This window comes from Cyprinodon tularosa, unplaced genomic scaffold (genome assembly GCF_016077235.1).
Source record: "Cyprinodon tularosa strain WSP-4 unplaced genomic scaffold, ASM1607723v1 ctg1277, whole genome shotgun sequence".
In the NCBI taxonomy this organism is placed as follows: domain Eukaryota; kingdom Metazoa; phylum Chordata; class Actinopteri; order Cyprinodontiformes; family Cyprinodontidae; genus Cyprinodon; species Cyprinodon tularosa.
Genome location: NW_024038089.1, coordinates 12,183 through 83,406, shown reverse-complemented (window position 1 = coordinate 83,406; position 71,224 = coordinate 12,183). Strand labels below are relative to the sequence as shown.

General features: G+C 47.2%; 2 protein-coding genes across 4 annotated transcripts; both read left to right on the top strand.

The window, feature by feature from the left end:
• Positions 1-5,809: 5,809 nt before the first annotated feature.
• Positions 5,810-15,144, top strand: hspa9 (heat shock protein 9). Its single transcript, XM_038276820.1, has 16 exons — positions 5,810-5,887; positions 6,394-6,452; positions 6,538-6,625; positions 7,686-7,867; positions 7,945-8,069; positions 8,146-8,219; positions 9,772-9,878; positions 9,950-10,112; positions 10,192-10,284; positions 10,357-10,566; positions 10,902-11,129; positions 11,207-11,429; positions 11,666-11,760; positions 11,836-11,928; positions 14,262-14,402; positions 14,473-15,144. Exons 1-16 carry the CDS (start codon positions 5,810-5,812, stop codon positions 14,566-14,568), a joined length of 2,055 nt encoding a protein of 684 aa, XP_038132748.1. The 3' UTR covers positions 14,569-15,144.
• Positions 15,145-19,611: 4,467 nt separating this feature from the next.
• Positions 19,612-56,104, top strand: fbxo38 (F-box protein 38). Of its 3 annotated transcripts, none has more exons than XM_038276819.1 (21): positions 19,612-19,732; positions 22,240-22,363; positions 23,249-23,382; positions 25,083-25,246; positions 25,623-25,788; positions 25,857-26,132; positions 26,264-26,357; positions 28,185-28,315; positions 30,175-30,345; positions 30,423-30,565; positions 31,912-32,110; positions 32,197-32,376; positions 32,462-32,614; positions 34,051-34,710; positions 36,375-36,475; positions 38,676-38,778; positions 45,873-46,039; positions 46,862-47,007; positions 54,956-55,059; positions 55,569-55,682; positions 55,759-56,104. In XM_038276819.1, exons 2-21 carry the CDS (start codon positions 22,242-22,244, stop codon positions 55,935-55,937), a joined length of 3,507 nt encoding a protein of 1,168 aa, XP_038132747.1. In that variant the 5' UTR covers positions 19,612-19,732; positions 22,240-22,241; the 3' UTR covers positions 55,938-56,104. The 3 variants fall into 3 exon arrangements, 2 of the variants coding, with proteins under 2 accessions (XP_038132747.1, XP_038132746.1); XM_038276818.1 differs by having other exon boundaries at positions 19,613-19,732; positions 22,236-22,363; XR_005279979.1 differs by lacking the exons at positions 54,956-55,059; positions 55,569-55,682; positions 55,759-56,104 and adding an exon at positions 47,167-47,290 and having other exon boundaries at positions 19,613-19,732; positions 22,236-22,363; positions 46,862-47,119.
• Positions 56,105-71,224: the final 15,120 nt, after the last annotated feature.

Sequence of the window (71,224 nt, the reverse complement as noted above, 5' to 3'; positions counted from 1 at the left end):
CCGGGCTTGCACCACAATCACCCATAATGCAGCAGTGCTTATCTGGGACCATCAGATAAGCCTTTACAGACTGCAGCAGAGTTTGAACTCCGCTCTCCTTTACGGTTTCATCCTTCTAACAGCTTCTCTCTTCAGCAAACATGTTTCTGCATCTCGTCCAAAGTTCTCTGCTTGTTTCTAATCTGTTTAATCTTTTTCTATCCCCCTTTGAATCAGACTGATATACCGTGTTTACAGACCAGCTGGCCAGGCCCACTGATGCAGATCGTTAGGGTTAAACTGGACATTAAGATTAAATTCATTCACCAGGAATTCCAAACTACTAAAACACACACAGACCAAGCTAACCTACCATCTCTGCCCCTGAAATGCTGCATTTTTCCAGCAGCCATGTTGGAGCCTTTTGGCCAGTGATGGAAACGTTCTCCTTCAACAGCCTCCTGATGCGGCAACATGGAGGCCGTGGCAGCTGCTCCAAAGTCTGATTGCAGGAGCAGCTCCTTCCAGCCGACATTTTATCTAAAACTGAAACTTCATTTGACCCACAAATAGAAATGCATCGCTGAGAATGTTCGTTTCCCCATTTGAAGTTTTCTATTGGATAAAATAAAATGATCCAACTTCCGTTTCTCCTGCTGGTTCTTAGTCTCCAGCTAACGATAAATTCTGATCAAACAGACTTACTGCTGCTGATGCGGTGCCACCCGGCTTGACTGATCTAGGAGGAGCGTCTGGTTGTCTGCCGTCCTGTTCAGCACCATCCACATGCTTTCAATGCCGTCCAATATAGGCCCAAAGAAGTCATGCTGACATGTCCCCTCAATAAAGATCCAGCGGCCCAGAATCTGCTCAAAGTAAACAGTCAGCATTGAGTGAAGGCAGGCAGAGCAGACGGAGTGCTCTGGAGGTCCTGATCTACCTGTTGGAGCTGGTTAGCTGTCAGAGTCCGGGTCAGCTGGCTGCACTCATCTTCTGCTGGAGCCGCGGAGCGGAGGAGCAGCAGAGAAACGGAGACGGTAGCCCAAAGCGTGGCAGTCATGGTGGAACGCAGCAGTTTGGAGCTTGGCCTCAGAGCAGCCCGACTTTAAAAGCCTCCCGTGTTTGCTCTGATGGCTGGGGGGAAGTCCAGGACTAAGTCATCCTGAAAATTTTGTTTCAACAGGATCATTTCTGCAGAGCAAACACAGATAACAAACACTCTGCAGCTTTACCAGCAGATGATGAAGATATTATCATTAACTCTAACTGGCTTTTAGAGTTAATGAATAGATCGTTTTAATGGAGGGTAAAACCAATTAATGGTCTTTATGACTATTGGCTCAATCAGCAGGTGTTATTAACAGCTCACCTCTGTTGCTGAACGTCTGGAAGCGGCTGGTAAATTCCAAGATGTCTTCACCATCAGTAAACAGAGATTAATCATTAACCAGGAGGAAAATATTTCTCTGTATCTATCCGGGCTGATAACCAAAGGAGGTGGGCTCTGCTCCTTTTAGACTCACTGGTGTATAAATAATCCAAAAACCTCCTCAATTAAAACAGAAAGCTGCTTTATTTATTGACCCCTCACAATGTTATTATGGTTAATAAACTATGCAAACATTAAAAACTGCTGGAATAAATAAAGACAGAATACATGAAAGAATCAGTGAAAAGTCTGATAATTAGCTCCGCTGTTGATTAGCTGTAGATGATGACAGTAATCTTTGCTAACTGTCAGATCAATCAGGTTTCACTTAATCCAAGGAGAACAATGCATTTAATGAGACAGCATAGAAATGTTTATGGAAACTAGCTAAAGATCATTAGCACTCCTCTATTCACCAGCATCTGGGGTAGTCATGGAATCTGAAACGAGTTTAGGCTGCTTTGATCCAGTTAAACTTTCAGAGGTAGCAACTTGGATGTTAGATCCAGTTCCAGCCAGGTTATTTAAGGAGGTATTCCCTTTGATCTCCTCGATTTTGATTCAGTTCAATTCTATTCAGTTTATTTCTATAGCGCCAATTCACAACACATGTCATCTCAGGTCTTTACAGTTCAACCAGATCCTCCAGTCAGATTGATTCAACGTTTTCTATCTTAGGAAAACCAGCTGATTGCATCGACTCATTGACTCTACAGCAATCCCTCACACTAAGCATGCTTGTAGCGACAGTGGAGAGGAAAAACTCCCTTTGAACAGGAAGAAACCTCAAGCAGAACCAGACTCATTCACCATTTATCGAACACTGCAGGATTTATTCACCATTTAATTAACACTGCAGGTCTTATTCACCATTTATTGAACACCGCAGGACTTATTCACCATTTAATGAACACTGCAGGACTTATTCACCATTTATTGAACACTGCAGGTCTTATTCACCATTTAATTAACACTGCAGGACTTATTCACCATTTATCGAACACTGCAGGTCTTATTCACCATTTAATGAACACTGCAGGACTTATTCACTATTAAATGAACACTGCAGGACTTATTCACTATTAAATGAACACTGCAGGACTTATTCACTATTAAATGAACACTGCAGGACTTATTCACTATTAAATGAACACTGCAGGACTTATTCGCAGACTAATGAACACTGCAGGACTTATTCACCATTTATTGAACACTGCAGGTCTTATTCACCATTTATTGAACACTGCAGGACTTATTCACCATTTATTGAACACTGCAGGACTTATTCACTATTAAATGAACACTGCAGGACTTATTCACTATTAAATGAACACTGCAGGACTTATTCACCATTTAATGACCACTGCAGGACTTATTCACCATTTAATGACCACTGCAGGACTTATTCACCATTTATTGAACACTGCAGGTCTTATTCACCATTTATTGAACACTGCAGGACTTATTCACCATTTATTGAACACTGCAGGACTTATTCACTATTAAATGAACACTGCAGGACTTATTCACCATTTAATGACCACTGCAGGACTTATTCACCATTTATTGAACACTGCAGGACTTATTCACCATTTAATGAACACTGCAGGACTTATTCACCATTTATTGAACACTGCAGGACTTATTCACTATTAAATGAACACTGCAGGACTTATTCACCATTTAATGACCACTGCAGGACTTATTCACCATTTATTGAACACTGCAGGTCTTATTCACCATTTATTGAACACTGCAGGACTTATTCACTATTAAATGAACACTGCAGGACTTATTCACCATTTAATGAACACTGCAGGACTTATTCACCATTTATTGAACACTGCAGGTCTTATTCACCATTTATTGAACACTGCAGGACTTATTCACCATTTAATGAACACTGCAGGACTTATTCACTATTAAATGAACACTGCAGGTCTTATTCACTATTAAATGAACACTGCAGGACTTATTCACCATTTAATAAACACTGCAGGTCTTATTCACTATTTAATGAACACTGCAGGACTTATTCACCATTTAATTAACACTGCAGGTCTTATTCACCATTAAATGAACACTGCAGGACTTATTCACCATTTAAAGAACACTGCAGGACTTATTCACCATTAAATGAACACTGCAGGACTTATTCACCATTTATTGAACACTGCAGGACTTATTCACCATTTAATAAACACTGCAGGTCTTATTCACCATTTAATGAACACTGCAGGTCTTAGCCTATTCACCATTTAATGAACACTGCAGGACTTATTCACCATTTAATGAACACTGCAGGACTTATTCACCATTTAATGACCACTGCAGGACTTATTCACCATTTATTGAACACTGCAGGACTTATTCACCATTTAATAAACACTGCAGGTCTTATTCACTATTAAATGAACACTGCAGGACTTATTCACCATTTAATAAACACTGCAGGTCTTATTCACCATTTATTGAACACTGCAGGTCTTATTCACCATTTGTTGAACACTGCAGGACTTATTCACCATTTATTGAACACTGCAGGACTTATTCACCATTTATTGAAAACTGCAGGACTTATTCACCATTTAATGAACACTGCAGGTCTTATTCACCATTGATTGAACACTGCAGGACTTATTCACTATTTAATGAACACTGCAGGACTTATTCACCATTTATTGAACACTGCAGGACTTAATCACCATTTATTGAACACTGCAGGACTTATTCACCATTTATTGAACACTGCAGGACTTATTCACCATTTATTGAACACTGCAGGACTTATTCATCATTTAATGAACACTGCAGGACTTATTCACCATTGATTGAACACTGCAGGACTTATTCACTATTTAATGAACACTGCAGGACTTATTCACCATTTATTGAACACGGCAGGACTTATTCACCATTTATTGAACACTGCAGGAGTTATTCACCATTTAATGAACACTGCAGGTCTTATGCACCATTTATTGAACACTGCAGGTCTTATTCACCATTTATTGAACACTGCAGGTCTTATTCACCATTTATTGAACACTGCAGGTCTTATTCACCATTTATTGAACACCGCAGGTCTTATTCACCATTTATTGAACACTGCAGGTCTTATTCACCATTTATTGAACACTGCAGGACTTATTCACCATTTATTGAAAACTGCAGGACTTATTCACCATTTAATGAACACTGCAGGTCTTATTCACCATTGATTGAACACTGCAGGACTTATTCACCATTTATTGAACACTGCAGGACTTAATCACCATTTATTGAACACTGCAGGACTTATTCACCATTTATTGAACACTGCAGGACTTATTCACCATTTATTGAACACTGCAGGACTTATTCATCATTTAATGAACACTGCAGGACTTATTCACCATTGATTGAACACTGCAGGACTTATTCACTATTTAATGAACACTGCAGGACTTATTCACCATTTATTGAACACTGCAGGACTTATTCACTATTTAATGAACACTGCAGGACTTATTCACCATTTATTGAACACTGCAGGAGTTATTCACCATTTAATGAACACTGCAGGTCTTATGCACCATTTATTGAACACTGCAGGTCTTATTCATCATTTATTGAACACCGCAGGACTTATTCACCATTTATTGAACACTGCAGGACTTATTCACCATTTAATGAACACTGCAGGACTTATTCACCATTTAATGAACACTGCAGGACTTATTCACCATTTAATGAACACTGCAGGACTTATTCACCATTTAATGAACACTGCAGGATTTATTCACCATTTAATGAACACTGCAGGACTTATTCACCATTTAATGAACACTGCAGGACTTATTCACCATTTAATGAACACTGCAGGATTTATTCACCATTTAATGAACACTGCACTGTTCATTAAATGGTGAATAAGTCTGCAGTGTTCATTAAATAGCGAATAAGTCTGTAGTGTTCATTAAATGGATAAATGGATTATCAAACTCCTTCCTGCGGCACCACTGATGTAACGCACGTGAAATCTTGGTGTTGACGTTACATCATGACCTTCAGAGGCCCGCTGCCTGGGACTGCCTCGTTCAAGCCAAATTACAAAGAAAAAGAAAATTAACAAGAATAATCAAATTTATGATCTTGCTTAAATGTGACTCTTTCTTCCACCTCATATCGAGTATTGAATATATCCACATTAACCACGAACGTCGCTGGTCTTATTTTTATTGAGTATTATTGTTCAGGCAGTGAGCCTGCAGCCTATTTCTGGGTCCTTGGCTTATGTGTGGTGCAACATGTGTTAGATCATTCCAGAAGTAGGTCCGGACACCAGCAGTCACAGCTGAACACGGACCGCTCTACCTGCTCTATCTCTACAGCCTGAGCGTCAGTTAGCCTGTTAGCATCATGCTGAGTGTCGCTAGAAGCGTTTCTAGGTCTCTGCCAACGAGAAACTGTCGAAATGTGTCTTCTCTGGTGAAGAAGGTGAGACATTTTACTGCCGCAGTCATTCAGGCTCACTTTGAAACCCTGACAGTTAGCTTCAGCATGCTAGCAGCGCTAGCTCATGATTGACCACCAGAAGAACCGCCTGGTTCTGCTGGTCTTTAGGGTCTGCTGGTCTTTAGGGTCTGCTGGTCTTTAGGGTCTGCTGGTCTTTAGGGTCTGCTGGTCGTGGAGCAGGTCTTGGGTGGAGGACAGTGAGCTTTCCCTGTTAGCTCTTTGCTTCTAGCCTCTTAGCTCTAGGATGCTGCTGGGTGTTAGCATCTCTGATGGTTTAATCACGCGCCCCGCTGTCTGCCCTGACCCCCCCACCCCCGACAGCTGTTTATTGGCTCTATGAACATCAGCATGTGGTGATTTCCTCCAGAGGTTTGGTTCTTAGACCGGTGACCTTCACTAGTCCCCCCACCCCCTCCTACTGCTGGATCCACAGAGCTGTTAGCTTTGCTTCAGTCTTCCTTCCTCTAAATGTTGTGTTTTACCTGCAGGCCTGCTGGGGGGGCTTCCAGCCTGATGCTGTGGGGGTCCTGTCCAGGAGAGACTATGCGTGAGTATAAAGCCTCAGACAGAGTTGGCCATGATGGGACTGCTCTGTTGGACTGATGGGGGGGTCACATGTGTTCCTGCTGCAGCTCTGAAGCCATCAAGGGCTCGGTGATCGGCATTGACCTGGGGACCACCAACTCCTGTGTGGCCGTCATGGAGGGGAAACAGGCCAAGGTAAGACTGACTGCATGAGTAGAAAGCTTTAGTCTGTTTCAGGAACGGAGACGGTTTGCTGCTGCTAGAACTCATCGCTTTGATTCGTGTCTTCATGATTTCATGTTTAATGTTTATTCTGAAGCACAGCCATGAATTCAAGCTGGGTGAGTCGGCAATAAAGATGAAGACACAAAGATGTTTCTGCTAGAATTAAAATGTGTTGGTTTATTCTGCCACAGAAAACACCAAAGCAAGCACATCAATCAAGGCACCGTGCTGAATACAAATTATATTGTCTCAATACAATTTATATTGTCCCCTTACCGTGACACAAGGATCGGAGGGCTGGTCGATTCCGGCAGGGCAGCAACCCGCGCAGCTAGGCGTCCGTACGCAACCCTAGCAGACCCCGCCGATGCCAACCGCCATCCGTCATTTATGTCTAACTTCAAAGGAAAATCTTTCACCCAATCAGGAAAAGTGATCGCTCCCTCTCACGCCTGGAGCGCATGATTACAGAAACCAAAATATGGAACGGGCATCCCCCGAACCCACAGCCGAAACCAAAAACATTATTACATCATGGTCAGAGCCTGGCACCGAGAGCTTGTGAGTACAGAAACAAATTATATCATGCTCTCAAGGAAACAGAAACTTAGATAATGAGAGTGCTTCGGTAATAAGTATGCTTTATTTGTGATACAAAACTTGTATGATTGTCAAATAACATAAAATATAAAACACATTTATATCATTCCTAAAAAAAAAAAAATCCACTGTACTTTAAACTGAAAAAGCTTCCTGGATGGGAATTAATCAGTCTCATCATTCAGTCAGTCCAGAACCTTTTTAAACTTGGAAACAAAGTTCATGGACTGTCCGCTCTGCCTGTTCCCGCCGCTCTGAGCTAAATGGAGCCAGATTCTCAACCCTTAGATCTTCTGATGCGACCTTTCTACCCAGAAGCAGCCATCCTGTTGAAGTGTTTCCATGGTTCCTCTGAGGAGGCGGGCGGCGCGACCATCCTGACCTGAGCCCAGTCTTTTCCCCGCAGCCTGACTTTGCTCTGCTCCTGCAGGTGTTGGAGAACGCAGAGGGAGCGAGGACCACCCCCTCAGTGGTGGCCTTCACAGCAGAGGGGGAGCGCCTGGTGGGCATGCCGGCCAAACGCCAGGCCGTCACCAACCCCAAGAACACCCTGTACGCCACCAAGAGGCTGATTGGACGCCGCTTTGATGACGCCGAGGTCCAGAAAGACATGTGAGTGAAGCAGGGCTTCTGGATCAGTGACCAGAGACCCAGACGCGTTCTGACCTGGAGTCTTTTCCCGTCCTCAGAAAGAACGTCCCCTACAAGATCGTCCGGGCGTCTAACGGCGACGCCTGGGTGGAGGCCCATGGGAAGATGTACTCCCCCAGCCAGGTGGGCGCCTTCGTCCTGATGAAGATGAAGGAGACGGCAGGTATGGTGTCAGCCAAGGTCAGTCTGGGGGGGTTCTGAGGGAGCCGGTCTGAGCGCTAATTCTGTCTGTGTTGCAGAGAACTACCTGGGCAGCAAAGTGAAGAACGCAGTGATCACAGTTCCCGCTTACTTCAACGACTCTCAGAGACAGGTGGGGGAGGGGCTCTGCCCTCTGCTATTATGGGATGTTAGGGGGCAGACCACCTTCAAAATGGAAAGCTCCTTTAAATGACCTGAAGAATCATCAGATTCAAAGAGCTGCGTTCACATCAAACAAGGTTCCAGCATCGCCGCCGCATCAGCAGCCTTCACAGGCGGCGTCCCCTCTAACAGGAGGAGCTTCTACCTGCTGGTTCATCCTGGAGTTCATGGAGCCAAGCGCTCTGTTCACTATGGAGGCAGTGCAGCTGACGTCAGCTAATTGCAGCGCTCCTTTCAGCCAATCGCAGCGCTCCGTTCATTAGCTGTTACTGTAGCCTAGCGAACCGTATGTCATCCAGACTGCCCTCCTTCCAGCGCAGCTCTGACAGCAAACACAGACTAGCTGAAGGCGTCTAGACATTTAGAAGCAGTCAGGGATGCTGCACTGAAACCAGAGCGTAGTTCATCCAAGTGTAGTGTTAATTTTAGCAGCCATTTTTAAATTTTGTTTTAGTCTTAGTCCAGTTTCAGCATCGTTTGTTAGTTTTTATCACATTTATTCAACATCATCCCATTTTTATTTAGTCTAGTTTTAGTCGACTATAAGTCAGAGCATTTTAGTCTTTATTTTAGTCCAAGAAAACATAATTTTATTCGTTTAGTTTTAGTCAACAAAAACTGTCAACATTTTAGTCTACTTCTAGTCAGGACATAATTTTAACCTTTTATTTTTTTGTCAGCAGATTAATATTTAACATTTGTTAAAATTATTTCACATTTCCTCTCATCTTTTTGATAAAAACACAATTTTAAGGAACACATGCAGACATGGAAGATGTTCTGACAATATTTGCATATTTATTTTGAACATTGTTAAGGTTCACAAACACAAACAAATGCTTACACGGATTTTAGTCTCGTCTAGTTTTCGTTCGGTGAAAAATGTGCGTTGACGAAAATATTTTCGTCTAGTTTTCATTAACGAAATTAACACTATCCAAGTGTTCATCGTGTTTTGACCACGTTGGGTCGGCAGATCCTCCATCTTGAAGCGATTATCTGGCCGTATTGTTATGGCACACGCAGGAAGCTGGATGCTGAGCTGCACCGTCTCTGGGTTCACCAGAACCAGAAACCAGCTGTGAGGCAGGACTGCCCTGCAGCAGACGGAAAGGAAGGCAGGCAGTCAGGAGCAGAACCCCGACCCGTCTGGAGCTCCAGGAGGAGGACCAACGCCTCCTTCCAAACAAACGAATCCTCCTCTTCTCTGCTCCTTCATTAGACGCGTCCAGCTTCAGACTGGCTGGAACGCAGACGTTTTCCAGCTACCGTTGCTGTCATCGCCAGAGTCATGCCCGTCTCATCGCTACGCATCACAGTTGACCTCTGCGTAGGGAGGAGCTGGACATGTTTGATGTGAACGCAGCTTTAGAATCTTGAGCAGCTCAACCAGATGTTCAGCAGCTGCTTGGTGGAAGCTGTTCTCAGCTGATGTCACCTCAGAAACCCACAAGACCCGAACCGAAGCCCCCGACTCACCTCTCCCTGTCATCTGTCCTCAGGCCACCAAGGACGCGGGTCAGATCTCCGGGCTGAACGTGCTGCGGGTCATCAACGAGCCAACGGCGGCGGCGCTGGCCTACGGTCTGGATAAAACCCAGGATAAGATGTGAGTAGAAATCGCAGGCGATCCCAGCCGCTCCGATCACTCGGACCAACCAGACCTTTCTTCTTCTGCAGTATCGCCGTGTACGACCTGGGCGGGGGGACCTTTGACATCTCGGTGCTGGAGATCCAGAAGGGCGTCTTCGAGGTGAAGTCCACCAACGGGGACACCTTCCTGGGAGGAGAGGACTTCGACCAGCACCTCCTCAGACACATCGTGAAGGAGTTCAAGAGAGAGGTGGGTGATGAGAAGCAGAGGCTCCTCCCTGCTGCAGGCTGTCCTCTAACACCTGCCTGACCTCCGTCTGTCTCTGCAGTCTGGCGTGGACCTGATGAAGGACAACATGGCGCTGCAGCGTGTCAGAGAGGCTGCAGAGAAGGCCAAGTGTGAGCTGTCCTCGGCGCTGCAGGTACGGACCGCACCGGTTCTGTTCTACTGCAGAACTCCACCGTCTGAAACTGACTCATCCTCTGCTCCCCAGACCGACATCAACCTGCCCTACCTGACCATGGATGCTTCTGGACCCAAACACCTGAACATGAAGCTGACCCGGGCCCAGTTCGAGGGCATCGTGGCCGACCTGATCCGCCGCACCGTGGCGCCCTGCCAGAAGGCCATGCAGGACGCCGAGGTGTCCAAGGGAGACATCGGAGAGGTGCTGCTGGTGGGAGGAATGACCCGCATGCCCAAGGTACGCAGAACCCACGCCGCCGGCAGGGGGCGATCACAGAACCCAGCTTAGACGGGTCCACTTCCTCCAGAACCGCAGGCTGTCATTCAGCACGTCCAACAGAGACGGTTTGATTCCAGAGGGATGAAAGGTTTGGTTACTGGAAGGATTGAGAAGAACTTCCTGCTGCCTCTGAGGTTCTCTTTGGAGAAGCAGCTCTGCCCCCTGCTGGATCTGCTGATAACTGCAGCAGGTCCAACTAGTATTCAATAATCAGCCGGATCATTTTACTGCTGGGTGACATCATCATTCTCAGCGCTGCCATGGTAACCCTCATCACCTGACCTCCCCTGCAGGTTCAGCAGACGGTCCAGGACCTGTTCGGTCGAGCACCAAGCAAGTCGGTGAACCCGGACGAGGCTGTTGCCATAGGAGCAGCCATCCAGGGCGGCGTTCTGGCCGGTGATGTCACAGACGTGCTCCTCCTGGACGTGACTCCGCTGTCACTGGGCATCGAGACTCTGGGAGGCGTCTTCACCAAGCTGATCAACAGGAACACCACCATCCCCACCAAGAAGAGCCAGGTAGGTGCAGCTGCAGAGACGCCTGAGAGCCTCAGAGTTCCTCCGCCGCAGCGTCCATCTGTCCCTCTGCTCCCCAGGTGTTCTCCACAGCCGCCGATGGACAGACGCAGGTGGAGATCAAAGTGTGTCAGGGTGAGAGGGAGATGGCGGCCGACAATAAGGTGCTGGGACAGTTCACCCTGGTGGGAATCCCCCCCGCCCCACGCGGCGTCCCTCAGATCGAGGTCACGTTCGACATCGACGCCAACGGCATCGTCCACGTCTCTGCCAAGGACAAGGGCACGGGCCGGGAGCAGCAGAGTGAGTGACCTCTGGTTCTGGTTCTGGTCTCAGAAGGAAAACAATGGAAGCACTGATGGGGAGGCGTGGCCTAGTGGTTAGAGCAGCGCTCTGTGCTCTGAGAAGGTTACAGTACCTGTTCCATCCCCACAGCCGCCGCTCTGGGTCCCTGAGTCAGACCCTTAACCCCACGCTGCTCGCTGAGCTGAGCTCAGGATGTTCTCTGCTTCCTAACATTTGCCCGTCTTCTCCTCCAGTTGTGATCCAGTCGTCAGGAGGCCTCAGCAAGGACGACATCGAGAACATGATCAAGAACGCTGAGCGCTACGCCGAGGAGGACCGCAGGAGGAAGGTGAGGCGGGTTCATGTACAGCTTGGCATAATGGGGGGTTCAGTCGTCCGTCCGCTAACGCTGCTCCTCCTGCAGGAACGCGTGGAGGCCGTCAACATGGCCGAGGGCATCATCCACGACACCGAATCCAAGATGGAGGAGTTCAAGGAGCAGCTTCCTGCTGACGAGGTACAGCATGGAGGTCCGTGGCCAGAACCCGGTTCAGCCCGGAGCGTCTGCGCCGCCTCATTACTGCTTCATCGCAGGCTCTGCTCATCATCATCATCACTAGCTGTGTTTCCATTGATCTCAAACATTCAAACTGCAGCTTCTCAGTTTTTCCATTCAGGAATTTTCTTTCCCTAATCCCTACTGGGCGACCACTCTAGGTCAAAGGTCACCCCCTGCAGGTGAAACGGGGAATTCTGTAGCTGCAGAATCAGATAAAATGTCTGAGAGAGGCTGTGCTCTCCCTGATTTAAAACACGGCAGAGGCCCCGTAATGCCATGTAGCACAGGAGGTCCCGCCGGGGCCAAGGTGCCCTCCTCCCCGGGGCCACGCTGAGAACCTCTGAGCTGCTTCTGGAGCAGAAAAGCCAAAGGTTCCTCTGTTCTGCTCGTTCAGTCAAGCAGCCGAGCTCAGCTGTTTGGCCCTATGGGATCTTCAGGAGGTTCAGTTGGCTTTGAGGTCAACCAAAGGTCGCCTCCAGTGCTGCTGGAAGCTGACGCCTCCGTTTCCCCTAAGATTTGTACAGCGAGCTCCACTAGAACCCTTTGATTTCTGCCTTTCTAGTTTGCAGGGTTCCCTTAAAAAGTCGTAAAAGTCATTGAATTCTTCAAAATAAAACAGGCCTTAATCGGTATTAAAATGTCTTAAATCAGTCTTTCATAGGTCTTAATTAAAAAAAAAACATAAATAAGATTATTTTTTATTATGATTTATTTATGTAATTTAAATAAAACGTTAATATTGGCAATTTATTTTATTTTTTTTTTTTTTTGTATTAAAAAAAATAACAGCTCGCCATTATTGGTTCCGTCCCGATAGCGGAACCATTAAAGCGTTGTTGCGGCCGGGACATTTGGGAGATGCACCATTAACTTTTTGTCTGGAAAATATGAGCAAGTGTAAATGTAACAATAATTGTCTCCAGCCAAGAGTTTTCTCCACGGACTAAAACCAGGGAACATACATGAGGCTCAGTGGATTTATGCAAGAAGTCATTCAAGCTCAGAACGATGGGAATTAAGGCAGTGGAGTCGCACATGCGAAGCACGAAACACAAAGCGTCAAAATGGAGTTACAGAGAAACAGCCGGTATTTCTCAGTTTAGTTCCACCCTTGTCTCTGCAACGCCTCCACTTATCACCAAATCAAACATACTAAGAAAACCATACAAAGAAAAATAGCTGCAAAAAAGACTTAGCACTGGTTATGTTGGGGCTTTAAAACTGATTTGTTTTGTTCCCTGCTAAAACAAAGTTTGTGAATTCAGTTAAATAATTGTTCAAATATATCCGTCATTTGTGTGTTTTTAGCTTTCTTCCTGTATGGGAAGCTTTTCAAAATTTGAAACATTAGTGCAGTGGTTTATGTTAAAGGAGAATTCCGGTTTTTAACACTTTTAGCCCATTTTCTGTAGTGTCCAGGATGAAATCGAATGATCGACACCAAAAGTTTGACAATTGGTCCTGTCTCTGCTTTTTGGCTCATTTAGAATCCACCCCTGGCTGCTTTAGAATGGCTAGCATAGAGCATGTCCGATAATGTCCTTAAAACAACCTTAAACGTTCTTTTTTTTAAATATGCTACTCACCGGGTTAAGTTGTTGCAAACTGGTTTTTCTTGTTTCTTTTTAATTTGGTCTTAAATTTTTATTTTAAGTGGCATTAAAAAGTCTTAAATTTAACTTGCCTTATGCTGTAGGAACCCTGGTTTTGGAATGCAGACATCCAAATTCTCCCGGAAGTTCCGGGAATCTCCCTGATATACCGGTAGATAGTTGTACCTGAGTGAAGTTGGCCCCCCCACCTTCTTCATATCAGACAAAATTAGTGTCAAACTTTTGTGCTACGTTTGTGCGGCAAAAATGTTAATTTGTGCCGCTATTGTTTTAAAGATATAAAGAAATATTTCTAGAGGTCAACAAAGGTCAACCAGCCCCCCACTTTCTTCAAATCTTCAAATCCAAAGCAGCACAAACGGAGCTGAGATAATTGACACCTATTTCGTCTGATTTGAAGAAGGTGGTATGGGGGCCAACTTCACTCAGGTGATAGTTGTTCATTGATGCCCGCGAGTCGGATAAATTATCCGGGATTTTAGAGAATGGGAGGTGGAGTTTTCTAATGCCAGTGAGAGCGAAGGCAGAGAGTGAGAGCAGTCACCTAGTTACCACTCAAAGCTGTGCATCCTGGGAAACGGCTATGAGAAGCATCTCCCTGAAATGAGTTTTTGGAACTTAAGATGTCTGGAATGTCTACAGCCTGCTTTCTTCTCTGATGCCTCCGTTTCTTCTCAGTGCTCCAAGCTGAAGGAGGAGATCACGAAGGTCCGAGACCTCCTGGCCAATAAGGAGTCAGAGACGGGAGAAAACATCAAACAGGCGGCAAACAACCTGCAGCAAGCTTCCCTGAAGCTCTTTGAGATGGCCTACAAGAAGGTATGCAGCCTCCGCTGAGCGCTCCAGCCTGTCTGAGAGCTCAGCTCTGACTTCCTGTTGCTGTTTGTAGATGGCGGCGGAGCGGGACGGCGGCAGCAGCAGCGGCGACAGCAGCAGCAGCGGCGGCGGCGGCTCAGAGGGAGAGAAGAAAGAGGGCCAGCAGTAGAGCTGTCATTGACAGCTATGGACTCAGTGCTCAGGCGTTATTCCTTCATGTGAAATAATATTCTACTGTGTTTTTGCAGTAAAATAGGAGAGAGTCAATATATGCTCCATGTCCAGTTACTTCCTGTTTGTAATTTAACTGTTTTATTTTAATTTTCTGTTGATTATGTTCCTCCCTGGGCTCACCTAGAGCCAGGTGGCGATCTGTTCAGAAGAAACGTCCTGCTCAGATGATCCTCATCACACCTGGAATCAAATCTGTAGCTTCATCCCACCCATCGCTGAGGGGCGGGGTGGATCTTCTCTCTCATTGGTTGTAGGTAGACATGAGACGCTGTGCATGGGTAGAGCTACCAGCAGCAGTAAGCTGACTGGATCCTAGAGGTTAACCTTTGACCTCTCAGACGGAGGAGGTGATGATGATGCTGCAGCAGCAGGATGCTCTATGGACCCATGGTGTTGCTGATCTCTCCCTCACTGGGAGGCTGGTTGCTTTGAATGAAAGGCATGGGGGGGGGGGGGGTAACAGAAGGTCACATTAACTGTTGGTCTTTTCTAATAAAAGATGAAAACATGACTTTGGCTGCTTCCTTTAATTATTGCACTTTGACCTGATCTGGTTCTTCAAAAACTTCATTATGGTGAAACTGATCACACACAAAAAAAAGTCGCCACCTGGATTCAACTAAGCAAATAGGTACGAGCCTCCTATTGCATAATTACTGCATGGGTGATTATCTTTCAGCTGGCAATAAGTTATTTAACCCCAACTGGTGCAATGACTTGCTTTTCATTTCCTAAACAACCATGTGGAAAGACGCATCCCGTGGTCGTGGAAAAGATGTTAGTCTGTTTGAGAAGGGTCAAATCCTTGGCATGCATCAAGCAGAGAAAACATCTAAAGAGATTGCAGAAACTACTAAAATTGGGTTAAGAACTGTTCAACGCATTATTAAAAACTGGAAGGACAGTGGGGACCCATCATCTTCAAGGAAGAAATGTAGCTGGAAAAAAATCCTGAATGATGGTGATCGGCGATCATTTAAAGGTGTGGTGAGATCAAAGCAAAGAAAAACAACAGTAGAACTCAGGGCTATGTTTAATACTGAAAGTAAGAGCATTTCCACGCACAATGCAAAGGGAACTCAAGGGATTGGGATTGAACAGCTGTGTAGCCGTAAGAAACCCACTAACCAGTGAGGCTAACGGGAAAAAAAGGCTTCAATTTGCTAGTGAGCATAAAGATTGGACTGTGGAGCAATGGAAGAAGGTCATGTGGTCTGATGAGTCCAGATTGACCCTGTTCCAGAGTGATGGGCCAATCAGGGTAAGAAGAGAGGCAGGTGAAGTGATGCACCCACCATGCCTAGTGCCTACTGTACAAGCCTGTGGGGGCGGAGTTATGATCTGGGGTTGCTGCATTGGGTCTGGTCTAGGTTCAGCAACAGTATGTGCTCAAAGAATGAGGTCAACTGACTACCTGAATATACTGAATGACCAGGTTATTCCATCAATGGACTTTTTCTTCCCTGATGGCACAGGCATATTCCAAGATGGCAATGCCAGGATTCATCGGGCTCAAATTGTGAAAGACTGGTTCAGGGAGCATGACACATCATTTTCACACATGGATTGGCCACCACAGAGTCCAACCCTCAACCCCATTGAGAATCTTTGGGTTGTGCCTGAGAGGGTTTTGTGCAGCAGTCAGACTCTACCATCATCAATGCAAGATCTGGGTGAAAAATTAATGCAACACTGGATGGAAATAAATCTTTTGACATTGCAGAAGCTTATCGAAACAATGCCACAGCGAATGCGTGCCGTAATCAAAGCTAAAGGCGGTCCAACAAAGTATTAGAGTGAGTGACCTTTTTTTTTGATGCCGACTTTTTTTGGGCCAGGCAGTGTAGCTTCTCAAGAATTTTAGATCAGAAAGGAAGATTAGATATAGGTCTATAATTGACCAAGTCATCTGGGTCAAGAGACGGTTTCTTAAGCAGAGGTTTAATTCCAGCAACCTTAAAAGCTTTAGGCACATATCCCTGTAACAGAGATAAATTAATCACATCTAAAATGGAGGAGGAGATCAAAGGGAATACCTCCTTAAATAACCTGGTTGGAACTGGATCATAACAAGATAACAACTGGAACATACAAGTTGAAGGCTTAGATAAAGACAATAGTGGTTCATTTTACTTCTGAGTTGTGGAGTTGCATCAGTTTAGCAGCAGTTTCCTGGGTCTGACAGGAAGAGACGCAGTTAAAAGTAAAACATCTGCTCTGGTGGAAAATACTAAAAGTCTGTAAATCGCAGAGAAAACAGTTAGTTTTAGAGGCGCATGAAAAGCAGGCTGGTGTGAAAACATGAGAAATCAGATTAAAAAGTGGTGGTGTGTTCAGGGCCTTAGACATTTTAAGGTTATTCTGGCTTCTAGCTAACAGTACTTCACAGTCCTGTTCTGGGAATTGGAAATAAAAGCCCCGCTCAACCTTTATCTGTTCTTAGTCATCGGCAGTATCATTTTTCTTTGATTTCTTTATTCTCTTTACTTCCTATTCAATTCAGTTTATTTCTATCTATTTCTGTCATCTCAGGTCACTTTACAGTTCACCAGATTAAACAGTCAAATCGATGCAAAATTTTCTATCGAATTTAAACCAGTTGATTGCATCGACCCATTGACTCTTCAGCAATCCCTCACACTAATCATGCTTGTAGCGACAGTGGAGAGGAAAAACTCCCTTTTAACAGGAAGAAAGCTCCAGCAGAACCAGGCTCAGTGTGAGCGGCCATCTGCTGAGGCCGACTGGGGTTCAAGGAGACAGAAGCAGACATAGAAAAAGAAGCATAGATACAAAAGGCAACTGTCAACCAGCTCCACAGGCGGCCCCGTCCAGGAAACACACAGCCAGGCAGACGAGCTCCGAGCCAGCTCCCATGTCAGAGGATGAAGAGAGCACATCCAGTTAGTCACAGTCAGAGAAACAGGACATGAAACAAACCGCTGCTGCTGCCGCCGTCCTGCTCCGCCGCCATCTCCAAACAGCAAATCAGTGTTCTGTATTTGGGTGGGTGGACATGTCTGCCTCTGACCATCACAGCTGCAACCTGCTGGGATTTAAAGTCTGTTTCCACCAATGAGCTGCAGCCTGCTCCCCAAGCAGATCACACAGAGAAATAGGATTTTGGAGAAAATGCAAAACAACATTTCAAAGTAAATAAATATTTTACCCCAGAAATAATTTTCAAAATGTCAATTTATCTTTAATTTATTCAATGACAAAATATTTCCTTTAAAACTTTTCCTTCAGTTTTCATCAGTTTTTTGTTCTCAGTGTGAAACTCTCCATTGTTTTTACTTCTTTAATTGAATAAAATCAGGAAATAATGGATCAGCCTTCTCTACTGGATGCGAAACCTGTCAGAAATCTAATATGCTGCACCCAAATTCTATGTGGGATCACATTCCAAGATCATTATTTGATAAATTAGGAGGTTTAGACTTTATTCTAAAATGTGACTTTGAGATAAACATGATTCCAACCAAGCTGTCCAACTTTCACAAGCAGATTTTTCATTATTGGAAAATGATTTTCAGCCACAGCTTTTCTCCCCATAGCTCAACTCTATGGAACAATAGAGTAATAACAATTAATAACAAATCTATCTTCAAAAAGGAATGGTTTAACAAAGACATTATTTATGTTACTGATTTATTGGATGATAACAGCAATATTATAAATTATTCAGATTTTTAACAAATATATAATGTTAATTGTTCTATAAGAGAATTGTGTACGGTAAATCAATTCCACTGCCTTTAATTCAATTAATAAAAAACTCTAGGATATATAATAATTACCCACCAATATTGCCCAGTCTGTTGATTTCACAATGCAATTTGCTTGAAGAAAAATGTAATAATAAATTCAGAAAATTTCATGATTATGATTGATTTACGTGGAAGAGAGATATTCCTGTTAACTCAGATACAGTCGATAAGGCATTCTCAGAATTTGTTAAACGGCCTATTTTACCTAAAGTCAAAGAAACACATTTTAAAGTTATAAAGAAAATTTATCCTGTGGAAGAATTTTAAAGAAAAAGATGTGGTTTTGAGGTGGATTAATGTTCCTTTTGTAATAATAATAGTGAAACAGTCGAACATATGTTTTCCCTCTGTCCTACTACACACCGCTTCTGGGAAGAGTTGAAAGATTGGATTTCTTTAAAAATGAATGATGTCCCCCCTTTGGCACTAAATGATGTCATTTTTTATATGGACCATCTTCCCCAGCCTGTTTCTGATACTATTATTGTCCTCCTGCTGTTGGGTAAATATCAGATCACTCTGCTAAATGGAGAAATTCTAAACCTCCCTTTTACTGGTTTATCAATATCTTTAAAATCTATTTTTCTTCTCTTAAAAAGATAAAAAAAAATGACAAATATGCCAAAAAAATTAAGACTTGATTTCTCCAAACATCTGCTGTTCTAGGTGCGTTCACCTTTTTGTTTTTATTATTTCTATGGCTCTGACTATGTTTGTTTTAAATGTTTGCTGAGATAAATCCCCTGTTAGTTGTTTTTCTTTCATTGTAGTTTATCTTTATCTATTCATGTACACCTTTGCTATCCTCTCTGAGAGTATTTTTCCATGTAAATGTTTGTTGACTTAATAAAAGAAAAAAAAAGCAATCTGTCAGACTTCCGGGTTTAAAGGATCAATGATCCAATCACTTCCTGTCAGCTTCTAGGTCATCTACAGCTGCACTGAAATAGTTCACAATATCATTTTATCTATGGGAAAATATGGTCATTGCTCCAAACAAAAGAGAAAAATACTTTAATTATTGAAAAATAATTTCTCCTTATTAAGAAAGAAATTATGACGTCACTAAAGACTGGCTTCTGTTGTTGCTCCAGCTGTCCTTCCTAATTTAAATTATCTTTATGTTTCTCTACATCCTTTATTATCTGTTTGAATTGTATTTCTGCTTGTTTATAAATAAAGGTTTAGAAACATGTGCGCATGCGCGAACCGGAAGTAACGGAGGACAGGAAGAGAAGAAGAAGAAGCATCAACAGCAGCTTCAGAGGCTCCTTCAGGCTCCTGGATCAGCTCTCTGCTGCTGTTTAGCTTCTGGGACACCGAGTCCAGGTCAGTTTGAAGCTCCGTCTCCTTCTGCCCTGGTTCTAGAAAGTTCTGAAAGGTTCGGTCCAGTTCAGTGCTGCTCAGTGAAGCCTTTATTTGGTTCTGAACACCAGTGGGGGGATGTGAAGCTGGACACGGTTTTAGTTCTGGTTCGGTCTGTGGTTCTGTTTGGGTTCGGTCTGTGGTTCTGTTTGGGTTCGGTCTGTGGTTGTTTGGGTTCGGTCTGCGGTTCTGTTTGGGTTCGGTCTGTGGTTCTGTTTGGGTTCGGTCTGTGGTTGTTTGGGTTCGGTCTGCGGTTCTGTTTGGGTTCGGTCTATGGTTCTGTTTGGATTCGGTCTGCGGTTCTGTTTGGGTTCGGTCTGTGGTTCTGTTTGGGTTCGGTCTGTGGTTGTTTGGGTTCGGTCTGTGGTTGTTTGGGTTCGGTCTGTGGTTGTTTAGGTTCGGTCTGCGGTTCTGTTTGGGTTCGGTCTATGGTTCTGTTTGGGTTCGGTCTGTGGTTCTGTTTGGGTTCGGTCTGTGGTTCTGTTTGGGTTCGGTCTGTGGTTGTTTGGGTTCGGTCTGCTGTTGTTTAGGTTCGGTCTGCGGTTCTGTTTGGGTCGGTCTGCGGTTCCATTTGGGTTCGGTCTGTGGTTCGGTCTGCGGTTCCGTTTGGGTTCGGTCTGTGGTTCCATTTGGGTTCGGTCTGTGGTTCGGTCTCCGGTTCCGCTTGTTTTCCAGTTCCATTTGGGTTAGGTCTGTGGTTCTGTTTGGGTTCGGTCTGTGGTTGTTTGGGTTCGGTCTGTGGTTGTTTGGGTTCGGTCTGTGGTTGTTTGGGTTCGGTCTGTGGTTGTTTAGGTTCGGTCTGTGGTTCTGTTTGGGTTCGGTCTATGGTTCTGTTTGGGTTCGGTCTGCGGTTCCATTTGGGTTCGTCTGTGGTTCGGTCTGCGGTTCCGTTTGGGTTCGGTCTGTGGTTCCATTTGGGTTCGGTCTGTGGTTCGGTCTCCGGTTCCGCTTGTTTTCCAGTTCCATTTGGGTTAGGTCTGTGGTTCCGTTTGGGTTTAGTCTGCTTCTCCGTTTGGGTTCGGTCTCCGGTTCTGTTCGGGTTCGGTCTGCGTTTCCGTTTGGGTTCAGTCTGTGGTTCCGCTTGGGTTCGGTCTGCGGTTCCGTTTGGGATCCGGTTCTGTTTGGGTTCGGTCTGCGTTTCCATTTGGGTTCGGTCTGAGGTTCTGTTTGGGTTCAGTCTGCGGTTCCGTTTGGGTTCGGTCTGAGGTTCTGTTTAGGATCAGTCTGCGGTTCTGTTGGGTTCGGTCTCCGGTTCCGTTTGGGTTCCAGTTCCATTTGGGTTAGGTCTGTGGTTCCGTTTGGGTTCAGTCTGCGTCTTCGCTTGGGTTCGGTCTGCGTTTCCGTTTCGGTTGGATCTGCGGTTCCGCTTGGATTCAGTCTGTGGTTCTGCCTGGGATCGGTCTGCGGTTCCGCCTGGGATCCGTCTGCGGTTCCGCCTGGGATCGGTCTGCGGTTCCGTTTGGGTTCGTCTGCGGTTCCGTTTGGTTTCGGTCTGCGGTTCCGCTTGGGTTCGGTCTGCGGTTCCGTTTGGGATCCGGTTCTGTTTGGGTTCGGTCTGCGTTTCCATTTGGGTTCGGTCTGAGGTTCTGTTTAGGTTCAGTCTGCGGTTCTGTTGGGTTCGGTCTCCGGTTCCGTTTGGGTTCCAGTTCCATTTGGGTTAGGTCTGTGGTTCCGGTTGGGTTCAGTCTGCGTCTTCGCTTGGGTTCGGTCTGCGTTTCCGTTTCGGTTGGGTCTGCGGTTCCGCTTGGATTCAGTCTGTGGTTCTGCCTGGGATCGGTCTGCGGTTCCGCCTGGGATCCGTCTGCGGTTCCGCCTGGGATCGGTCTGCGGTTCTGTTTGGGTTCGTCTGCGGTTCCGTTTGGTTTCGGTCTGTGGTTCCGCTTGGGTTCGGTCTGCGGTTCCGTTTGGGATCCGGTTCTGTTTGGGTTCGGTCTGCGTTTCCATTTGGGTTCGGTCTGAGGTTCTGTTTGGGTTCAGTCTGCGGTTCCGTTTGGGTTCGGTCTGAGGTTCTGTTTAGGTTCAGTCTGCGGTTCTGTTGGGTTCGGTCTCCGGTTCCGGTTCCGTTTGGGTTCCAGTTCCATTTGGGTTAGGTCTGTGGTTCCGTTTGGGTTCAGTCTGCGTCTTCGCTTGGGTTCGGTCTGCGTTTCTGTTTCGGTTGGGTCTGTGGTTCCGCCTGGGATCGGTCTGCGGTTCCGCCTGGGATCGGTCTGCGGTTCCGCCTGGGATCGGTCTGCGGTTCCGCCTGGGATCGGTCTGCGGTTCCGTTTGGTTTCGGTCTGCGGTTGCGCTTGGGTTCGGTCTGCGGCTCCGCCTGGGATCGGTCGGCGGTTCCATTTGTGTTCGGTCTGCTGTAGCACTACAGTACTGTAGTACCTTAGCTATGCTGCTCAGTGATCAGCTGGTTTGATCAGAGTAGAGGTCTCTGTTCTCTCTGCATGGGAGCTTCAGCCTTTGTGTTTGTGCCCAGGAAGCCATGGGACCACGGAGGAAGACGTCCAAGCTTCAGCCCATAGGGGGCAGTAGTGTGGAGGATCGGCCTGAGAGGAAGGACTACATCAACGAGCTCTCCCATGAGGTCCTCTGTCATATATTCAGGTAGCCTCTCTTTCTTCCTGCCTTAGCGTTTCAGCCAGACTCTCCTCTCATCATGTTAGACCTGAGAGCAAAAGACGCTGGGAGAACATCTGACCAACGTCATAAACTGCTAGGCTACAGAAACAGAGAGAGAGATAATCCCAGATTAGCCTTTGGCAGATTAAAGCAGCCAGCTGTTCTAATCTGGTCCAGATTAAAGCGGCTAGCTGTTGTAATCTGGTCCAGATGAAAGCAGCCAGCTGTTCCAATCTGGTCCAGATGAAAGCAGCCAGCTGTTCTAATCTGGTCCAGATTAAAGCGGCCAGCTGTTCTAATCTGGTCCAGATTAAAGCGGCCAGCTGTTCCAATCTGGTCCAGATTAAAGCGGCCAGATGTTCTAATCTGGTCCAGATTAAAGCGGCCAGATGTTCTAATCTGGTCCAGATTAAAGCGGCCAGATGTTCTAATCTGGTCCAGATTAAAGCGCCAGATGTTCTAATCTGGTCAGGATTAAAGCGGCCAGCTGTTCTAATCTTGTCCAGATTAAAGCGGCCAGCTGTTCTAATCTGGTCAGGATTAAAGTGGCTAGCTGTTCTAATCTGGTCAGGATTAAAGCAGCTAGCTGTTCTAATCTGGTCAGGATTAAAGCAGCTAGCTGTTCTAATCTGGTCAGGATTAAAGCAGCTAGCTGTTCTAATCTGGTCAGGATTAAAGCAGCTAGCTGTTCTAATCTGGTCCAGATTAAAGCAGCCAGCTGTTCTAATCTGGGCCAGATTAAAGCGGCCAGCTGCTCTAACCTGATCCAGATTAAAGCAGCCAGCTGTTCTAATCTGATTTCTAAGCATACGCTCGGCCAGGGTTTTGCGTTGAAGCAGCCTTTAATGGGAGATTGCTGTTCTATTTCAGGTACCTTCCCATGAAGGACATCATGTGTATGGAATGTTTGTCCAGGAAGCTCAGAGAAGCCGTCAGCCTCTACCTGAGGGTCATCAAGGTGGTGGATCTGTGTGCGGGCCGCTGGTGGGAGTACATGCCTTCAGGTAAAACCAACAGCTGAGACTGATTGAAGTCGACAGGTTTCTGTTTCTACCTTTTAAACGTCCGCAGCTGTGCTCGTCATTCCGGACGCCGCAACGGTTAGCTGTTACATCTAGCCATCAGGGTTAGCTGTCATGGTTAGCTGTCAGGGTTAACTGTCATGGTTAGCTGTCAGGGTTAGCTGTCAGGGTTAGCTGTCAGGGTTAGCTGCCATGGTTAGCTCTCAGGGTTAGCTGCCATGGTTAGCTCTCAGGGTTAGCTGCCATGGTTAGCTCTCAGGGTTGGCTCTCAGGGTTAGCTGTCAGGGTTAGCTGTAAGGGTTAGCTGTCAGGGTTAGCTGCTATGGTTAGCTGTCAGGGTTGGCTTTCAGGGTTAGCTACTATGATTAGCTGTCAGGGTTAGCTGTCAGGGTTAGCTGTCAGGGTTAGCTGCTATGGTTAGCTGTCAGGGTTAGCTGTAAGGGTTAGCTGTCAGGGTTAGCTGCTATGGTTAGCTGTCAGGGTTGGCTTTCAGGGTTAGCTACTATGATTAGCTGTCAGGGTTAGCTGTCAGGGTTAGCTGTCATGGTTAGCTGTCAGGGTTAGCTGCCATGGTTAGCTCTCAGGGTTAGCTGTCAGGGTTAGCTGTTAGGGTTAGCTGTCAGGGTTAGCTGCCAGGGTTAGCTCTCAGGGTTAGCTGTCAGGGTTAGCTGTTAGGGTTAGCTGTCAGGGTTAGCTGCCATGGTTAGCTCTCAGGTTTAGCTGTCACGGTTAGCTGTCATGGTTAGCTCTCAGGGTTAGCTGTCATGGTTAGCTGCCATGGTTAGCTGCCATGGTTAGCTGCCATGGTTAGCTGCCAGGGTTAGCTATCAGGGTTGGCTGTCAGGGTTAGCTGTCAGGGTTAGCTGTCAGGGTTAGCTGTCAGGGTTAGCTGCCAGGGTTAGCTATCAGGGTTGGCTGTCAGGGTTAGCTGTTAGGGTTAGCTATCAGGGTTGGCTGCCATGGTTAGCTGCCAGGGTTAGCTATCAGGGTTGGCTGTCAGGGTTAGCTGTCAGGGTTAGCTGTCAGGGTTAGCTGTCAGGGTTAGCTGCCATGGTTAGCTGCCAGGGTTAGCTATCAGGGTTGGCTGTCAGGGTTAGCTGTCAGGGTTAGCTGTCAGGGTTAGCTGTCAGGGTTGGCTGTCAGGGTTGGCTGTCAGGGTTAGCTGTCAGGGTTAGCTGTCAGGGTTAGCTGCCATGGTTAGCTGCCAGGGTTAGCTATCAGGGTTGGCTGTCAGGGTTAGCTGTCAGGGTTAGCTGTCAGGGTTAGCTGCCATGGTTAGCTGCCAGGGTTAGCTATCAGGGTTGGCTGTCAGGTTTAGCTGTCAGGGTTAGCTGTCATGGTTAGCTCTCAGGGTTAGCTGTCATGGTTAGCTGCCCGGGTTAGCTGCCATGGTTAGCTGCCATGGTTAGCTGCCATGGTTAGCTGCCATGGTTAGCTGCCAGGGTTAGCTGTCAGGGTTAGCTGCTATGGTTAGCTGTTAGGGTTAGCTGTCAGGGTTTCTGGCTTTCAGCCAGCAGCTTGTGTCTTTATTTGCAGCTTCCTTCTTTATAGGGAAATATTCTCTGTGCTTCGTTGGACCAGCCTGGTTTTCCAAAAATCCATCAGCTTTTTTTCTGTGGTGATGAACATGAATCTAATGGAGCCTGTTGATGAACAGCTCTTCATGTTCTTCTCCTGCTTAGGTTTCACAGACCGCAGCTTTTCCACCCTGTTGAAGAAGATGCCTGACTTGGAGCAGCTGTATGGCCTCCACCCTCGCTACCTGGAGAGGAGGCGGGTCAGAGGTTACGAGGCTTTCAGTATTCCTGGAGTCCTAGAGGCACTGCAAGCGTGTCCCACCCTGCTGGTGAGAAACGCTCCTTCCTGCTGGATCTGGAGCCTCATGAGGAGATCAAAGCTCTGCGTTTAGATTCAAAGGACGGAGCATTCCCGTGTTTATCCTTTACAACGCCACGCTTTGCTCAGTGCCGTGTAGCAGAGGTCCTTCTCACGCTGTGGTCAGAGATTAATACCCTGACCTTTGACCTTTGGGTCAAACGCTGCACGTGGTGTCTGAAGGCGCCCTAGTGTCTCAGCCCAAACCTGGATTTATCTAATCATGGTTTTAATGATTCAGGCTGTAGGAGCTAGATTATGATATTGATAATGATCAGGGTGAATGTTGCTCTTTCCTTCAGTGTTTCTGTCCGTGGAGCAGGTGACCTAAGCTCTGCTGCTTTCAGGGTGTGGAGACGTCTCATCTGGAGCTGGTGGAGGCCATCTGGAAATATATGCCTCAGGTTCACATTCTGGGAAAGTTTCGCAACCGTAACGGAGCGTTTCCCATCCCTGCAGAGAATAAACTCACCATCCCAGTAACGGCCAAGCTCCAGACGCTTCATCTAGTGGGTGAGTGGGACAGGAAGTCTGATCTAACGTTCTGAGCGCCGCAGCTGAGTCTGGCTGAAATGTTTCAGGCGTGAACGTCCCAGAGATCCCCTGTGTGTCGATGCTGCGCCACCTCTACCTGAAGTGGGTCCGTCTGACCAAGCCTCAGCCGTTTAAGGACTTCCTGTGCGTCAACCTGAGGTCCTTTGTGATGAGGAACTGTGCGGGGCCCACCAACTCGCTGAAATACGTCCCGCTGGTCACCGGCTTGGCGTCAGCCCGGAACCTGGAGCAGCTGGAGCTGGTGAGGGTTCCCTTCCTGGGCGGCCTGATCCAGCATGTGGTGGAGGACAGCTGGAGATCGGGTGAGGGGAGGAGCCGTGGGAAACCATGGAAACCTTTGTGTTTTCAGTGAGAAGACGCTGCGAAAATAAACCTGTGTGTTTATCTCTCTTCACGCTGCCTTTCATTCTGCTGGTTGTTGTTTTCCATCCAGGAGGATTCAGAAACCTTCACACTATCGTTTTTGGAGCTTGCAAGAACGCCCTGGAAGTGGACCTTGGCTACCTCATCATCACCGCCGCCCGCAGGTAAACGATCCCACTGTAGGCGGGTTCATTTCCAGGGAAGAACCGTTGAAGTTTTTTTCTTTTTCCAGATGAAACCAATCAGCTGAATCCTGTCTGTTGGGTTATAGTTCACCAACCACACCCTGTCATTCTGCAGCCAGTCATTTTCATGTTTCAAGGCATCATCAGGAGCCAATCAGCGGTCAGCGAAGTGAAGGACAGAATTTCCTGTGATAAAATAGACAAATCAGCCGTCTGAATGGTTGTCCATTGGCTTTACGTTAACAAATCAGGGCCTGGGTGTGATGATGGCGAAGGACACGAAGCGAGGGTAAACCAGGGTCCACTGAGATGATGCAGGCAGAGAAGAAAACTGAACAGCCTTTACTGAACAGGAATCATTCAGCTTATTACATCCTAGATTAGGATCAATTAGGCCTCAAAGCTCTGCAGCAGAGGAGCGCTCGCCATAATCAGTCCTGTCTGAATAGTGCCAGCAGTGAGGAAGGAGCTGGGACCAGGAAGCAGGACGATTCAGTTAGCATAGAGACCTCCTTAAAGGAATAGTACACCCAAAACATGATTAGCCTTCATTTTCTACTCACCCCCATGCTGAACAACACTCTGGAGTACTTTTTTGATATCTCAAATGCATCTGGAGATCTGGGAGGCTTCTTGCTGTCTGCTGACATTCAAATAATGGAGGTGCCCAGCGCCCGAGGCAGAAAGGTCCATAAAAAACGTGTCAATATTCCTCCATACTGCTCGTCCAATGTATTCCAAGTGTCCTGAGTGGGTAGCATCCAGAATTTACTCGAAACGAAGTCATTTAGAATGTTTTTAGAGCATAAACAGTAGTGTATAGGATTTCCTGAAAGCGCGCACATGCGCGTTCACAACGCTACGGAAGCCGGCAGACCAATCCAGCGCATTCAGCTCGGCAAAGAACTCCTGCTCTTCCTCAACACTGAAGTCCTCAGACATTTTTCTTTCGTTGTTTCTTTCTTTGCACAGGTAAACAGCACATTTCTTCTTCTACGCTTGCATTATTGGCAGAGCAGACGCTGAATGCGCACTTTCATCTGGTTTGGTCTGCCGCGGCTTCCGTAGTGTCATGAACGCGCATGTGCGCGCTTTCAGGAAATCCTATACACTACTGTTTATGCTCTAAAAACATTCTAAATGACTTCGTTTCGAGTAAATTATGGACGCTACCCACTCAGGACACTTGGAATACATTGGACGAGCAGTATGGAGGAATATTAACACGTTTTTTGTGGACTTTTATGGACCTTTCTGTCTCGGTCACCATAGACCTCCATTATTTGAATGTCAGCAGACAGCAAGAAGCCTCCCAGATCTCCAGATGCATTTGAGATATCAAAAAAGTACTCCAGAGTGTTGTTCAGCATGGGGGTGAGTAGAAAATGAAGGCTAATCATGTTTTGGGTGTACTATTCCTTTAAGTCCCTAGCTACCGCTAGCAGCCAAACGGTTCCTGTTCCTAAACATCCTGTCATTCTTTGCTAACTGGACCTATAGAATCAACCCCTCACAGCCTCCATTTTTATTTCTTCCGTTCTCAGTGGGGTTGATGTTCAAACCTTCACAGGTTAGAGAAAAGTGCCTCAAAATAGACTTGAGAGTTGGCTTGGACTTGTAAAAAATGACTTGTGAACATGTCTGGTTCCTTTAGTTCCACATATTCCACTGAGTCACTTCCTGTTTATAGCAGCAACATTGCTGCCAGTAGAGGGAGCCAACACATAAAATGTCATCAGGTTTATAATTTATGGCTGTTGGTTTCATCAGATGAATAATTTAGACTCCATCTTTTTTGCTTTGCAGGCTTCATGAGCTGCGGATCCAGCCTTCACTCACTAAAGACGGGGTCTTTTCAGCTCTCAAAATGGCCGAGCTTGAGTTCCCTCAGTTTGAGACGCTCCACCTGGGATACGTGGACGATTTCCTCCTACAATGTTTGTAACCTTTCCCCGGTGCACAATCAGCACTTCCACCAACCAGAACGCTTCCAGGGTTAGATCAGGCAATTAAAAGCCGTGCATCAGCCGTGCAGCAGCCGTGCAGCGTCAGGTGTCTGTTCCTTTGGGGCTGAAATGATTAATCCGATTAATCAATTATTGAAATAATTGTAAACTAATCCAGTAATCGATTAATAATTAACTGGAGGATAAAGACTCTTAAATCTGCCTTTCGTTGACAGAGCGACCCACTAAGAGCAGGAATTATATAATTGTAAAAATATTTATAAACATTTCACATTTAGCTAGTCTTTATTTCATACATGAACGTGATGATGAGTAGCATATAAGATTATGCACAATATATTAATATCCTCAGTAGATTCTGGTAGGTTAGTTGGGTATTGCTGTGAAGCAGCAGCTCGTGCCTCCTAACGCACCATGCGGTGAATAATCGTCCAGTAATGTGCTCAGCTAAGCGCTGCCTGTTTAATTCCTCAAACTAATGACACGAATTGCCTTGAGCAGTTGGCTAACGTGGGAATTGCGGGCGGGAGCGGGGCTGGAAATCATAATCTTTGCGGGAGCGGGACTGGAAAATCTGTCCCACGCAGGCCTCTAGTTCCAAACAGTGAGGACAGATTATTAAATGATGAAGGCAGGTGTTCAGTTAGAAGCAGACGGATCTATTCCGGTTGTATAAAGTGTTGGTTTCCAGGGTAACCGTGTGAAAGATCTATGTGTTGTGTGGAGTAAAAATGAGCGCTGAGAGTTGATATTCAAGGAAGAAAATAGGGATGCACGATATAATCGGCCCCCTATCGGTATCGGCCTTAAAACTGAATATCGGACATCGGCCCCCCCCCACCGATATTTAACCCGATATTTGATCAGCTTCTGAGATTCTAAAGTCTATTAAAAAAAAAAATTAATACTACAACTTCTTCTTCCTCAAAAACTTCTTTTTTACAGACTTAAAAACTTCTAAAGACGAGGGAAAAAATATTGATACATTAAAATATCCCAATATCTTCATATGCTGATATATTGCCATTTAAAAACACCATATCAATCTCTTTTACTAATGAAATATTGCTATATGTCATCGTTATGCTACCAAATCCCCTGAAAATTCACGAAATTTTGCCATATTTTTATATGTTGATATATTGACGCGATATCGATCTATTTTACTAACAAAATCTCACAAGAATTTGCAAAATATCACGAGAGTTTGTAACAGAACGATGAAATTTCACGAGATTTTGAAAGTAAAATAGATCGATACCGCGTTTTTAAAAATCTATTTGATATCAGCATATGAAAATATATTTGAGTTTATTATTTTTCAAAGTGTCAGAAATGGATAACAAAACTGCTATTTTCAATGACTACTTATTTTTGTCCAGCTTTAACATCGGTATCGATATCGGTTATCGGCTACATGAGTTTTAAAATATCGGCATATCGGATATCGGCCAAAATCCCAATATCGTGCATCCCTAGAAGAAAAGGTTTTATTTTACTTTGCAGAGGAGAATGAAACAAAACAGCTGCATACAGCTCTGAGTGTGATTCTGAGGTGTTCAACAACCCACCCCTGCTTATAAGGAGACTCCACACACACAAACAACCAGTCTTCCTACTTTAGTTCATTTCAGACCACTGGTTTCCGTTCATCTAGAAACAGGACTGTGAAAATGATAAGGACATGTTTATCTCTGTTTCTCCCTTATCTAACCTACAGAAGAATACTGCTTCTTTTCATTAAGAATAGAACAGTGTTACATTGAATTAATCAAGAAAAAACACAGTCTAATAATCCATTTCACAGCTGTTATCTGCTGTCAACGCAGGTAAGATGAGTCACCTGGAGCTGGTTAAATATGGTCTGGCTGATGTGGTGGAGAACCCTGGCATAATCACAGACATCGGCATTAAGGTGGTGAACGAGGTGTTCACCAACATTAAATACCTGCTCATCTACAACTGTCCTCACCTCCATAACCCTCATCAGTGGATCACAGGTAAACCTGGGCTTCCCGTGGCAGACATGTTTGATCCCTGTGCCATGTGGGTCACTGCTGACGCCGTCTGTTCTCAGATCACTCCAGATGGAGCCGCCTGGTTGACCTGACATTAGTTCGTTGCCACGCTATCAAGCTGGAGTCCTTCTGCCACTTCGTGGAGTTATTACCCTCCCTGGAGTTCATCTGTTTGGACCAAATGTTCAGAGAGCCGCCCAAGGTAGACTTCAAAATCCAGAAGGATGTGATTGTTTTTGAATTGAAGTGGATGGACGGTCCTCAGAAGGGTGTGATTGTTTTGAATGCGAGTGGATGGGCGGTCCTCACCACGAAATCCCTCATACTCCGTCAGCGCTCCGCCCCGCTGCGCTCCAGACCGCCTGCACAAAGCAAAGCATACATCCTCCGCTGTGGCTCCCGTCCGCTCCGCTCTGAGTTCCTTGGAGATTGTAGAGGGCATGCGCCAGGTGATTAAATTCAAAGCAGCAAAACATGCGGAAATTAACTAATTTTTTTTTATTAAGGCCTTAATTGGTACTAAAATAATTAAATATGTTTATCATGGCATTTATAATTCCTTAATAAAAAAAATGTTTATAAAAACAATTCCGTCAGATATATTATATCGCTATTAATTTGCGTGGAACTGATCATAAAGCCGTATGTTCGGAAAGGAAGCTCGAGGCGGAGAAAAAGCTAGTGAATATTTATATACGTGTGTGTGTGTGTGTGTTTGTGTGTGTGTTTACATACATACAGGAGTCATGGAACTCTGCTTGCAGCTCCTTCATATTTCATGTACACTAATAACACGTGTACATGGTTCTTGTTGATGGCATTAAAATCATTTCTAATAGCATTAAATTAGAGTCCCTCATTCCTGTATGAACCCTGTGAGCGCTTAATTTAATATGACATATTAAAAAAATCCCACCATCATCCAGCATATGTTCAGTTTCTGCCCAAATATTTTTTTGTTGTAGATTTTTGTAACGGGGATAACTAGGATAATTTAAAATTGCTTTTTTTGAATGAACTTTGTTTGTTCTCTACTCCCCAACTCAGCCTCTCTTTTAATTCCTGTAATAAGAAATTTCTTTTGAATGGATTTGATTAAAGTTTAAGTCCCTCGGTATAAAATAAACGAACCGGAATTTCTCGATGTTCTTTTTCCTGTTTGGTGCGATTGTTATCGCGGATCTTGACCTGGCCGGACCGGAGCGGAGCAAAAAATAGCTGGGCTTCGTATTTTGTCGGTGACGGAAGGAGAAGATGTACATGGACGGAGACGTGCGGAGGAGTAGCGGTGGATGTGGAACAGCTCTCATTGATTTCCATGAAAGACAAGCGCTCCGCACGACGTACGTCAGCGGAGCGGAGCGCTGACGTAGTATGTGGAATCTGGGGGTCAGAAGGGTGTGTTTTTCAATGGGAGTGGATGGACGGTCCTCAGAAGGGTGTGTTTGTTTTTCAATGGGAGTGAATGGACGGTCCTCAGAAGGGTGTGATTGTTTTTCAATGGGAGTGAATGGACGGTCCTCAGAAGCGTGTGTTTGTTTTTCCCAGGGCTGTGCCAGGGTGGGGCTGAGCGCAGGAACTGGCATCGGTGTGTCCTCTGCGCTGGTGTCTAACCAGAATGCCAGCAATGACAACAACCAGCACCATCACCCTAATGAGGCCAACGTGCCTCCTGCTGCTCCTCCTCCTGCTCCTCCTGCTCCTCCTGTCAACAACATCAATAACAACCAAAGGCAGCAGGCTGATGGTGAGCCATGGGAAGCATTAATGACTGATGGAGCGTCTGTCTAGCTCTACCATGAACAATCCTCTGGTTTTGGTTTCACCTCCTAGAGCCCCTGGAGATAAATGGTTTGCAGGAAGAAGATGAAGCTGAAGCAGGGGAGGTGATATTTGAGGAGGAGAAAATGGAGATAGAGCCTCACATAGACCTGAAGGAGGCGGAAGGAGGAATGGGGATCGAAAACATCAGTCAAGCGGGAACATCGCAGCCTCCCGATCAGGAGCAGGCAGGTTCGCAGCATTTCTTCTCCTTGGATTCTCATTTTAAAGTTTAGACTCCAAACCTGTTGGATATTTTCTGGCCTTTGTCCTGCAGGTCCCAGCGGTCTGAACCAGGCGGGAAGAGCCGCTGCTGGCGCTCCTCAGCTTCCTCTGGCCGTCTCAGACTCTGACTCTGAGGAGGAGGAGGGGCTTGTTTCCAGGCTAATGCCACCTGCCTGTCTGCAGCAGCCAACTTCCTGTGGGAAAGGTTTGTAGAAGGCAGCTGGACTGGTTGCGCTGCAGACGTCTGCAGCTCCTCAGCAGAATAACATGAAGGGTATTTGGCTTCAAAACTATTTGTTTATTGTAACGCTGGTGTTTTGTGACTGTATATTTTTTTAATCTGCCACAATTACAAAAAAGTTACACCTCTTCAAATTCTTGAGTGCAAGAACACAAACTGTGTTCTGTGAGTTGCACATCAAAGATGTCTTCCATTCACTTTTGCTACAGTTGATCTAAAACAAATCTTGGGAAAAAATATTTTATTCCTTATTATTTTATTCCAAATATAAATCAGTGAAAACAACTGCAGGAATCTGCTGCTGGGAGTCACAAATTCAACTTTACACGTCACGCCTTCATTTTCACTTTGGACACAAATGTCCCACCAGTAAAACTGATCCGTGACTTATGGGTAGTACCCTTGATTGGACAGCAGGGGGCTGTCTCACAACTGTGTTCTGCAACTCATAGAACACAGTTTGTGTACTTGCACTTTTTTTTTAAGAGGTGTAACTTTTTTGTAATTGTGACAGATTAAAAAAATCTACAGTTACGAAAAACCAGCGTTACAATGCACAAATAGTTTAGCAACAATAGTTCTGGACCATATGGAGCAAAAACTGAGAATGTAAAAAGTTTTAATGTGCAACTTGTAGAACAGAATTTGTGTACTTGTGCTTAAAATCTGAACAGGTATAAAAAAACAAAAACAAAAAAACAATTGTACATGGGACATTTTTTTTAAGTCTATAAATACAAAACTAAGAATGTAACTCTCTACAACTTCAAATTCACACTTACAACGCACTAATAGTTTTGAAACAAATTGACCTTCATAGAATAATCCCACTGGTCACGGCCTTTCACGGGGCCGTTAGTTGCTGTTTTACCCTCTGACCAATAGTTAGTCCTAACCATTCTGGCAAAGAGCAGCCAGGGAACATTTCCTTCCTCCAAACGCCCTCTGAATGAGCGTCCTGTTTATTCTTAATAGAGCTGACTCTACCCGCCGCTCCTGGAAGCCCTGACCGTAGCCACGCTGCGCCTGCCCTGTAAACAAAGTGGATCTTTCAGCAGCTAATCTGCACGGTGACAGCGACCCCTCTCTAAGGACAGGACAGGGGGCTTCCCTTTAAGAGCAGCTGGTTTTATTCAGGGTTGGAAGAACTCTGTACATCTAAAAACTTTATTTCTTCATATAGTTGTCAACGGCTGACTTTAAAAGGCAGCAGATAAAGGAGCTTTAACTAAATGTTAGTTTGCTTCACGCAGGATGTTCCCTTTCCATGTGTTAATCTTTTTGTGTTTGCAGAGTGTTTGCACCTTTCAGCCTCTAAACTCTACACATTAAATGTTTCTCTGTCCTCTCTGTGGATTATAGGTGTTCAACCTCCTTTGTGCTCATTTCTTCCTTCCCAGGTAAAGGAAAGACTCCTCTTCGACGTTCCAAAGGAGCTGCTGTCTGTGATCAAGGAAAGGCTTTGGTGTCGCAGGGCACCTGTGAGAAGAGCTGTCAGGTAACCAGCGAACAGATCAAGGCAGACGTAAAGGCTGCTACAGAGACCTGCAGGAGATCCGCAGCTAAAGAAAAGGGCTGTGAGATGGAGGGGGGCGCGGCGAGGCAAAGGGCTGACGGTGGGTCGGTCCAAAGCACCGGCAGCAGCGGAGCGGCATCCAGCTGCAGGACCAGGCCCATAACGGGATCTGTGAGCAGGGTAGGAGCTGGAACGGCTCCTGGACACACGCAGGGATTTGGGAGGAATGCTGACAGGAACACCTGCAGCCCCACCGCTGACAGATCTACTGGCTGTGGAAGGACTGGTGGATCTACATGTCATAGATCTGACCTGCAGACAGGAGACGGTCCCACAGCGAGGAGAGGATCCGGCAGCAGCAGAAACCCACCATCAGGATGCGCTTCCAGTGGGACGCCGCAGGAACGACAGCGAAGCAGAGAGCCCGCCATGGCTGGACTGGATTGTTCCCAGCATAATGAGGGCTGTCAGAACTTCATTCCAAGGCGGCCTTTAACTAGATCCTGCATCACCACGTCTGCAGAGTCCTGGGAACCAGAACCAGGTACTAATCAATGAGCAGAGAGGCTCTGACTGCTGAGAACCTATGGAAACCCTCTCTGGAAACACTCTGACTGATTTACTGACTGATTTACTGACTGACCGATGGACTGATTTACTGACTGACTGACTGACTGATTTACTGACTGACTGACTGACTGATTTACTGACTGACTGACGGACTGATTTACTCACTGACTGATTTACTGACTGACTGACTGATTCAGTGACTGACTGATTTAGTGAATGACTGATTGATTTACTGAGTGTTGACCCTAACCACTCAGAGCTGTTGTCTGAGGCAGATCCTGTTTTAAGAAAGTGGTTGTAATAAAGGTTTAAAGAGTCGGTGAGTTTCCATGGTTATAGATGAATAACAATAGTTCAGTGGGTGAAATGGACGGACAGAGAAGTTCTAACCCGATCAGCACCTCCTTTCTCTGCAAATCTCACTATTCTAACCTTCCACCACAAAGCGGGTGAATCCAAATGAAGCACAGAGTTAACATAAACTCTGGAATGTTGCCTTATTTGGTTCTGGCCTGGACTTTTTTCAGGCCCTGAAATGTACATCCAGACCAGCCCACTGGTTCACTATCATAACTGCAGCGTTCCAGGCTGACTGGAGAAAGGGCAACATTTTCAGTCTTCCCAAGGATCTAAAGCTCGACAGGCATGGATTATTTTAGTCTATCAGAAGATCTCTGCAAAGTTTGATGCTCAGCTGTTCATTTGCTCTAAACATTTTACCAAAGACAGCTTTCAAAATGTTGGACGGTTCAAAGCAGAACTTGTTTCTCTGAAACGAGGGGCTGTTCCCATCGTAAGGCCATCGCAAGCGCAAACTGGAAGGATGATTCTGTCGCTAAGCTGTTCATAGCAATGCTAGCATATCTATGGTGACCAGATATGGGTTTCTGAAAAAGAGGGGGAGGGGCTGCTGGGCTCCTGACTGGACCAGACCGGGCATTGAACCGAGCCGTGAGCTCCGAGGACGGTCCGAGAACCCCGGCGGCCGGGGGGGGGGGGAGTACAGGGCCACGGCTACTGTCACCGGGTCAGGTTCAGGCGCTCTGTCCCCCGCTGGCTCCCAGCCCCGGAGCTCACGGCTCGGTTCTGCTGCACTGTAGTCCACCAAAATACAGGACAATTTCCAAATTCCCCCCAGACATTTTTTTAGGTCTGAAAAGTAGGACATGTCGGGGATAAAGAGGCCGTCTGGTCACCCTACCATATCAACAATCTGATGTTTCAGTGAGTGAGTGCTTGTTGCTATGATGTGTCTTTGCTCAGCAGCACAGCTCATCTAAATATCCATGATCAAACCATAACAGGAAGAAAACCTGTCGTTTCATTCTAGGGCTTTAAATCAGGCTGCATTAGAGCTCATAGAACAGAAAATATGCTATTTTCAGCCCAACCGATGTTACACACCCATTCAGAGACCTTAAGGACCAGATACCTTATAGAATCATTCTATCCCCACTTTATTTAAAGCTCAGAAGGCCGTCGTTAGCATCTGTGAATCCGCCTGTTGTTGTTTTAATGTTCATGATTTAAATGTTGTTAATAAGTGTCCGCTAGCGGAAGTAAAAACCTTAGATTTGAAGCTGTAGTGTGTTTTATTTAGGCCGGCGCTAACGGTTACCCTTTGGCTAATCCTTGCAGATATTTCCAAAGCCAAGCCTCAAGCCGCCGTTAGAAGGAAACGGATGGCGGACAAATCTACCAGCACCTCTGACCCGGTCACTGAGGATGACCACGAACAGGTACACAGACAGCACCGCGCTAGATGGTCATTATTTAGATCATCTCCATTCGAAGGACCATCAAACTATGTCTGAGGAGAATCTTTGGTTGTGTCTGAATGTCCGCCCTCATCCCTGTATAGTGGCTACACCATGTTCATTGGACACTGTCATGACCTGATCCGTCCTTCCCATGCGCTGTCAGCTCATAATCATCCACATATTCATCTGGGTTGCCCTCCATTTTATTTTGTTAAAAAGACCTAAATTATGTTTTTCCCTCCTTAAAAATATTAAGCGTACTAAACTATAATATATTAAAGGTTTTAAATGTATTTTCTGAGAAAATAAATGCATTAAAATCCTTTGGATTTAAACATAAGTCTAGTCTTTATGAGTTTAATGTTTTCCTTTCATGTTAACCTTATGCTATATGGTGCGTAATCTAAAGAGAGAAAAAACTAGAATGCAGATAAAAGTGATTTAATCAGATTTATTGCTCTGAGCGTGTCCCATGATGATGTCAGAGAAGCTGTTTAATGGAGAAAATGGAAAAAGCATCAAACTGATCTCAGAAAAAGTCATAAAATATTTTCTAAAGATGAGTATTAGCATTCGTTAGAGTTAAGGAGAGAAATTAATAATTTTAGAACCATAACTACATTACTTATGGAAACTCTGATGTATATCTGTTGGCGCATGCGTAGAACGGGTCGTGCTTCCAGGACGGATCAGGTAGTGACACCAACATCTACTAGATGAAAAAGTAAAGGACTTGAAACTTCCCACAATGCACCTTGAAAAGTAGTGATCATCCATGGTCACTAGATGAGCAGATATATCCCATGATGCTTTGCTAGGAGAGCGCTTCTCGCAAAGCATCATGGGATTTGTTGTTACAGCGACCCGCCGTTGCCTACGGCTGCTGCTTCCTGACAGCGGTGATAGATATCAAAGATGGCGCAGGCTCCATGTTAGGAGGCAGCGTTATGAGGCCAACCGGGAGCTAAAGGTAGTGATCATCTGTCTGAACGGTCAGTTAGCTGAGCTCACTATAGAGTTCACTATATAATCCCCGCTCTCTATAGTGATGGAGGGATGTAGTGGTCAGGGCGGACGGTCGGACGCAGCCTAAGAAGCTAAAGGTTCAGCTGAGCTTTGGTTTTATTACCACCATGTTTCTTTTGGACATAACGGTTCCAAAGCCCAGGTAGAAGATTGTGCCTTTAGTTTCTGTGGGTTTCTGATGTAAGCATACTAGGGGCCCCCTGCATCCTCTGGGGGCCTTGGCATCCTCTGGGGCCCCGGCATCCTCTTGGGGGCCTTGGCATCCTCTGGTGTCTCTCTGGGTTCTGGTCATAGTGAGTTCTCCTTCTGATGGCACCTGGCAATCAACAAAGAAGCCTGGAAAGGTCCCTCAGCATCCAAGGAGCTGCAGGTCAAGATCGGAGGTCACGCCCCCCACTATGAGAAGAAGGCTGGGAGGCAGAGTGTCGGGTCCAAAAACATCATCTCCGGTTCTCCAGAACACCTCTGCATGATGCCCCAGACTTCAGGGGAAATCTGCCGTGGATGACTGGACCAAAGCTCCAAAGTAAGCGTCCGGAAAAGGACCGATCAAACGAAGCGTGACGATCTGAGGGCTGCTTGGAACCAGGCGTTCTGAAGAAGAACATCAAGCTGAACCATCTGTGGTTCTTCAGCAGCATCACGATCCTAAACACCTGCAGAGCGGCTGGCTTGGAGTGGCCTAGTCAAAGTCCTGAGCTGAATCTTGTTGAAATGCGGGAACCTGACCTTCAAACGTCTCGTGGCTGAAAGGCAACAAAATCTCCTCCACATCTGGAAGAGACTCCCTGCAAATTTTCACCTCCGCCTGATTCCAGCTGTTGCTGCCGGCGGCGGCCCTACCCGCCATCACCGCTCCTCCTCACTGGGCCACGAAGGTTTCAACAGCAATGAGAGCTTTGATCAGCATGGAACAAAGACAGATCAGGAAGGGCGCAAATACTTTCCCCCCCACTGCAGGACATCAGCAGGACCTCTGATTCAGCTCCCAAACTGAACGGCTGATTGTTTTAGCTCAACCTGTTATCAATGAACGTTAGCAGGAGGCACAGCTGAGGAAACAGCTGATTAAAGGGGAGGGCTGACATCTCGCTGCGTTTACAACATGGCTGACCTTCTTTAATGACATTTCCTTCTTCTTGTTCTCGAACAGGTTTTGTCCCTGAAGAGTAAGAACCTGGTGGGCATCACTCTGACCAACTGTGGGATCACCGACCTGGTCCTCAAAGATTGTCCCAAGATGATGTTCATTCATGGTAACTAAGGGAAACCACCCGCACCTTTCCTCCTTTAAGGTTTACTGTTTTATGTTTAGAGGATAAATGAAAATCAGTCCCCAGATCTGTAGGAAAAGCGTTTTCTTCAATGTCCTTTTTAAATAACTAAACAGATATAGTATGAAAGATTATCCCTTTAAAGAGCGTTAAAATGAAAACGTTGAATAGAAATGGACCAATCAGGAGGCTCTGCTCATGGTCCCGGCACACATGGTGAAAGACGGCAGCGCTGCAGGACTCGGCTGCTTCCAAACGATGCGGTCCGAGCTGCAGGAAAACGAAGCATCAGAGTAAATCAGTTGATGTTTAGTTGGTGAATCTGCTCACATGGATCGGCTTCTCTCTACGTAAAGCCAATCTTCCTTTTTCTTCCTCTGATTACATAAGAATGAAACAATGATCAGAAATATGTAAACCAAAAATAAATATTTACTAACAGATCAAATGAAAGATGAGCAATGGCTGCAGATGGAGGGAGCAGCGCTGCGTGTGCTTCAGGTGAGCTCATGGCGGGGCTGCTGTACGCAGCGACCAATCCACCAGCGCTTTCTTTAATCAGCCGCTACAGGAGAAGCTAATATTGGCCCAGATTATCAGCAGACAGGAGAAGCTAATATTGGTCCAGATTATCAGCAGACAGGAGAAGCTAACATTGGTCCAGATTATCAGCAGACAGGAGAAGCTAACATTGGTCCAGATTATCAGCAGACAGGAAAAGCTAACATTGGTCCAGATTATCAGCAGACAGGAGAAGCTAACATTGGTCCAGATTATCAGCAGACAGGAAAAGCTAACATTGGTCCAGATTATCAGCAGACAGGAAAAGCTAACATTGGTCCAGATTATCAGCAGACACGAGAAGCTAACATTGGTCCAGATTATCAGCAGACAGGAGAAGCTAATAATGGTCCAGATTATCAGCAGACAGGAGAAGCTAATATTGGTCCAGATTATCAGCAGACAGGAGACGCTAACATTGGTCCAGATTATCAGCAGACAAGAGAAGCTAACATTGGTCCAGATTATCAGTAGACAGGAAAAGCTAACATTGGTCCAGATTATCAGCAGGCAGGAAAAGCTAATATTGGTCCAGATTATCAGCAGACAGGAGAAGCTAACATTGGTCCAGATTATCAGCAGACAGGAGAAGCTAACATTGGTCCAGATTATCAGCAGACAGGAAAAGCTAACATTGGTCCAGATTATCAGCAGACAGGAGAAGCTAACATTGGTCCAGATTATCAGCAGACAGGAAAAGCTAACATTGGTCCAGATTATCAGCAGACAGGAAAAGCTAACATTGGTCCAGATTATCAGCAGACACGAGAAGCTAACATTGGTCCAGATTATCAGCAGACAGGAGAAGCTAATAATGGTCCAGATTATCAGCAGACAGGAGAAGCTAATATTGGTCCAGATTATCAGCAGACAGGAGACGCTAACATTGGTCCAGATTATCAGCAGACAAGAGAAGCTAACATTGGTCCAGATTATCAGTAGACAGGAAAAGCTAACATTGGTCCAGATTATCAGCAGGCAGGAAAAGCTAATATTGGTCCAGATTATCAGCAGGCAGGAAAAGCTAATATTGGTCCAGATTATCAGCAGACAGGAGAAGCTAATATTGGTCCAGATTATCAGCAGACAGGAGAAGCTATCATTGGTCCAGATTATCAGCAGACAGGAGAAGCTAATAATGGTCCAGATTATCAGCAAGCAGGAAAGGCTAACATTGGTCCAGATTATCAGCAGACAGGAGAAACTAATATTGGTCCAAATTATCAGCAGACAAGAGAAGCTAACATTGGTCCAGATTATCAGCAAGCAGGAAAAGCTAACATTGGTCCAGATTATCAGCAAGCAGGAAAAGCTAACATTGGTCCAGATTATCAGCAGACAGGAGAAGCTAACATTGGTCCAGATTATCAGCAGACAGGAAAAGCTAATATTGGTCCAGATTATCAGCAGACAGGAGAAGCTAACATTGGTCCAGATTATCAGCAGACAAGAGAAGCTAACATTGGTCCAGGTTATCAGCAGACAGGAGAAGCTAACATTGGTCCAGATTATCAGCAAGCAGGAAAAGCTAACATTGGTCCAGATTATCAGCAGACAGGAGAAGCTAACATTGGTCCAGATTATCAGCAGACAGGAGAAGCTAACATTGGTCCAGATTATCAGCAGACAGGAAAAGCTAACATTGGTCCAGATTATCAGCAGACAGGAGAAGCTAACATTGGTCCAGATTATCAGCAGACAGGAGAAGCTAACATTGGTCCAGATTATCAGCAGACAGGAAAAGCTAATATTGGTCCAGATTATCAGCAGACAGGAGAAGCTAACATTGGTCCAGATTATCAGCAGACAGGAAAAGCTAACATTGGTCCAGATTATCAGCAGACAGGAGAAGCTAACATTGGTCCAGATTATCAGCAGACAGGAAAAGCTAACATTGGTCCAGATTATCAGCAGACAGGAAAAGCTAACATTGGTCCAGATTATCAGCAGACACGAGAAGCTAACATTGGTCCAGATTATCAGCAGACAGGAGAAGCTAACATTGGTCCAGATTATCAGCAGACAAGAGAAGCTAACATCGGTCCAGATTATCAGCAAGCAGGAAAAGCTAACATTGGTCCAGATTATCAGCAAGCAGGAAAAGCTAACATTGGTCCAGATTATCAGCAAGCAGGAAAAGCTAACATTGGTCCAGATTATCAGCAGACAGGAGAAGCTAACATTGGTCCGGATTATCAGCAGGCAGGAAAAGCTAACATTGGTCCGGATTATCAGCAGACAGGAGAAGCTAATATTGGTCCAGATTATCAGCAGACAGGAGACGCTAACATTGGTCCAGATTATCAGCAGACAAGAGAAGCTAACATTGGTCCAGGTTATCAGCAGACAGGAAAAGCTAACATTGGTCCAGATTATCAGCAGGCAGGAAAAGCTAATATTGGTCCAGATTATCAGCAGACAGGAGAAGCTAATATTGGTCCAGATTATCAGCAGACAGGAGAAGCTAATATTGGTCCAGATTATCAGCAGACAGGAGAAGCTATCATTGGTCCAGATTATCAGCAGACAGGAGAAGCTAATAATGGTCCAGATTATCAGCAGACAAGAGAAGCTAACATCGGTCCAGATTATCAGCAAGCAGGAAAAGCTAACATTGGTCCAGATTATCAGCAGACAGGAGAAACTAATATTGGTCCAAATTATCAGCAGACAAGAGAAGCTAACATTGGTCCAGATTATCAGCAAGCAGGAAAAGCTAACATTGGTCCAGATTATCAGCAGACAAGAGAAGCTAACATCGGTCCAGATTATTAGCAAGCAGGAAAAGCTAACATTGGTCCAGATTATCAGCAGACAGGAGAAGCTAACATTGGTCCAGATTATCAGCAAGCAGGAAAAGCTAACATTGGTCCAGATTATCAGCAGACAGGAGAAGCTAACATTGGTCCAGATTATCAGCAGACAGGAGAAGCTAATATTGGTCCAGATTATCAGCAGACAAGAGAAGCTAACATTGGTCCAGATTATCAGCAGACAGGAGAAACTAACATTGGTCCAGATTATCAGCAGACAGGAAAAGCTAATATTGGTCCAGATTATCAGCAGACAGGAGAAGCTAACATTGGTCCAGATTATCAGCAGACAGGAAAAGCTAACATTGGTCCAGATTATCAGCAGACAGGAAAAGCTAATATTGGTCCAGATTATCAGCAGACAGGAGAAGCTAACATTGGTCCAGATTATCAGCAGACAGGAGAAACTAACATTGGTCCAGATTATCAGCAGACAGGAGAAACTAACATTGGTCCAGATTATCAGCAGACAGGAAAAGCTAATATTGGTCCAGATTATCAGCAGACAGGAGAAGCTAACATTGGTCCAGATTATCAGCAGACAGGAAAAGCTAACATTGGTCCAGATTATCAGCAGACAGGAGAAACTAACATTGGTCCAGATTATCAGCAGACAGGAAAAGCTAATATTGGTCCAGATTATCAGCAGGTAGGAGAAACTAACATTGGTCCAGATTGGGAGAAGCTAATATTGGTCCAGATTATCAGCAGGCCATATAGCTGTGGTCCCAGTTTTCCCCTGATCAGATCCTACAACAACAGGATCAGGAAAAAACACTCGTAAATGTTTCTGTAAAGATGGGAAGGAAAACACTGAAGCACTTCCTGTCTGTGGGCGGTTAGATCATTGGATGATAACTAGAGGCTGCACGAGGCCGTTTAAGCTCAGTGATCTACTTAGTTTGGCTGGCCCGTTAACTTCTCACACCCCCAGCCTGGTACCACCATGTCCTCCTCTGATCCAGGGACCTCAGGCCTCTTGATCTGATCAGGTCCTTTTCACATAATGATCGTTCATCATGAAGTTTCTGTGTTCTCCACTAGAGGGCGACTGAATGGTTGGCAGTCTGCTCATCTGGTCCATATTGCCGTCTTTTCTCCTCCAATATGCGCATCACCGTTTCATCAGTGCCTGGAGGTCACCTAACGCACCTTCATTACCGCTCCTGGTCTGATACTGTGTCTGCTTCCTGGGCTGCTTCTGGTTCTGCCTTCTGGGTCTGCTTCCATGTCTGCTTCCTGGTCTGCTTCGTGGTCTGCTTCCGTGTCTGCTCCCTGGTCTGCTTTGCTTCCGGGTCTGCTTCCTGATCTGCTTCACTTCGTGGTCTGCATCGTGGTCTGCTTCCGTGTCTGCTCCCTGGTCTGCTTCGCTTCCGTGTCTGCTTCACTTCCTGGTCTGCTTCTTGGTCTGCTTCGCTTCCTGGTCTGCTTCCTGGTCTGCTTCCGTATCTGCTTCGTGGTCTGCTTCCGTGTCTGCTCCCTGGTCTGCTTCGCTTCCGTGTCTGCTTCACTTCCTGGTCTGCTTCTTGGTCTGCTTCGCTTCCTGGTCTGCTTCCGTATCTGCTTCCTGGTCTGCTTCGTGGTCTGCTTCCGTGTCTGCTCCCTGGTCTGCTTCGCTTCCGTGTCTGCTTCACTTCCTGGTCTGCTTCTTGGTCTGCTTCTTGGTCTGCTTCGCTTCCTGATCTGCTTCCTGGTCTGCTTCCGTATCTGCTTCCTGGTCTGCTTCGCTTCCGGGTCTGCTTCCGGGTCTGCTTCCTGGTCTGCTTCGCTTCCGGGTCTGCTTCCGGGTCTGCTTCCTGGTCTGCTTCCGTGTCTGCTTCACTTCCTGGTCTGCTTCCTGGTCTGCTTCCTGGTCTGCTTCGCTTCCTCGTCTGCTTCTGGGTCTGCTTCCGTGTCTGCTTCACTTCCTGGTCTGCTTCCGGGTCTGCTTCTGTGTCTGCTTCCTGGTCTGCTTTCCTTCCGTGTCTGCTTCCTGGTCTGCTTCGTGGTCTGCTTCCGTGTCTGCTCCCTGGTCTGCTTCGCTTCCGTGTCTGCTTCACTTCCTGGTCTGCTTCTTGGTCTGCTTCTTGGTCTGCTTCGCTTCCTGGTCTGCTTCCTGGTCTGCTTCCGTATCTGCTTCCTGGTCTGCTTCGCTTCCTGGTCTGCTTCACTTCCTGGTCTGCTTCCTGGTCTGCTTCTGGGTCTGCTTCCGTGTCTGCTTCACTTCCTGGTCTGCTTCCGGGTCTGCTTCCGTGTCTGCTTCCTGGTCTGCTTTCCTTCCGTGTCTGCTTCCTGGTCTGCTTCCTGGCCTGTCAGGGTTTTATCTCATAACTGTATTTATGATATATAGTGAAGTTCTACTGCTGCTGGTCCTCATTGAGTTTCTGCTCCTCTAGTACATTTAACTCTATTATTAAGGCATAAAGTGGTGTTAGCCTCCTCTGCTGTGATTGGTCCGTCCAGATTCTGCCTCTTTCTTCCATTTTGGAAAGAAAAGACTCTGATGCGTTTTCTGAATAAATAAACCAGATTCTTTTCTTCTCCTCTGAGGATTATTAACAGAATGAATAATGAAGCTTTTCTGCAGTCCAGTCGTCTCTGGTCCTAAAAACTCTGTTTCCGTGTCTGCTCCCTGGTCTGCTTCGCTTCCGTGTCTGCTTCACTTCCTGGTCTGCTTCTTGGTCTGCTTCGCTTCCTGGTCTGCTTCCGTATCTGCTTCCTGGTCTGCTTCGTGGTCTGCTTCCGTGTCTGCTCCCTGGTCTGCTTCGCTTCCGTGTCTGCTTCACTTCCTGGTCTGCTTCTTGGTCTGCTTCGCTTCCTGATCTGCTTCCTGGTCTGCTTCCGTATCTGCTTCCTGGTCTGCTTCGCTTCCGGGTCTGCTTCCGGGTCTGCTTCCTGGTCTGCTTCCGTATCTGCTTCCTGGTCTGCTTCGCTTCCGGGTCTGCTTCCGGGTCTGCTTCCGGGTCTGCTTCCGTGTCTGCTTCACTTCCTGGTCTGCTTCCTGGTCTGCTTCGCTTCCTGGTCTGCTTCTGGGTCTGCTTCCGTGTCTGCTTCACTTCCTGGTCTGCTTCCGGGTCTGCTTCCGTGTCTGCTTCCTGGTCTGCTTTCCTTCCGTGTCTGCTTCCTGGTCTGCTTCGTGGTCTGCTTCCGTGTCTGCTCCCTGGTCTGCTTCGCTTCCGTGTCTGCTTCACTTCCTGGTCTGCTTCTTGGTCTGCTTCGCTTCCTGGTCTGCTTCCTGGTCTGCTTCCGTATCTGCTTCCTGGTCTGCTTCGCTTCCTGGTCTGCTTCACTTCCTGGTCTGCTTCCTGGTCTGCTTCGCTTCCTGGTCTGCTTCTGGGTCTGCTTCCTGGTCTGCTTTCCTTCCGTGTCTGCTTCCTGGTCTGCTTCCTGGCCTGTCAGGGTTTTATCTCATAACTGTATTTATGATATATAGTGAAGTTCTACTGCTGCTGGTCCTCATCGAGTTTCTGCTCCTCTAGTACATTTAACTCTATTATTAAGGCATAAAGTGGTGTTAGCCTCCTCTGCTGTGATTGGTCCATCCAGATTCTGCCTCTTTCTTCCATTTTGGAAAGGAAAGACTCTGATGCGTTTTCTGAATAAATAAACCAGATTCTTTTCTTCTCCTCTGAGGATTATTGACAGAATGAATAATGAAGCTTTTCTGCAGTCCAGTCGTCTCTGGTCCTAAAAACTCTGTTTCTGTTCTCTCCCTCTCTGCAGCCACTAGGTGTCGTGTTCTGAAGCACCTGAAGATAGAGCGCGCCCCCATAGTGAACAGGTTTGACTTTGCTCAGTGTAAGAAGCTGGACATGGAGCAGGTTCTGGACCAAATCCTCCGAATGCCTCCTGAGAGAAATCGAATCATCTACATGCGTCCGATGCATCAGGTTAGTGGAAATGCTTCTGATCGTCTCTGCAGAACTGTAGAACTGAAGCGTTCCATTCTAGATGCTGCTTCAGGTTCTGGATCAGATAAATCTCTGTCCCAGTCTCTGCTCTTCTGCAGACTCCAGCAGGTTTTATTCCAGAATGTTCCTATATTTGGCTCCTTCCATCTTCCTATCAGTTTTAACCATCTCCCCCGCTGAAGAAAAGCAGGCCCACACCATGATGCTGCCACCACCATGTCTGACAGTGGGGATGGTGTGTTCAGGGTGATCAGCCGTGCTTCTTTTACATAATTGTTGGTATAATGATAATATCAGATCTCTATAATAGAGTTACTGCTAGTCATAACTACTATTTATGATATCAAAAATGAATATAACATTACAGATGTCAACAATCCAATTCTTGACATCGACTTTTTAAATTGGAATTTCAGATATCTAAATTATAATAATGCCTATCCAAAATGCAGTTTTAGATACTTAAAAACATATTTTGAATAACATTCAAAAACATAATGCGTCTGGGTGTGCAGGTGGTTTGCGCACATGACCCATGTATGGAGGACTTTATCCTGGATGCGGGCGACCCGGTTTCCAGTCCGACCTGTGGTGCTTTGCAGCGTGTCTCTAGGAGGTCTCAGGTCTTCTCCTGAACTCGTCGGTTTCTCTCTAGCATTTAGCTCTGAGTTTTCTGCAGAGGGAAATGAAATGTGTGTCAGCAGACTCTGCCTGTCCTCAAAGATGGCATCCTGATGTTGTTTCCACGGTCTGACCTTAGATGGTGTTACCATGGTAACCTGTGCCCTTCTCTGTCCTCAGATTGACTCCGTCGCCCTGGAGCGCCAGCTTTTCCAGGGACCTTATCCTTATCACATTGCTGTCGTTCATGAATTCAGCAACCCGCCAAATATACGCAACAAAGTTCGCATTCGCAGCTGGATGGACACCATAGCCAACATCTGCCAGTAAGCATTCATGACGGGACGCATCACACACCATTTAATGTTTGCGTTTTTTCCTGCGTAGCTAGCTGCCGCTGAAACAATAGAAACGAAAACCTTCCTGACCTGGAGCAGCTTCCAGCTGGAAACTCGCTCTGCAAGGAGGAGAGGAAAGGTATCCATGAGTCATCTTCACAAATAGACGACATCATAAAATAAAAGATGGCGCACTTCCTGCAGGCATTAGCAGCTACGGTTAGCATTAGCTCTGCTCAGGTTAAAGAGGCGGTCACTACCCGATCCGTCCTGGAAGCACGATCCGTCCTGCATGAACAGAATCATTTCTTACTTTTTTCTTCTTTTGTCTTTTTCTGGCAGGGGTTTATTTTGATTATTTATTTTATTTTATTTTTAATTTTTTTTGTGCAAATGATGCATTTTTTTTTACAGTGTCCTATCTGGTGACGTGGCATAAGAATAATTGTTTTGATGCCAAAAAGAGACCAACAGATTTTACTTTCACAAGTGGAGCAGTACGGCTATCACCATAGTGTTCCACTTGATTTATGCATATAAATAGCTTTGTTAGAATTGTGCAGGGAGTTTTACAGATTATATGGCAGAGGGAGCAAATAATGTATATTTAAAAACTCAAAAAAAGCAATACAAAATAAAGCACCGAAATATCCTTTGGAACGTTACTGTGACTCTGAGCGTCTCCGATGATGACGTCACGTTTCCATTTCTTCCAGAAAAGTCTTCAGTATTTCCCAGACGATATAGTTTACCATTCTTTTCAGTATTTTCGGCTGTCCCGATCTTATTGTGTTCCCACATGCGCAGGACGGATGGTGCTTCCGGGTAGTGACCGTGGCTTTCTGGACATGGAAGGTAAAGAAGTAGAGGAAACAGATTGGATTTTAATAACAGATCCAGAACAAGCAGAAGATATCTCCATGTTCCAGTATGGTGGGAATCCCTGACTGACGGGGGGAGGAGTTAGAGCGCCACCTGCTGATCCTGGATAAAGAACGAGCTGCTGTGAAACCAGCAGTCTACTGGAACACAGAGCAGACCTGTATGATCTGGAATCCTGTTTCTATGCTGTTAACCTGAAACATTCCTGTGGTTTTCTAAACACAGCTACTGACTGGCTGGCTGACTGAATCACTGACTGACTGGCTGAATCACTGACTGGCTGACTGAATCACTGACTGGCTGACTGAATCACTGACTGGCTGACTGAATCACTGACTGACTGGCTGAATCACTGACTGGCTGACTGAATCACTGACTGGCTGACTGAATCACTGACTGGCTGGCTGAATCACTGACTGGCTGACTGAATCACTGACTGGCTGACTGAATCACTGACTGACTGGCTGAATCACTGACTGGCTGACTGAATCACTGACTGGCTGACTGAATCACTGACTGACTGGCTGAATCACTGACTGGCTGACTGAATCACTGACTGACTGGCTGAATCACTGACTGACTGGCTGAATCACTGACTGGCTGACTGAATCACTGACTGGCTGACTGAATCACTGACTGACTGGCTGAATCACTGACTGACTGGCTGAATCACTGACTGGCTGACTGAATCACTGACTGACTGGCTGAATCACTGACTGACTGGCTGAATCACTGACTGACTGGCTGAATCACTGACTGGCTGACTGAATCACTGACTGGCTGACTAAATCACTGAATGACTGAATCACTGAATCACTGACTGACTGGCTGAATCACTGAATCACTGACTGACTGACTGAATCACTGACTGACTGACTGAATCACTGACTGACTGAATGACTGAGTCACTGAATCACTGACTGACTGGCTGAATCACTGAATCACTGACTGACTGACTGAATCACTGACTGACTGACTGAATCACTGACTGACTGAATGACTGAATCACTGAATCACTGACTGACTGGCTGAATCACTGAATCACTGACTGACTGACTGAATCACTGACTGACTGACTGAATCACTGACTGACTGAATGAGTCACTGAATCAACCACTGACTGACTGAATCACTGACTGACTGAATGACTGAATCACTGACTGACTGACTGAATCACTGAATCACTGACTGACTGAATCACTGAATCACTGACTGACTGACTGAATCACTGACTGGCTGGCTGAATCACTGACTGGCTGACTAAATCACTGAATGACTGAATCACTGAATCACTGACTGACTGGCTGAATCACTGAATCACTGAATCACTGACTGACTGACTGAATCACTGACTGACTGACTGAATCACTGACTGGCTGACTGAATCACTGACTGGCTGACTAAATCACTGAATGACTGAATCACTGAATCACTGACTGACTGGCTGAATCACTGACTGACTGACTGAATCACTGGCTGACTGAATGACTGAGTCACTGAATCACTGACTGACTGGCTGAATCACTGACTGACTGACTGAATCACTGACTGGCTGACTGAATCACTGACTGGCTGACTAAATCACTGAATGACTGAATCACTGAATCACTGACTGACTGGCTGAATCACTGAATCACTGACTGACTGACTGAATCACTGACTGACTGACTGAATCACTGGCTGACTGAATGACTGAGTCACTGAATCACTGACTGACTGGCTGAATCACTGAATCACTGACCGACTGACTGAATCACTGACTGACTGAATGACTGAATCACTGAATCACTGACTGACTGGCTGAATCACTGAATCACTGACTGACTGACTGAATCACTGACTGACTGACTGAATCACTGACTGACTGAATGACTGAGTCACTGAATCAACCACTGACTGACTGAATCACTGACTGACTGAATGACTGAATCACTGAATCACTGACTGACTGACTGAATCACTGAATCACTGACTGACTGAATGACTGAATCACTGAATCACTGACTGACTGACTGAATCACTGACTGGCTGGCTGAATCACTGACTGGCTGACTAAATCACTGAATGACTGAATCACTGAATCACTGACTGACTGGCTGAATCACTGACTGACTGACTGAATCACTGACTGGCTGACTGAATCACTGACTGGCTGACTAAATCACTGAATGACTGAATCACTGAATCACTGACTGACTGGCTGAATCACTGAATCACTGACTGACTGACTGAATCACTGACTGACTGACTGAATCACTGACTGACTGAATGACTGAGTCACTGAATCACTGACTGACTGGCTGAATCACTGAATCACTGAATCACTGACTGACTGACTGAATCACTGACTGACTGAATGACTGAATCACTGACTGACTGGCTGAATCACTGAATCACTGACTGACTGACTGAATCACTGACTGACTGACTGAATCACTGACTGACTGAATGACTGAGTCACTGAATCAACCACTGACTGACTGAATCACTGACTGACTGAATCACTGACTGACTGACTGAATCACTGACTGACTGACTGAATCACTGACTGACTGAATCACTGAATCACTGACTGACTGACTGAATCACTGACTGACTGAATGACTGAGTCACTGAATCACTGACTGGCTGAATGACTGAATCACTGAATCACTGACTGACTGACTGAATCACTGACTGACTGAATGACTGACTGACTGAATCACTGACTGACTGGCTGACTGAATCACTGACTGGCTGGCTGACTGAATCACTGACTGACTGGCTGACTGAATCACTGACTGACTGACTGGCTGACTGAATCACTGACTGACTGACTGGCTGACTGAATCACTGGCTGACTGGCTGACTGAATCACTGACTGACTGAATGACCGACTAGATGACTGACTGACTGGCTGACTGAATCACTGACTGACTGGCTGGCTGACTGAATCACTGACTGACTGACTGGCTGACTGAATCACTGACTGGCTGGCTGACTGAATCACTGACTGACTGACTGGCTGACTGAATCACTGGCTGACTGGCTGACTGAATCACTGACTGACTGACTGGCTGACTGAATCACTGACTGACTGGCTGACTGAATCACTGACTGACTGGCTGACTGAATCACTGACTGGCTGGCTGACTGAATCACTGACTGACTGGCTGGCTGACTGACTGAATCACTGACTGGCTGGCTGACTGAATCACTGACTGACTGGCTGACTGAATCACTGACTGGCTGGCTGACTGAATCACTGACTGACTGGCTGACTGAATCACTGACTGACTGACTGGCTGACTGAATCACTGGCTGACTGGCTGACTGAATCACTGACTGACTGACTGGCTGACTGAATCACTGACTGACTGGCTGACTGAATCACTGACTGGCTGGCTGACTGAATCACTGACTGACTGGCTGGCTGACTGACTGAATCACTGACTGGCTGGCTGACTGAATCACTGACTGACTGGCTGACTGAATCACTGACTGGCTGGCTGACTGAATCACTGACTGACTGGCTGACTGAATCACTGACTGACTGAATGACCGACTAGATGACTGACTGGCTGGCTGACTGAATCACTGACTGGCTGGCTGACTGAATCACTGACTGACTGGCTGACTGAATCCCTGACTGACTGAATGACCGACTAGATGAATGACTGGCTGGCTGACTGAATCACTGACTGGCTGGCTGACTGAATCACTGACTGGCTGGCTGACTGAATCACTGACTGGCTGGCTGACTGAATCACTGACTGACTGAATGACCGACTAGATGACTGACTGGCTGGCTGACTGAATCACTGACTGGCTGGCTGACTAAATCACTGACTGGCTGGCTGACTGAATCACTGACTGGCTGGCTGACTGAATCACTGACTGACTGGCTGACTGAATCACTGACTGACTGAATGACCGACTAGATGACTGACTGGCTGGCTGACTGAATCACTGACTGGCTGGCTGACTGAATCACTGACTGGCTGGCTGACTGAATCACTGACTGACTGGCTGACTGAATCACTGACTGACTGAATGACCGACTAGATGACTGACTGGCTGGCTGACTGAATCACTGACTGGCTGGCTGACTGAATCACTGACTGGCTGGCTGACTGAATCACTGACTGACTGGCTGACTGAATCACTGACTGACTGAATGACCGACTAGATGACTGACCGGCTGGCTGACTGAATCACTGACTGGCTGGCTGACTGAATCACTGACTGGCTGGCTGACTGAATCACTGACTGGCTGGCTGACTGAATCACTGACTGACTGACTGAATCACTGACTGACTGACTGAATCACTGACTGACTGAATGACTGAGTCACTGAATCAACCACTGACTGACTGAATCACTGACTGACTGAATGACTGAATCACTGAATCACTGACTGACTGACTGAATCACTGAATCACTGACTGACTGAATGACTGAATCACTGAATCACTGACTGACTGACTGAATCACTGACTGGCTGGCTGAATCACTGACTGGCTGACTAAATCACTGAATGACTGAATCACTGAATCACTGACTGACTGGCTGAATCACTGACTGACTGACTGAATCACTGACTGGCTGACTGAATCACTGACTGGCTGACTAAATCACTGAATGACTGAATCACTGAATCACTGACTGACTGGCTGAATCACTGAATCACTGACTGACTGACTGAATCACTGACTGACTGACTGAATCACTGACTGACTGAATGACTGAGTCACTGAATCACTGACTGACTGGCTGAATCACTGAATCACTGAATCACTGACTGACTGACTGAATCACTGACTGACTGAATGACTGAATCACTGACTGACTGGCTGAATCACTGAATCACTGACTGACTGACTGACTGAATCACTGACTGACTGACTGAATCACTGACTGACTGAATGACTGAGTCACTGAATCAACCACTGACTGACTGAATCACTGACTGACTGAATCACTGACTGACTGACTGAATCACTGACTGACTGACTGAATCACTGACTGACTGAATCACTGAATCACTGACTGACTGACTGAATCACTGACTGACTGAATGACTGAGTCACTGAATCACTGACTGGCTGAATGACTGAATCACTGAATCACTGACTGACTGACTGAATCACTGACTGACTGAATGACTGACTGACTGAATCACTGACTGACTGGCTGACTGAATCACTGACTGGCTGGCTGACTGAATCACTGACTGACTGGCTGACTGAATCACTGACTGACTGACTGGCTGACTGAATCACTGACTGACTGACTGGCTGACTGAATCACTGGCTGACTGGCTGACTGAATCACTGACTGACTGAATGACCGACTAGATGACTGACTGACTGGCTGACTGAATCACTGACTGACTGGCTGGCTGACTGAATCACTGACTGACTGACTGGCTGACTGAATCACTGACTGGCTGGCTGACTGAATTACTGACTGACTGACTGGCTGACTGAATCACTGGCTGACTGGCTGACTGAATCACTGACTGACTGACTGGCTGACTGAATCACTGACTGACTGGCTGACTGAATCACTGACTGGCTGGCTGACTGAATCACTGACTGACTGGCTGGCTGACTGACTGAATCACTGACTGGCTGGCTGACTGAATCACTGACTGACTGGCTGACTGAATCACTGACTGGCTGGCTGACTGAATCACTGACTGACTGGCTGACTGAATCACTGACTGACTGACTGGCTGACTGAATCACTGGCTGACTGGCTGACTGAATCACTGACTGACTGACTGGCTGACTGAATCACTGACTGACTGGCTGACTGAATCACTGACTGGCTGGCTGACTGAATCACTGACTGACTGGCTGGCTGACTGACTGAATCACTGACTGGCTGGCTGACTGAATCACTGACTGACTGGCTGACTGAATCACTGACTGGCTGGCTGACTGAATCACTGACTGACTGGCTGACTGAATCACTGACTGACTGAATGACCGACTAGATGACTGACTGGCTGGCTGACTGAATCACTGACTGGCTGGCTGACTGAATCACTGACTGACTGGCTGACTGAATCCCTGACTGACTGAATGACCGACTAGATGACTGACTGGCTGGCTGACTGAATCACTGACTGGCTGGCTGACTGAATCACTGACTGGCTGGCTGACTGAATCACTGACTGGCTGGCTGACTGAATCACTGACTGACTGAATGACCGACTAGATGACTGACTGGCTGGCTGACTGAATCACTGACTGGCTGGCTGACTAAATCACTGACTGGCTGGCTGACTGAATCACTGACTGGCTGGCTGACTGAATCACTGACTGACTGGCTGACTGAATCACTGACTGACTGAATGACCGACTAGATGACTGACTGGCTGGCTGACTGAATCACTGACTGGCTGGCTGACTGAATCACTGACTGGCTGGCTGACTGAATCACTGACTGACTGGCTGACTGAATCACTGACTGACTGAATGACCGACTAGATGACTGACTGGCTGGCTGACTGAATCACTGACTGGCTGGCTGACTGAATCACTGACTGGCTGGCTGACTGAATCACTGACTGACTGGCTGACTGAATCACTGACTGACTGAATGACCGACTAGATGACTGACCGGCTGGCTGACTGAATCACTGACTGGCTGGCTGACTGAATCACTGACTGGCTGGCTGACTGAATCACTGACTGGCTGGCTGACTGAATCACTGACTGGCTGGCTGACTGAATCACTGACTGACTGGCTGGCTGACTGAATCACTGACTGACTGAATGACCGACTAGATGACTGACTGGCTGGCTGACTGAATCACTGACTGACTGAATGACCGACTAGATGACTGACTGGCTGGCTGACTGAATCACTGACTGACTGAATGACCGACTAGATGACTGACTGGCTGGCTGACTGAATCACTGACTGACTGAATGACCGACTAGATGACTGACTGGCTGGCTGACTGAATCACTGACTGACTGGCTGGCTGACTGACTGGATGACTGACTGGATGGCTGACTGGCTGACTGGTTGGCTGACTGCTTTTCTTCTGTCTGTTCCTCAGGGAGTTGATCAAGTACGAGTTTTTCCCAGAAACCACCAGAAGGGAGGATGATGTGAAGAAGTATCCCAAATACCCCTGGGGGCGGGGCATCTACACGCTAGAGGGTAATTTGAAGCACAGCTGTGCTGGAAAGTTTTCACACCCAGACAACAATCAGCTGCCGGTAAAATAAATGATGAAATAATAGAAATCATAAAATTGATGATCTGTAATTTGAAACATCTTTATCTGTTAATAAATAAAAGGAGTAAACACACCTGATGGATTAAAATGCTGTTGATCAGCAGTGAGGGAATAAATCAGCCGTTTTTCTGACGGTTGTTGACTGTTGAAGCTTCATTCAATAACATTTTTATTTCATTTATTTCCCTTGTTTCAGCTTGATGTTGAGGGTCATTATCTTTTATATCACCATAGAAACCGTAAGTGACTTTACCAAAGAACCTAAATAAAAAAAAAACAGCTGCAGTGTCTATTTTATCTGCTTATTTTAAGGCGGAACGTCTTCCTCCCGTTAAAAGGTCGCCTTGTTTATCTATCCAGTGATTGACCTTTGACCTTTCCTGGTGTCGTTCTGCAGAGGCCTTCAGCAAGGTTTTCTTTTATTTTTCAGGAGTGGTGGATGGCGCCCCCTACAGCATGATCACAGACTTCCCCTGGCTGAGGACTCTGAGGGCCGCCGACCCAAACGGCTACGCGCGCTGTGACTTTGAGGATGACGAAAGCAGTGAGTGGTGGCTTAGCTGGTGGCTTCTAGAACCTGATCAGGAATCCTAAAGATGGCTCCTCCTCTCCTCTGTTAGCAACCATCTACGCTCCCAGGAGGAAGGGGCAGCTCTCCGCTGACATCTGCATGGAGACCATCGGCGAGGAGATCTCTGAGAGCAGGCAGAGCAGGAGAGGAGTGTTCCAGAGGGTGGTGGTGCTCTTCCTCCATCACTGCGACATGCCTGGAGAGCCTGTGGAGGACGACTACATCTAGAGCCGTTTCCCCTGATGGTCAACGACTGGACAAACTGATCTAACTAGCTCAGATCTAGCTCGCTCAGATCTAACGAGCTCAGATCTAGCTCGCTCAGATCTAGCTCGCTCAGATCTAGCTCGCTCAGATCTAACTCGCTCAGATCTAGCTCGCTCAGATCTAACGAGCTCAGATCTAGCTCGCTCAGATCTAACGAGCTCAGATCTAGCTCGCTCAGATCTAACGAGCTCAGATCTAGCTCGCTCAGATCTAACGAGCTCAGATCTAGCTCGCTCAGATCTAACTAGCTCAGATCTAGCTCGCTCAGATCTAACGAGCTCAGATCTAGCTCGCTCAGATCTAGTTCGCTCAGATCTAACTAAAGGGTTAACATTCTTGATGTTAATAAAAAAAAAAACAGGAGTTTATCAAAATGAGAATAAAAAGTTGGTTTGATTTGTGTAGCTACTTTGTTAGCAAACCATCGATGCTCCACCTGCTCTCTGTTTCCATGACGACATCATGGTTTGGTGTTTAATGGTTCCTCACAGTGCGGCATTGATCATGGAGACAATCTCATTCAGGAAGTTTTTCTTTTCTTTTTTTCCCCTCCCCATCAATAAATGCTCCCTGATTTCCACAGATCAACCAGTCGTCTCCTTTTATTCTGCTGGGTCTGGGCGGCCCGTCAGGATGCTCTACTGCAGGCATCCCCATCATCCGTCCTGGAGGAACGCTACCCTGGAGGATTTAGGGGTTTCTCTGCTCCAGCACAGCTGAAAACGTCTAACACCTCCAGGACAGCGGCCCTCCAGGACCCACTTTAGTCCTGCCAGCCCTACAGGGCCACAGAACCCTGGACGGGCCGGATGATGATGACATCATTAGGCCCGCCCTCCAGGTGCTCAGATTGGATGGTTTCAGACTCTGGACCAGAAACCAGAACCTAAACGTAGGAGTTTGACCTTTTGACCTCAGCAGCCCTTCCAGTCTAATGTTCTGGTATGTGTTGGTAGCATTCAGGTCGCTCCGATTATTTCCACTCCTCCTGCAGAACTCCACTCCAAACTGGCTCCGCTTCAAAGGGCCAGTTTGGAGCGGAGCCTCCAGAGGAAGGAGCGCAGCCTGTGGGGCGCTCAGCTGCATCAGGAGTGGAGTTAGAATCTCAGGCTGTAAATGTATCAAAACTGTTGCTTCGTTCTGGGGGCTCTGCTGCTTCGTTCTGGGGGCTCTGCTGCTTCGTTCTGGGGGCTCTGCTGCTTCGTTCTGGGGGCTCGGCTGCTTCGTTCTGGGGGCTCTGCTGCTTCGTTCTGGGGGCTCGGCTGCTTCGTTCTGGGGGCTCTGCTGCTTCGTTCTGGGGGCTCTGTTGCTTCGTTCTGGGGGCTCAGCTGCTTCGTCCTGGGGGCTCTGTTGCTTCGTTCTGGGGGCTCTGCTGCTTCGTCCTGGGGGCTCTGCTGCTTCGTCCTGGGGGCTCTGCTGCTTCGTTCTGGGGGCTCAGCTGCTTCGTCCTGGGGGCTCAGCTGCTTCGTCCTGGGGGCTCTGCTGCTTCGTCCTGGGGGCTCAGCTGCTTCGTTCTGGGGGCTCAGCTGCTTCGTCCTGGGGGCTCAGCTGCTTCGTCCTGGGGGCTCTGCTGCTTCGTTCTGGGGGCTCTGCTGCTTCGTTCTGGGGGCTCTGCTGCTTCGTTCTGGGGGCTCAGCTGCTTCGTTCTGGGGACTCTGCTGCTTCGTCCTGGGGGCTCTGCTGCTTCGTCCTGGGGGCTCAGCTGCTTCGTCCTGGGGGCTCTGCTGCTTCGTTCTGGGGGCTCTGCTGCTTCGTCCTGGGGGCTCTGCTGCTTCGTCCTGGGGGCTCAGCTGCTTCGTCCTGGGGGCTCAGCTGCTTCGTTCTGGGGGCTCTGCTGCTTCGTTCTGGGGGCTCTGCTGCTTCGTTCTGGGGGCTCTGCTGCTTCGTTCTGGGGGCTCTGCTGCTTCGTTCTGGGGGCTCAGCTGCTTCGTCCTGGGGGCTCTGCTGCTTCGTCCTGGGGGCTCTGCTGCTTCGTTCTGGGGGCTCTGCTGCTTCGTTCTGGGGGCTCTGCTGCTTCGTTCTGGGGGCTCTGCTGCTTCGTTCTGGGGGCTCAGCTGCTTCGTTCTGGGGGCTCAGCTGCTTCGTCCTGGGGGCTCAGCTGCTTCGTCCTGGGGGCTCTGCTGCTTCGTTCTGGGGGCTCTGCTGCTTCGTTCTGGGGGCTCAGCTGCTTCGTCCTGGGGGCTCTGCTGCTTCGTTCTGGGGGCTCAGCTGCTTCGTTCTGGGGGCTCTGCTGCTTCGTCCTGGGGGCTCTGCTGCTTCGTCCTGGGGACTTTGCTGCTTTGCTCTGCAACATTTGCAAAGCTTCATAAAGCAAAACAATATTCAGCAAAGATACTCAGACAATGCCAGATTAAAAATAGACACCATCAATCAGCCTTTAGGCTTAAATGATCTAGAATGGATCTATAAGTCCGTCTGCTGCAGGATGAAGTCCTGGATATTATCCTTCCTATTTCTGTATCTGCTTCCTGTCACCTTCTCTAAACAGGAAGTCTGTGACCCCTCTGTAATAACCCCCCCTCCTCCATCCGTGCTGATGAAATGTTCACCTGAACATGGAACTGTTGAAATGTAAATGTTTCTTTAAGCCTCCTCCTTGCAGTGAAGGGATGACAGAAAGCAGACTGAAGCCTCTGGTTCTTGGCAGCTTCCTGCAGCAGAAGCAGCTCCTTCTGCTAACGCTCCACTTTGCTCTTCCTGCTTTGACAGGAGAGAACGATGTGCAGCCGAGTCACCATCAAACCATGAGAGCCGGCGTTCTGTCACTGACTGTAAACACAGTCAGTCTGCAGAGTCTCCTGCTGCTCTGCTCCTTTCAGCCTCCATCTTCCTCCCAGGAATACAGAGCTGCCCAGGATGGGAGGCTGAAGGTCCACCAGACGCCTCCTTCCATTAAGAGGGATGGAGGCTGGTCAGATCTGGGTCAAACAGTTAGCATCTCAGAACCTTCAGGAGGAAATTCTTCAATCAACACTTTTTTTTCTCAGCTGCTTCTCCACCAGCAAACATGGCGCACTGTCTTCTACCTCTGGAGCCAACCCGGCCCCATAGGAAACTAAACGTATTTAATCCCTGCATGTCGACATCTAGAATAATAGGTGAAGTTCAGGAAGCATTAAAAAGCATGCCAAATAATAAAGCGCCAGGTCCAGACGGGTTCCCTACTGAGTTCTAGAAAGAGTTCTGGAACATTCTGGCCCCAACGTTCCACAGAATGCTGCAGGAAACTCAAGATAATGGCAAATCTCCAGTTAATATGAATTCTGCCACCATCAGTCTCCTGCTTAAGTCAGGCAAAGATCCTATGTTTCCCACCAGCTATCGTCCCATATCCTTAATTAATGTGGATATTAAATAATCTGTAAAGCTTTGGCAAAACGATCAGATAAAGTCACTCCTCTCATAATCCACCCAGATCAAACTGGTTTCATTAAAAGAAGGCAGTCAGCCGCTAACACACGCAGACTGCTGAATTTAATAGATTATTCCTACAGTAAAATTATTAAATCCTACATATTGTCTTTAGATGCAGAGAAAGCATTTAATAGAGTAAACATTTTTATTTGCTACTCTATATAGATTTGGTTTTGGCAATTCCTTTATAAATTGATTAAAAATCTTATACAGCTTCCCAACAGCCTGTGTCAGGACAAATAATCATACATCTTCCAGCTTTTGTCTCCATAGGGGCACCAGGCAGGGATGCCCGCTCTCCCCCTCACTTTTTGCTATTTTCATTGAGCCTCTGGCTGCTACAATCAGACAAACTAATGTGGTTAAAGGTATAAAAGGCATGAAAATAGAGCATAAAATTAGTCTTTACACTGATGATGTATTACTTTATCTCCAGCACTCAAACACTTGCCTCTCTCAAGTAATTAGATTACTAGAATCTTTCTCAAAAGTCTGAGAATACTCTATAAATTGGTCTAAATCTATAATACTACCAATTAATTGTTCTCTACAGAATCCCTCAGGTCTACAATTGCAATCAGGAAATATCAAATATTTGGGAATTAATGTGTCGTCTAAACTAGCTGAGTTACCAAAACTCAACCACACAAAAAAAAAAGATAGAAGAGGATCTAGAAAGAAAATTGCTTCCGATCTCCCTTATGGGTCGGGTAGCCTCAATTAAAATGATGGTCTTACCCAGAATTAACTACCTATTTTCAATTATCCCCATTAAACCATCATCTGACTGGTTTAAATCTCAATTCTAGATTCTTCCATCTCTAATATATCAGCTTAAAGACACTACAGAAAACACAGAGGGGGACTAGATTTACCTAACTTCCAACACTACTACTTAGCAAATAGATTACAATACATCTCTAAATGGATAAAACATAATGTCTTAGATGAGCCCTGGATAGACACAGAACAGGAAATATGCAGTAATATCATAATCTCAGATTTGCCGTTTATTAGCTCTAAGATCAAACGGCACCCATGTTTTAAAAATATTAACATCAGCTCTTCCCTGACAGCATGGTGGGAATTTCTAAAAATAACGAAGTCATTTATCTTCTATCTATCTTATCCTGTGCAGCCGTACACCCATCTGGAATAACCCTGACATTCTACAAAACAATAATATGATCAACTTTCCGTACTGGAAGAATAAAGGTATTACATATCTGGATCATTTGTTTGAAGGTACGGAGTTTATCACATTTGCTAGATTAAATTTGCAATATGGCATTAACAAAAATAAATTCTTAGAATATAAGCAAATTAAAGCTATAATTAGAAATAAATTTAAGCATATTGATGGAGGTTTAATAATTCCAACTAATATATCTGAGTTCCTAGAGTTAACCCCCCCCCCAAACTACTAAACTATACAGGACACTGACTAAACTGGATGATACAATATCTCTTCCTATTATGAAAAGGGAGGAGGATTTATCAGCCAGCTTTGAACAAAACATCTGGGCTCAGATATGTCTAAGAACTTTTAACATGACTAGAAACCCCAATTTACAATTAATACAATACAAAATCCTCCACAGAGTGCACTATACAGCTCGAAGATTATTCAAGATGGGTTTTGCGGAATCTTACATTTGTCCACCGTGCACAGGCAATCAACTTATTAATTTATTTTACTAATTATATTTACGCGTTATGGTTATGCACGCCGGTTCAGAGGTTCTGGGTACAGGTATGTAAGGATCTATCACTGTGCCTGGGTTGTAAAATCTCACTTTACCCTTCAGTTTGCTTGCTGGGTGACTTTGAGGGAAGCTCTCTGAAAAAAAAAAAAATCACTTTGCATGGCTTTCACTGCGTTATGTATCACAAAGAAAACTATCCTCATGAATTGGAAAAGTAAGGATAAAGTCAGCATCAATCAGTACAGAGATCTGTTGTTGGGTCATATTAATCTTGAGACAGCATCTGCATCCCCATCAGACCGATCTCTCTGGGCTCCCTTGATCGGCTCCATCCCTTAGTGTAGTGGGGGGTTGTGGGGCACGTCCTGCGGGGCGGGGGGGCTGGTTCGGGGGGTCCTGGAGTACCCGGGGGCACCCCATGCCGAGCGCCAACGGTCTGATACCGGGCGTCCTATGGTGGCAGCATGTGGTGCTCTCGGGGGGTTCCACGGTAGCGGACGTGGGCTGCGGACGTGGGCTACAGGCCTGGTAGCTGGGCTGCTTCTGGGTGAGTCCAGGGGTCTGGGATGCCTGGGGCGCGTTGCCCTCGGGCGGGGCATTGGGGGTTCAGGTTCTGTGGGGAATGCTGCTTGGGGTATGGGCCGGTGTACACCCGACTGTTCGGCCCTGCCGGGGCCTCTGGGGGGCCTGTTGGTCTGGGGGGGCACGGACATTAACACCTATGGCAGATGCTTACCCCTTCAGGGGTTTACACTCTGCTAGTGGGGGAAGGGGAGGGAGGGGGAGGGGGATTGGGAATGATCTCGTGCTGGATTTCTTTTGTCGCTTGTGTCACATCTCCGGTGATGGGGGGGGGGGGGGGGGGGGGGGGGGGTCAGGGGGTGGTGGTGGTGGTGGAGAGAAGAGAATTTTAGAAGGGATTCGGGTCTGGTTCCCTGTCTCGGTCCTGGTCAGTGCCGTCCCCTGGTGGGGGCTTTGTCTGGGGTGGGGGTTCTGCATGGTGTGTGTGGGCGTTTTTTTTTTTTTTTGATGGACAGGATGGGGGGGGGGGGTTCTGGGGGTCTGGGGTCCATGGGGCCCATTGGTCGGTTTCGGCCCTGTGGCCGGCTGGCTTGTGGGCCCTCCCGCCGGTCCCTGGCCCTCTATATTGGGGCAGAGTAGTAGTATGTGACCTTAGATGTGTTTCCTGGTCGCCTCTGCTCCCAGCCAGATGGAGGACTAAGGCCTCTGTTTGTGGGTCGTGGATACTAACCACTGTTCCACCGTGTCTGCAGGTCCACCTGTTTTTCCATTGAACAGCAGCCACATTCATTAATATCTGGTCCTGCTGCCGTATTAAACTGGGAGGGTCCTGAGATGAAACGCTCCGATGTTCCCAACAGCAGAGACGATGGGAATGCCGCTAAAAGCTGAGACAGAGACTGATCAGGATGAGCAGGACAGGTAGAACTCCATGAGAATATCATTAGTGACTTTCAGCAGAGCTGTTTCAGTGCTATGATGAGCTCTAAAGCCAATCTGGGGGGGGGGGGGGAGGGGAGACGCCATGTCTTTATAAAGAAAACATTTATAAACTGCTGTTTCACAAATGTTGATTAGACTTAAATATATAAATGCTGCCTACCAGTTACCATGCCAACCATCTCCACAATACAAAAAGCCTAAATCAGAGGTCACAGATTAGCAGACCGTGGTCTGGATCCGGTCCCACCTGCTGGCTAATCCGGACCCAACCTGATTTAAAACATTTATAAATTCCTGCATTTTGTCCGACGACAGTGTCTAACTTCACTTGCTCCTCTTCTCCTGTTAATACGGTAAAGCCATTCATAGCGTCCGGCTCCAGGCCGCACGTGATCCAAATGAGCCAATGAGCTGTCAGTCTGGGTTGCTGCTGCTGCTACTTTTAGACACAGCAGGCAAACCTGTGGCAAGCCGGGCGATGGGAAAGAAGGAGAAGACCATGAGAAAAAGAGAGCAGAGAAAGTGTGGACTGCTGGAAGAACTGTGGTGAACTGGTGAAAGAAAAGTGAAATGGTGCTCAAAGATGACCCTGAACATTTAGAGGATGTTTGGCTCAACCTGCTGCTGTGAAGCAGGATTCTCCACCATGAACAGAATCAAAAATAAATCTGGATCCAGGCTCAGAATGAGCTCCTTGATATGTGCTTTAGAATGGCTTAGTCTCCATTAAACCCAGCTTTAAAGCCTTGCAGGGCAGCCTAAAGCCCACTGCCAACATTAAGACAGAAAAAAGAAAGAAAATTATAACAAACGGTCAATTCAGGTGTTTTATAAAATATGGGAATCAGGAATTGTCTATAAACCAAACTGAACGACTGTTGTTCTCTACTTCAAAAACAATTTAGATTTTAAACTGGAAAAAAAAAAGTAATTTTATTTTTCTATATATATTTTTTTTTAACTCAATGTACAACATGGATGCATAAAAACCAAATTTTGTTTCAGCTTTAAATTTTGTTTAAAGTAACAGATTTTAGTTAAAAATGTCTCCGGACCTTTACTGGTTGATGATTTTCTTTATTTGGATCCTGCTGATTTTAATTGGTGACTCCTGGAATAAACTAATAGCTGTTACCAGAGATAAAAACTAACAAAGTTAGAAAATTACTGAATGATGATGGTTAATGAAAGATCTCCTGGTGGGGGGAGAATCTGCCGGGGGCGGAGGAGGGGGGGGGTGTTGTAGGGGCCCCTCGGCCCCGCAGAGGTCACTGCTTTCTCTCTGGAAGGTTTAGATCTGACATCTTCCTCATTAGATGATTCCTGGATGAACTGAAATATTTCCTAATATTCCTCCTCTGTGCTCCACAGCCTCACCTCCTCCCTCCGTTCTGCTCCTCTTTTTAGGATAAAGAAGGAGGATTTCTGAGGAGGAGTAGAAGTGTCTGAATTTAAAAAAGAAAACAAGAAGAGAGACTGAATCGTGTGTGTGATCTAATATTCTAGTTCTATTTCAGGGAGGGGGGTAAGGGAGCCTCATTTCTCTAATAACAGAGATCTCCTCCGGGTGGGGGGGGGGGGGGTAGTCCAGCTGCTTTAAATGGTCACTTATCCCCAAACATGACCTTATTAAGAGAGGAAGCTGAGGGAGTCGGACTCGCTCCCATCAGCTCCTTTTATGGCGTTAGCAGGAGAAATGGAGGACAGCCTGGAGACCTGCTAACGCCTCAGAAGGAGGACTCTCTCCTCCATCTTCACCTCCTCCTGCTCTGCCAGCCCAACTACTGCTGCTGCAGACATGTTAAGGTCAGGAAGTGGTGAAGCAAAACATGAGAAGGAGCAGAGATCTAAAGGAGCAGGAGCCAGAAGGAGCAGCGATCTGAAGGAGCAGAGAGTTGAAGGAGCAGATATCAAAAGTAGCAGGAGCTAGAAGGAGCAGAGATCTGAAAGAGTGGGAGCCAGAAGGAGCAGAGATCTGAAGGAGCAGAGATCTGAAGCAGCGGGAGCCAGAAGGAGCAGAGAGTTGAAGGAGCAGAGATCTGAAGCAGCAGGAGCCAGAAGGAGCAGAGAGTTGAAGGAGCAGAGAGTTGAAGGAGCAGAGATCTGAAGGAGCAGAGAGTTGAAGGAGCAGAGAGTCGAAGGAGCAGGAGCCAGAAGGAGCAGAGAGTTGAAGGAGCAGAGAGTTGAAGGAGCAGAGATCTGAAGGAGCAGAGAGTTGAAGGAGCAGAGAGTCGAAGGAGCAGGAGCCAGAAGGAGTACAAAACTGAAGTCCTCACTGAGGACGTCCTAACCTCCTCCTCTTTAAAGGCGTCTTTATTCTTTTTCCCTGTTTAGTTTCCCTGAAATGCTCCCTCCAATGGAGGGGGATCTAAGCCCCGCCCCTCATCATCCATATAAGGTCCTGCTGGAGAGCCTGGCTTCATAAAGAGGAGCAGCAGTGGGAGAACTAGAGGGAGTCGTCTGGAACCTGTAAGACCAGTAAAGCTTTGTTCCTGCTGGGAAACTCTGCAGCTCCTCCTGCTCCTCCACTGACCTGAAGCAAAGGTAGGAGCTCAGATCTTTCTCCTGAAGTTAGACGCCTTTATCTTCAGTAGCTTCAATCCTTCAAAGTTTAAGCCTTAAATCAAAATGACTGCTGCTTTAGACGGGTTACAGGTTCATTCATTCATCTGAGAGACTTTTTCACTCAGTCATCAGCATCTTCATGCATTCATCCTGCTGCTGAAATGTTTATTAATGCTTCTTAGAGCTGAAAGACTGAACAGATCAATAACCGCTGAGCATGGAGGGGTGAGGAGATAGGAGGGGTGAGGATGGAGGAGTGTGGATGGACGGGTGAGGATCGACGAGTGGGGATGGAGGGGTGAGGATGGAGGAGTGTGGATGGACGGGTGAGGATCGACGAGTGGGGATGGAGGGGTGAGGATGTAGGAGTGGGGATGGAGGGGTGAGGATCAACGAGTGTGGATGGAGGAGTGAGGATGGAGGGGTGAGGATCGACGAGTGGGGATGGAGGGGTGAGGATGTAAGAGTGGGGATGGAGGGGTGAGGATCGACGAGTGGGGATGGAGGGGTGAGGATGTAGGAGTGGGGATGGAGGAGTGAGGATGGAGGAGTGAGGATGGAGGGGTGAGGATGGAGGACTGTGGATGGAGGAGTGAGGATGGAGGAGTGAGGATGGAGGAGTGAGGATGGAGGAGTGTGGATGGAGGAGTGAGGATGGAGGGGTGAGGATGGAGGAGTGAGGATGGAGGAGTGAGGATGGAGGAGTGTGGATGGAGGAGTGTGGATGGAGGGGTGAGGATGGAGGGGTGAGGATGGAGGAGTGTGGATGGAGGAGTGAGGATGGAGCAGTGAGGATGGAGGAGTGTGGATGGAGGAGTGTGGATGGAGGGGTGTGGATGGAGGAGTGTGGATGGAGGAGTGGGGATGGAGGGGTGAGGATCAACGAGTGTGGATGGAGGAGTGAGGATGGAGGGGTGAGGATCGACGAGTGGGGATGGAGGGGTGAGGATGTAAGAGTGGGGATGGAGGGGTGAGGATCGACGAGTGGGGATGGAGGGGTGAGGATGTAGGAGTGGGGATGGAGGAGTGAGGATGGAGGAGTGAGGATGGAGGGGTGAGGATGGAGGACTGTGGATGGAGGAGTGAGGATGGAGGAGTGAGGATGGAGGAGTGAGGATGGAGGAGTGTGGATGGAGGAGTGAGGATGGAGGGGTGAGGATGGAGGAGTGAGGATGGAGGAGTGAGGATGGAGGAGTGTGGATGGAGGAGTGTGGATGGAGGGGTGAGGATGGAGGGGTGAGGATGGAGGAGTGTGGATGGAGGAGTGAGGATGGAGGAGTGAGGATGGAGGAGTGTGGATGGAGGAGTGTGGATGGAGGGGTGTGGATGGAGGAGTGTGGATGGAGGAGTGGGGATGGAGGGGTGAGGATCAACGGGTGGGGATGGAGGGGTGAGGATGTAGGAGTGTGGATGGAGGAGTGAGGATGGAGGAGTGGGCATGGAGGGGTGAGGATCAACGAGTGGGGATGGAGGGGTGAGGATGTAGGAGTGGGGATGGAGGGGTGAGGATGGAGGAGTGTGGATGGAGGAGTGGGGATGGAGGGGTGAGGATGGAGGAGTGTGGATGGAGGAGTGAGGATGGAGGGGTGAGGATGTAGGAGTGAGGATGGAGGAGTGAGGATGTAGGAGTGAGGATGGAGGGGTGAGGATCAACGAGTGAGGATGGAGGGGTGAGGATGTAGGAGTGAGGATGGAGGGGTGAGGATCAACGAGTGAGGATGGAGGGGTGAGGATGTAGGAGTGAGGATGGAGGGGTGAGGATCAACGAGTGAGGATGGAGGGGTGAGGATGTAGGAGTGAGGATGGAGGGGTGAGGATCAACGAGTGAGGATGGAGGGGTGAGGATGTAGGAGTGAGGATGGAGGGGTGAGGATCAACGAGTGAGGATGGAGGGGTGAGGATGTAGGAGTGAGGATGGAGGAGTGAGGATCAACGAGTGGGGATGGAGGGGTGAGGATGTAGGAGTGGGGATGGAGGGGTGAGGATGGAGGAGTGAGGATGGAGGAGTGAGGATGGAGGAGTGAGGATGGAGGAGTGAGGATCAACGAGTGGGGATGGAGGGGTGAGGATGTAGGAGTGGGGATGGAGGGGTGAGGATGGAGGAGTGAGGATGGAGGAGTGAGGATGGAGGAGTGAGGATGGAGGAGTGAGGATCAACGTGTGGGGATGGAGGGGTGAGGATGGAGGAGTGTGGATGGAGGAGTGAGGATGGACGAGTGAGGATGGAGGAGTGAGGATGGAGGAGTGAGGATCAACGAGTGGGGATGGAGGGGTGAGGATGTAGGAATGGGGATGGAGGGGTGTGGATGGAGGAGTGAGGATGGACGAGTGAGGATGGAGGAGTGAGGATGGACGAGTGAGGATGGAGGGGTGAGGATATTGGAGGGGTGAGGAGATTGGAGGAGTGAGGATCAACGAGTGGGGATGGAGGGGTGAGGATGTAGGAGTGGGGATGGAGGGGTGTGGATGGAGGAGTGAGGATGGACGAGTGAGGATGGAGGAGTGAGGATGGAGGAGTGAGGATGGACGAGTGAGGATGGAGGAGTGAGGATATTGGAGGGGTGAGGAGATTGGAGGAGTGAGGATCAACGAGTGGGGATGGAGGGGTGAGGATGTAGGAGTGGGGATGGAGGGGTGTGGATGGAGGAGTGAGGATGGACGAGTGAGGATGTAGGAGTGAGGATGGACGAGTGAGGATGGAGGAGTGAGGATATTGGAGGGGTCCAATCTCCTCAGTCCTTCGTCCTCCTCACTCCACGTTCCTCCTCAGTCCTCCATCCTCCTCACTCCTCCATCCTCCTTACTCCATCATCATCCTCACTCCTCCATCCTCCTCACTCCTCCATCCTCCTTACTCCATCATCATCCTCACTCCTCCATCCTCCTCACTCCTTCATCCTCCTCAGTCCTTCGTCCTCCTCACTCCACGTTCCTCCTCACTCCTCCATCCTCCTCATTCCTCCATCCTCCTCACTCCTCCATCCTCCTTACTCCATCATCCTCCTCACGCATCCATCCTCCTTACTCCATCATCATCCTCACTCCTCCATCCTCCTCACTCCTCCATCCTCCTCACTTCTCCATCCTCCTTACTCCATCATCATCCTCACTCCTCCATCCTCCTCACTCCTCCATCCTCCTTACTCCATCATCCTCCTCACGCCTCCATCCTCCTTACTCCATCATCCTCCTCACGCCTCCATCCTCCTTACTCCATCATCCTCCTCACTCCTCCATCCTCCTCACTCCTCCATCCTCCTCACTCCTCCATCCTCCTTACTCCATCATCATCCTCACTCCTCCATCCTCCTCACTCCTCCATCCTCCTCACTCCTTCATCCTCCTCAGTCCTTCGTTCTCCTCACTCCACGTTCCTCCTCACTCCTCCATCATCCTCACTCCTCCATCCTCCTCACTCCTCCATCCTCCTCACTCCTTCACTCTAAGTGTTTCTTCTACGTTTATTAAAGGAGAATTCCAGCTTCAGCGCCTCCAATCAGTGACGTTCGTCTGATCCATCAGAACCGGTCTGGGCTGGATGTGACAGGAAGAACCGAGGACAGCCCAGTAGGAGCAGGACCTATGAAGGTGAGGCTGTTACTGGTTTCTGATTGGGGAGCCCAGCCCCTGATGGGTCATTTAATGGGATTCATTTATTTAATGATATAAATCAGCTGCATTAATCCAAATGTTCTGGAGAACTTCTAAACCTCCATCTTCCTTCTGCCCCCCCCCCCCCCGAACAAACCCAGCTCCCTCAGCTAAGCTAACAGTACTGCTAGGTCGTCAGACGGGAGGAAGTTCTCCCGTCTGAAGGCTTTCCCATAACCCCCGACCCCCCCTCCCCCATGGGACTGCGAGGCTGCCATTCCCAGAATGGCGTTCACATGGGGGGGGGGGGGGGGGGGGGGGGGGGGGGGGGGAGAGGATGCTGGGAGGACAGAGGTTAGAGTGAACCCACGTGAAAATGAGCTTTACACAAACATCAGAGGGAATAAATTCACACGAGCGTCGCTGGTGAAGCTGAGGTCACTGAGGTCACTGAGGTCACCTCTGCCTTCATCAGACCGCTGGTCAGAAAACGGACCGCGTGGTTTTGCTGGAAACCAGAACAGAAATCCTGTGATCAGGGAAGGCAGCCAGCTTCCTGTGTTTGATTTAAAGAACCAGAGGAACGACCATATAAGGTAATGTTTGGATTTGCAGGAGATGCCTCTGACTCTTATCACAGTCTGCATAAACACTCGCCGTCCCAACGTGGCCAAAAAAGGAGAGACTGGGATCAATCTGAACTGGGACTTTTCCTCCCAGCCTCTCCTCCTTTTATAGCTGCTCACATCTCCAGTCCGTCTGCTGCAGCAACATCAGGAGATTCCTTAGGAAACATCTCCTGCTGCAGCAACATCAGGAGGTTCCTTAGGAAACATCTCCTGCTGCAGCAACATCAGGAGATTCCTTAGGAAACATCTCCTGCTGCAGCAACATCAGGAGATTCCTTAGGGAACATCTCCTGCTGCAGCAACATCAGGAGATTCCTTAGGGAACATCTCCTGCTGCAGCAACATCAGGAGATTCCTTAGGAAACATCTCCTGCTGCAGCAACATCAGGAGATTCCTTAGGGAACATCTCCTGCTGCAGCAACATCAGGAGATTCCTTAGGGAACATCTCCTGCTGCAGCAACATCAGGAGATTCCTTAGGGAACATCTCCTGCTGCAGCAACATCAGGAGATTCCTTAGGGAACATCTCCTGCTGCAGCAACATCAGGAGATTCCTTAGGGAACATCTCCTGCTGCAGCAACATCAGGAGATTCCTTAGGAAACATCTCCTGCTGCAGCAACATCAGGAGATTCCTTAGGAAACATCTCCTGCTGCAGCAACATCAGGAGATTCCTTAGGAAACATCTCCTGCTGCAGCAACATCAGGAGATTCCTTAGGGAACATCTCCTGCTGCAGCAACATCAGGAGATTCCTTAGGAAACATCTCCTGCTGCAGCAACATCAGGAGATTCCTTAGGGAACATCTCCTGCTGCAGCAACATCAGGAGATTCCTTAGGGAACATCTCCTGCTGCAGCAACATCAGGAGATTCCTTAGGGAACATCTCCTGCTGCAGCAACATCAGGAGATTCCTTAGGGAACATCTCCTGCTGCAGCAACATCAGGAGATTCCTTAGGGAACATCTCCTGCTGCAGCAACATCAGGAGATTCCTGAGGGAACATCTACTGCTGCAGCAACATCAGGAGATTCCTTAGGAAACATCTCCTGCTGCAGCAACATCAGGAGATTCCTGAGGGAACATCTCCTGCTGCAGCAACATCAGGAGATTCCTGAGGGAACATCTCCTGCTGCAGCAACATCAGGAGATTCCTTAGGGAACATCTCCTGCTGCAGCAACATCAGGAGATTCCTTAGGGAACATCTCCTGCTGCAGCAACATCAGGAGATTCCTTAGGGAACATCTCCTGCTGCAGCAACATCAGGAGATTCCTGAGGGAACATCTCCTGCTGCAGCAACATCAGGAGATTCCTGAGGGAACATCTCCTGCTGCAGCAACATCAGGAGATTCCTTAGGGAACATCTCCTGCTGCAGCAACATCAGGAGATTCCTTAGGGAACATCTCCTGCTGCAGCAACATCAGGGGATTCCTTAGGGAACATCTCCTGCTGCAGCAACATCAGGAGATTCCTTAGCGAACATCTCCTGCTGCAGCAACATCAGGAGGTTCCTGAGGGAACATCTCCTGCTGCAGCAACATCAGGAGATTCCTGAGGGAACATCTCCTGCTGCAGCAACATCAGGAGGTTCCTGAGGGAACATCTCCTGCTGCAGCAACATCAGGAGATTCCTGAGGGAACATCTCCTGCTGCAGCAACATCAGGAGATTCCTGAGGGAACATCTCCTGCTGCAGCAACATCAGGAGATTCCTGAGGGAACATCTCCTGCTGCAGCAACATCAGGAGATTCCTGAGGGAACATCTCCTGCTGCAGCAACATCAGGAGATTCCTGAGGGAACATCTCCTGCTGCAGCAACATCAGGAGATTCCTGAGGGAACATCTCCTGCTGCAGCAACATCAGGAGGTTCCTGA

Excerpts from the sequence above, each read along its gene's own strand:
- hspa9 (XM_038276820.1), top strand. The coding sequence starts at position 5,810 with ATGCTGAGTGTCGCTAGAAGCGTTTCTAGGTCTCTGCCAACGAGAAAC. Across the intron at positions 10,285-10,356 it reads AGCTGTCCTCGGCGCTGCAG|ACCGACATCAACCTGCCCTA; the intron begins GTACGGACCGCA and ends TCTGCTCCCCAG. Across the intron at positions 11,929-14,261 it reads AGCAGCTTCCTGCTGACGAG|TGCTCCAAGCTGAAGGAGGA; the intron begins GTACAGCATGGA and ends GTTTCTTCTCAG.
- fbxo38 (XM_038276819.1), top strand. The coding sequence starts at position 22,242 with ATGGGACCACGGAGGAAGACGTCCAAGCTTCAGCCCATAGGGGGCAGT. Across the intron at positions 26,358-28,184 it reads ATCATCACCGCCGCCCGCAG|GCTTCATGAGCTGCGGATCC; the intron begins GTAAACGATCCC and ends TTTGCTTTGCAG. Across the intron at positions 55,060-55,568 it reads GGGCATCTACACGCTAGAGG|GAGTGGTGGATGGCGCCCCC; the intron begins GTAATTTGAAGC and ends TTTATTTTTCAG.